The sequence below is a fragment of the Coregonus clupeaformis genome, chromosome 40 (assembly GCF_020615455.1).
Source record: "Coregonus clupeaformis isolate EN_2021a chromosome 40, ASM2061545v1, whole genome shotgun sequence".
Lineage (NCBI taxonomy): Eukaryota > Metazoa > Chordata > Actinopteri > Salmoniformes > Salmonidae > Coregonus > Coregonus clupeaformis.
This window is the reverse complement of record NC_059231.1, coordinates 9,710,700-9,782,788: the sequence shown is the minus strand read 5'-3', so window position 1 is coordinate 9,782,788 and position 72,089 is coordinate 9,710,700. Positions and strand designations below refer to the sequence as shown.

Genomic DNA, 72,089 nt, shown 5'->3' with positions numbered 1-72,089 from the left:
CCCCCAGGAAGAGTAGCTGCTGCCTTGGCAGGAACTAATGGGGATCCATAATAAACCCCAGGAAGAGTAGCTGCTGCCTTGGCAGGAACTAATGGGGATCCATAATAAACCCCAGGAAGAGTAGCTGCTGCCTTGGCAGGAACTAATGGGGATCCATAATAAACCCCAGGAAGAGTAGCTGCTGCCTTGGCAGGGAACTAATGGGGATCCATAATAAACCCCAGGAAGAGTAGCTGCTGCCTTGGCGGGAACTAATGGGGATCCATAATAAACCCCAGGAAGAGTAGCTGCTGCCTTGGCAGGGAACTAATGGGGATCCATAATAAACCCCAGGAAGAGTAGCTGCTGCCTTGGCAGGAACCAATGGGGATCCATAATAAACCCCAGGAAGAGTAGCTGCTGCCTTGGCAGGAACTAATGGGGATCCGTAATAAACCCCCAGGAAGAGTAGCTGCTGCCTTGGCAGGAACTAATGGGGATCCGTAATAAACCCCAGGAAGAGTAGCTGCTGCCTTGGCAGGAACTAATGGGGATCCGTAATAAACCCCAGGAAGAGTAGCTGCTGCCTTGGCAGGAACTAATGGGGATCCATAATAAACCCCAGGAAGAGTAGCTGCTGCCTTGGCAGGGAACTAATGGGGATCCATAATAAACCCCAGGAAGAGTAGCTGCTGCCTTGGCAGGAACTAATGGGGATCCATAATAAACCCCAGGAAGAGTAGCTGCTGCCTTGGCAGGAACTAATGGGGATCCATAATAAACCCCAGGAAGAGTAGCTGCTGCCTTGGCAGGAACTAATGGGGATCCATAATAAACCCCAGGAAGAGTAGCTGCTGCCTTGGCAGGAACTAATGGGGATCCATAATAAACCCCCAGGAAGAGTAGCTGCTGCCTTGGCAGGAACTAATGGGGAACCATAATAAACCCCAGGAAGAGTAGCTGCTGCCTTGGCAGGAACTAATGGGGATCCATAATAAACCCCAGGAAGAGTAGCTGGTGCCTTGGCAGGAACAAATGGGGATCCATAATAAACCCCAGGAAGAGTAGCTGCTGCCTTGGCAGGAACTAATGGGGATCCGTAATAAACCCCAGGAAGAGTAGCTGCTGCCTTGGCAGGAACTAATGGGGATCCATAATAAACCCCAGGAAGAGTAGCTGCTGCCTTGGCAGGAACTAATGGGGATCCATAATAAACCCCAGGAAGAGTAGCTGCTGCCTTGGCAGGAACTAATGGGGATCCATAATAAACCCCAGGAAGAGTAGCTGCTGCCTTGGCAGGAACTAATGGGGATCCATAATAAACCCCAGGAAGAGTAGCTGCTGCCTTGGCAGGAACTAATGGGGATCCATAATAAACCCCAGGAAGAGTAGCTGCTGCCTTGGCAGGAACTAATGGGGATCCATAATAAACCCCAGGAAGAGTAGCTGCTGCCTTGGCAGGAACTAATGGGGATCCGTAATAAACCCCAGGAAGAGTAGCTGCTGCCTTGGCAGGAACTAATGGGGATCCGTAATAAACCCCAGGAAGAGTAGCTGCTGCCTTGGCAGGAACTAATGGGGATCCGTAATAAACCCCAGGAAGAGTAGCTGCTGCCTTGGCAGGAACTAATGGGGATCCATAATAAACCCCAGGAAGAGTAGCTGCTGCCTTGGCAGGAACTAATGGGGATCCATAATAAACCCCAGGAAGAGTAGCTGCTGCCTTGGCAGGAACTAATGGGGATCCATAATAAACCCCAGGAAGAGTAGCTGCTGCCTTGGCAGGAACTAATGGGGATCCATAATAAACCCCAGGAAGAGTAGCTGCTGCCTTGGCAGGAACTAATGGGGATCCATAATAAACCCCAGGAAGAGTAGCTGCTGCCTTGGCAGGAACTAATGGGGATCCATAATAAACCCCAGGAAGAGTAGCTGCTGCCTTGGCAGGAACTAATGGGGATCCATAATAAACCCCAGGAAGAGTAGCTGCTGCCTTGGCAGGAACTAATGGGGATCCGTAATAAACCCCCAGGAAGAGTAGCTGCTGCCTTGGCAGGAACTAATGGGGATCCTATAGAAATACAAATACAAATGTCGAGGAACAGACACCACTGCCAGCCAATCAGGGCTTGAGACTTGTTGGTCCACCAGCCAGTGTGCCTGCCTGGTAGAGGATCAAATTCCACCGCCACTCAGACGTTACCAGTATTTGGCTGGTTGCTGGTGTTAACTTCAGACGCTGCTACCAATACACCATATTATACTGGGATTTTACCTTGTTGGCTTCTATGCTTTGCTGAATATTAACTTTAGGGCAGTTCTCCTTTGTGTACACTCCAAGATCCTGTCTCTGCCCGAGGGTGAAGATAATGAAGATGATGGTGGTGGTGATGGTGATGAAGGTGTTGGTGGTGAAGATGATGGTGGTGGTGATGGTGGTGGTGTTGGTAGAGGTCATGGTGGTAGTGGTGATGGTGATGATGATGATGGTGGTGATGGTGATGAAGGTGGTGGTGATGGTGATGATGGTGATGGTGGTGGTGATGGTGATGAAGGTGTTGGTGGTGATGGTGGTGATGATGGTGATGGTGATGGTGATGATGATGACGGTCTCTATGAGTTCTGTACCTGGATGAAGGAGTGTGTTGTGTTTCACCTAATGTGTCTCCCAGCTGCTAGACATGTATTTAGAGCGGCGTAATGCTTGCTGTCACAGAACACTATCAACCCTAACACTGTATTGTTGAAAGGATGGAGACAACATCAAAAGAGAGAAGGGATCTAGCTGCTTATCCCTTAGCTTATCTTAGATCTCAGCCTGCGTCCCAAATAGCACCTTATTGTTGATAGTGCACTACTTTTGACCAGAGCAATATGGGGCTCTGGTCAAAAGTAGTGCACTATGTAGGGAATAGGGTGTCATTTGGGCATGAAACATGCCAGCCAGACATCCTTTGGTCAGCCGCTCATCTCTACATCCCTGAGCCTCATCCCTTAGATAACCAATCTATTGATGAGGACTTCAATGGGGCCATCTGGGAAATATCGCGATTAGATTATCATTAATGAAATTGATCAGTGCCTGTGTCTTTAGCCCGAAACCAACGTCCTCAAAGTGACACTGTCTCTGTTGTTGGGTGAGGACTGGTTGTGAAGTGTGCATCCCAAATGCCACCCTATTTATTCCCTATATAGTGCACTACTTTTAACCAGAGCCCCATGGGCCAAAGAAAGTAGTGCTCTATGTAATGCACTCTCTGGTCAAAAGTAGTGCCCTATATAGAAAATAAATAGGGTGGCATTTCAGATGCACACTAGGTGTTTGCTGCCCAACTCAAGGGCAAACATGGATTACGCCTTTCTTTGACCGAGGTCTATATGAAATATTGAACATCTGATGCCTCAAAGATAGCACCACCACCGTCTAATAGCCGTTAAGTCTTCCAATGTGAGACTTAATCAGCACCACTCATGAAGGGAAAGTAGTGCATTAATATTTTACACTAATTCCTCCTGGTTCCCCCAGAGTGTGTTCCTGGGATAGTGCAGGTCTGGTCTGCTAGCCAGCTGCTCCACTCGATACCGACAGGAAACGTGTTCCTGGGATAGTGCAGGTCTGGTCTGCTAGCCAGCTGCTCCACTCGATACCGACAGGAAACGTGTTCCTGGGATAGTGCAGGTCTGGTCTGCTAGCCAGCTGCTCCACTCCACACCGACAGGAAACGTGTTCCTGGGATAGTGCAGGTCTGGTCTGCTAGCCAGCTGCTCCACTCCACACCGACAGGAAACGTGTTCCTGGGATAGTGCAGGTCTGGTCTGCTAGCCAGCTGCTCCACTCCACACCGACAGGAAAGCGTGTTCCTGGGATAGTGCAGGTCTGGTCTGCTAGCCAGCTGCTCCACTCCACACCGACAGGAAACGTGTTCCTGGAATAGTGCAGGTCTGGTCTGCTAGCCAGCTGCTCCACTCCACACCGACAGGAAACGTGTTCCTGGGATAGTGCAGGTCTGGTCTGCTAGCCAGCTGCTCCACTCCACACCGACAGGAAACGTGTGTTCCTTGGTCTGCTAGTTATTACTCAGGAATGATTTAGTTTTTTACGAGACGGGTGAACAACACCGCGTTTGACATCGACACAGCTTTCCTTCCTTCCTTCCTTCCTTCCTTCCTTCCTTCCTTCCTTCCTTCCTTCCTTCCTTCCTTCCTTCCTTCCTTCCTTCCTTCCTTCCTTCCTTCCTTCCTTCCTTCCTTCCTTCCTTCCTTCCTTCCTTCCTTCCTTCCTTCCTTCCTTCCTTCCTTCCTTCCTTCCTTCCTTCCTTCCTTCCTTCCTTCCTTCCTTCCTTCCTTCCTACCTTCCTTCCTTCCTTCCTTCCTTCCTTCCTTCCCGCTATTTGATTCTTACTCTCTCCTGCCCTCAGCTCTCTACATGACCCCTCTCTGTCCTCAGCTCTCTACATGACCCCTCTCTGTCCTCAGCTCTCTACATGACCCCTCTCTGTCCTCAGCTCTCTACATGACCCCTCTCTGTCCTCAGCTCACTACATGACCCCTCTCTGTCCTCAGCTCTCTACATGACCCCTCTCTGTCCTCAGCTCACTACATGACCCCTCTCTGTCCTCAACTCTCTACATGACCCCTCTCTGTCCTCATCTCTCTACATGACCCCTCTCTGTCCTCAGCTCTCTACATGACCCCTCTCTGTCCTCAGCTCTCTACATGACCCCTCTCTGTCCTCAACTCTCTACATGACCCCTCTCTGTCCTCATCTCTCTACATGACCCCTCTCTGTCCTCAGCTCTCTATATGACCCCTCTTTGTCCTCATCTCTCTACATGACCCCTCTCTGTCCTCAGCTCTCTACATGACCCCTCTCTGTCCTCATCTCTCTACATGACCCCTCTCTGTCCTCATCTCTCTACATGACCCCTCTCTGTCCTCATCTCTCTACATGACCCCTCTCTGTCCTCAGCTCTCTACATGACCCCTCTCTGTCCTCAGCTCTCTACATGACCCCTCTCTGTCCTCAGCTCTCTACATGACCCCTCTCTGTCCTCAGCTCACTACATGACCCCTCTCTGTCCTCAGCTCTCTACATGACCCCTCTCTGTCCTCAGCTCACTACATGACCCCTCTCTGCCCTCAGCTCTCTACATGACCCCTCTCTGTCCTCAGCTCTCTATATGACCCCTCTTTGTCCTCATCTCTCTACATGACCCCTCTCTGTCCTCAGCTCTCTACATGACCCCTCTCTGTCCTCATCTCTCTACATGACCCCTCTCTGTCCTCATCTCTCTACATGACCCCTCTCTGTCCTCATCTCTCTACATGACCCCTCTCTGTCCTGAGCTCTATACATGACCCCTGTCTGTCCTCAGCTCTCTACATGACCCCTCTCTGTCCTCAGCTCTCCAGACCATATAGACTACACCTAGAGTCTTCTGTACTCTGGACTGACCATCCAGACCATATAGACTACACCTAGAGTCTTCTGTACTCTGGACTGACCATCCAGACCATATAGACTACACCTAGAGTCTTCTATACTCTGGACTGACCATCCAGACCATATAGACTACAAGTAGATTCTTCTACACTCTGGGCAGGGGCCGTCTCAATGTTAGCCCTGAGCGTTCTCCCTCCCTCCCTCCCTCCCTCCCTCCCTCCCTCCCTCCCTCCCTCCCTCTTGACCATTCATCCTGCTGATCCATGCTCAGTGTTTAAACCCTATGCTGGAGCTGCCTGCCTCTCATCCGCTGCACCTTGTGTCCCAAATGGCACCCTATTCCCTATGCTATGTACTACTTCTCTCCAGGGTCCACAGGGCTATAAAGGGACTAGGGTGTAATTTGGTACCCAAACCTTGTGGGCCTTTGATATAGGAGCTGATGGCATCCCCCCCCCTTACCTCCACACCTCCTGTCCCCCTACAGGCCCTGGGGGGATGTAACTCCACGCCACCCAGCACCATTCAACTCTGACTGACACTGCGATGTAAACACAACACAAACACAGGCTTTTAACCTGCAGGGACTGAACTGGAGAGAGCCTCAGGATACACACAGGAAGAGAGGAAGAGACCAGGAGTGGGGACTCTAGTCATGGAAAAAAAGAGTGGGGATGGATGGATGGATGGATGGATGAATGGATGGATGATTGAATGGATGGATTAATGGATGATTGAATGGATGGATTAATGGATGATTGAATGGATGGATGGATGGATGGATGGATGGATGGATGGATGGATGGATAATGGATGGATGGATGGATGGATGGATGGATGGATGGATGGATGGATGGATGGATGGATGGATGGATGGATGGATGGATGGATGGATGGATGGATGGATGGATGGATGGATGGATGGATGGATGGATGGATGGATGGATGGATGAATGGATGGATGATTGAATGGATGGATTAATGGATGATTGAATGGATGGATTAATGGATGATTGAATGGATTAATGGATGGATTAATGGATGGTTGAATGGATGGATGATTGAATGGATGGATTAATGGATGATTGAATGGATGGATTAATGGATGATTGAATGGATTAATGGATGGATTAATGGATGATTGAATGGATTAATGGATGGATGGATACAACCCTAACCAGAGGGTCAGCAGCCCACTACTCCCCACCCCGATCCCTGAGCTAGCCTGTGGAAACCAGAGCTAGCCTGTGGAAACCAGAGCTAGCCTGTGGAAACCAGAGCCTGTGGAAACCAGAGCTAGCCTGTGGAAACCAGAGCTAGCCTGTGGAAACCAGAGCTAGCCTGTGGAAACCAGAGCCTGTGGAAACCAGAGCTAGCCTGTGGAAACCAGAGCTAGCCTGTGGAAACCAGAGCTAGCCTGTGGAAACCAGAGCTAGCCTGTGGAAACCAGAGCTAGCCTGTGGAAACCAGAGCTAGCCTGTGGAAACCAGAGCTAGCCTGTTGAACAGAGGAGCAGAGAGAGCCGGGATAGTGCTCTACTTTCTGAAGGTACAAGATGACACACATACAGTGGCATTTCAGGTGCATTGGTCTAGTTTCCAAGGCCAGATTCAGGTGAGTTGGTCTAGTTTCCAAGGCCAGATTCAGGTGAGTTTGTCTAGGTTCCAAGGTCAGATTCAGGTGAGTTGGTCTAGTTTCCAAGGCCAGATTCAGGTGAGTTGGTGTAGTTTCCAAGGCCAGATTTAGGTGAGTTGGTCTAGTTTCCAAGGCCAGATTCAGGTGAGTTGGTCTAGTTTCCAAGGCCAGATTCAGGTGAGTTGGTCTAGTTTCCAAGGCCAGATTCAGGTGAGTTGGTCTAGTTTCCAAGGCCAGATTCAGGTGAGTTGGTCTAGTTTCCAAGGCCAGATTCAGGTGAGTTGGTCTAGTTTCCAAGGTCAGATTTGAACTTGGCATCCTGATTGTCAGAGTGAGTTACATTTCTAAGCTAACCTAGCAACAAGCTAACCTAGCAACAAGCTAGCCTTGTTACAACATATTGTATGAAAATGGGTGTTATATCTGGTACACTAACCTTAGCAGAAACAAGGCCTCATGCTTGATTTCATGCTTCCCTGGAACCAAAGCATTTACTTAATTTCTTACACGGGTTTAAACTGTTTATAATAGCCGGTGTCAGATAACCTCTGACCAAAGATATACAAATGCTTGTTTGTCCATTGTGATGGTGTTAATCTGTGTGTTAGAGGAAAACATTCCAACGCACTGCAACACGGTCTGTGAATCTACTGTAGTTTTATTAAACTGATGATAACATCCATTTATGAACGACTTGAACAAAGTTATACAAGTGATCCATTAAAACAAAGTACAATAAATACAAACATGCCTTTCTACTGTATGTACAAAATTAAATTTATTTTGAATATGTACATCTGCTTGCACACGCTATGGTTTTAAAATACACAGACATTTAGGATTTGAGATCTCATCCATTAAACTTCATTAGTTGAGCAGTAACTTACAGGAAAAAAACATACAGCATTTACAGAATAGGACATAGGACATACAGTTCACTTGAGCTGGCCTATACAAAAAGCTTGAATTTCAATCTTATTTAGATGTACAGTACAATGTGTTGTATTACTGTGATGGGCTGGTTTGCAGGGCAGAATTGCTACGACTGATTGTGGTCTCACATTCATATCATTTACATTTACGTCATTTAGCAGACGCTCTTATCCAGAGCGACTTACAGTTACTGAATACATATATATTTTATTTTTTTATTATTTTTTATCTGTTATTTTTTCAATTTTTTCATTTGTTTATTTTTTTTATACTGGCCCCCCGTGGGAATCGAACCCACAACCCTGGCGTTGCAAACGCCATGCTCTATCAACTGAGCTACATCCCTGCTGGCCATTCCCTCCCCTACCCTGGACGACGCTGGGCCAATTGTGCGCCGCCCCATGGGTCTCCTGGTCGTGGCCGGCTGCGACAGAGCCTGGATTCAAACCAGGATCTCTAGTGGCACAGCTAGCACTGCGATGCAGCGCCTTAGACCACTGCGCCACTCGGGAGTACGAGCATTATCAACTCAATGAGACTACGTAGACACGACATTCATACTGTTTATGCCGAGCATTATCAACTCAATGAAACGACATACAGTGCCTTCGGAAAGTATTCAGACCCATTGACTTTTTCCACTTTTTGTTACGTTAACACCTTATTCTAAAATTAATAATAAATAAAACATCTCTGCAATCTACACACAATACCCCATAATGACAAAGCGAAAACAGGTTTTTAGAATTTTTTGCAAATGTATTAAAAATAAAAAACTGAAATACCTTATTTACATAAGTATTCAGACCCTTTGCTATGAGACTCTAAATTGAGCTCAGGTGCATCCTGTTTCCATTGATCATCCTTGAAATGTTTCTACAACTTGGTTGGAGTCCAGCTGTGGTAAATTCAATTGATTGGACATGATTTGGAAAGGCACACACCTGTCTATATAAGGTCCCACAGTTGACAATGCATGTCAGAGCAAAAACCAAGCCCTGAGGTCAGAGGAATTGTCCTTAGAGCTCCGAGACAATTGTTTTGAGGCACAGATCTGGGGGATGGTTCCCAAAAACATTCTGCAGCATTGAAGGTCCCCAAGAACACAGTGTCCTCCATCATTCTTAAATGGAAGAAGTTTGGAACCACCAAGACTCTTCCTAGAGCTGTCCGCCCGGCCAAACTGAGCAATCGGGGGAGAAGGGCCTTGGTCAGGGAGGTGACCAAGAACTCGATGGTCACTCTGACAGAGCTCTAGAGTTCCTCTGTGGAGATGGGAGAACCTTCCAGAAGGACAACCATCTCTGCAGCACTCCACCAATCAGGCCTTTATGGTAGAGTGGCCAGACGGAAGCCACTCCTCAGTAAAAGGCACATGACAGCCAGCTTGCAGTTTGCCAAAAGGCACCTAAAGACTCTCAGACTATGAGAAACAAGATTATCTGGTTTGATGAAACCAAGATTGAACTCTTTGGCCTGAATGCCAAGCGTCACATCTGGAGGAAACCTGGCACCATCCCTACAGTGAAGCATGGTGGTGGCAGCATCAAGCTGTAGGGATGTTTCAAAGTACAGAGAGATCCTTGATGAAAACCTGCTGCAGAGCGCTCAGGACCTCAGACTGGGGTGAAGGTTCACCTTCCAACAGGACAACGACCCTAAGCACACAGCCAAGACAACGCAGGAGTGGCTTTGGGACAAGTCTCTGAATGTCCTTGAGTGGCCCAGCCAGAGGCCGGACTTGAACCCAATCGAACATCTCTGGAGAGACCTGAAAATAGCTGTGCAGCGATGCTCCCCATCTAAACTGACAGAGCTTGAGAGGATCTGCAGAGAAGAATGGGAGAACCTCCCCAAACACAGGTGTGCCAAGCTTGTAGCGTCATACCCAAGAAGACTCGAGGCTGTAATCGCTGCCTAAGGTGCTTCAACAAAGTACTGAGTAAAGGGTCTGAATACTTATGTAAATGTTATATTTCAAATTGTTATGTTTTTGCTTTATCACTATGGGGTATTTTGTGTAGATTGATGAGGGAAAAAAACAATTTAACCCATTTTAGAATAAGGCTGTAACGTAACAAAATGTGGAAAAAGTCAAGGGGTCTGAATACTTTCCGATTGCACTGTAGACACAACATTCATACTGTTTATGCAGAGCATTATCAACTCAATGAAACTACGAACACAGGAAATCAACATTGTAACGTGTGATGCAGAAAAAGCAAAGTATACCAAAGTGCAAGAGTGTGCCTGCTAGTACCTATAGGTGCTGTGGGTTGTCCATGTGGTTGGGTCGGTCTGTGTTGTACTCTAGATGGATGTGACTGTCCTGTGTGCAGCAGACAGGGCAGGGGACAGTTGTAGGTTTAGAGTTAGACTGGTACCGTATAGTATCTCCAGCCTCTGCCCATAATGTTTTCATAGTCAGCTGTAATCGAGAAGAGAAGGTAGGGGACAGAGAGACGAGAAGGTAGGGGACAGAGAGAAGAGAAGGTAGGGGACACAGAGAAGAGAAAGTAGGGGATAGAGAGAAGAGAAGGTAGGGGACAGAGAGAAGAGAAGGTAGGGGACAGAGAGAAGAGAAGGTAGGGGACAGAGAGAAGAGAAGGTAGGGGACAGAGAGAAGAGAAGGTAGGGGACAGAGAGAAGAGAAGGTAGGGGACAGAGAGAAGAGGAGGTAGGGGGCGGAGAGAAGAGAAGGTAGGGGACAGAGAGAAGGTAGGGGACAGAGAGAAGAGAAGGTAGGGAACAGAGAGACGAGAAGGTAGGGGAGAGAGAGAAGAGAAGGTAGGGGACAGAGAAAAAAAAAGGTAGGGTACAGAGAGAAGAGAAGGTAGGGGACACAGAGAAGAGAAGGTAGGGGACAGAGAGAAGAGAAGGTAGGGGACAGAGAGAAGAGAAGGTAGGGGACAGAGAGAAGAGAAGGTAGGGGACAGAGAGAAGAGAAGGTAGGGGACAGAGAGAAGAGAAGGTAGGGGACAGAGAGAAGAGGAGGTAGGGGACGGAGAGAAGAGAAGGTAGGGGACATAGAGAAGGTAGGGGACAGAGAGAAGAGAAGGTAGGGGACACAGAGAAGAGAAGGTAGTTAGGGGGCAGAGAGAAGAGAAGGTAGGGGACAGAGAAAAAAGAAGATAGGGGACAGAGAGAAGAGAAGGTAGGGGACACAGAGAAGAGAAGGTAGGGGACAGAGAGATGAGAAGGTAGGGGACACAGAGAAGAGAAGGTAGGGGACACAGAGAAGAGAAGGTAGGGGACACAGAGAAGAGAAGGTAGGGGACAGAGAGAAGAGAAGGTAGGGGACAGAGAGAAGAGCAGGTAGGGGACAGAGAGAAGAGCAGGTAGGGGACACAGAGAAGAGAAGGTAGGGGACACAGAGAAGAGAAGGTAGGGGACACAGAGAAGAGAAGGTAGTTAGGGGACAGAGAGAAGAGAAGGTAGGGGACAGAGAAAAAAGAAGATAGGGGACAGAGAGAAGAGAAGGTAGGGGACACAGAGAAGAGAAGGTAGGGGACAGAGAGATGAGAAGGTAGGGGACACAGAGAAGAGAAGGTAGGGGACACAGAGAAGAGAAGGTAGGGGACACAGAGAAGAGAAGGTAGGGGACAGAGAGAAGAGAAGGTAGGGGACAGAGAGAAGAGCAGGTAGGGGACAGAGAGAAGAGCAGGTAGGGGACACAGAGAAGAGAAGGTAGGGGACACAGAGAAGAGAAGGTAGGGGACAGAGAAAAGAGAAGGTAGGGGACACAGAGAAGAGAAGGTAGGTAGGGGACAGAGAGAAGAGAAGGTAGGGGACAGAGAGAATAGAAGGTAGGTGACAGAGAGAAGAGAAGGTTGGGGACAGAGAGAAGAGAAGGTAGGGTACAGAGAGAATAGCAGGTAGGGACTATGGTTGAATGGCGGGAACCCAGTTGCTGAGATTTACCGGGATTTACCGCCCAAAACCACTCCCTATTCCTGGGATAAATAACTGTGAGAAATCGGTAAATTATAATAAATTATTAATATGAAAAGCATGGCCTGAAATGTAACTGTTAAATGATATGCGATGTCTAAATCCTTCTTCTCTACGGCCTCTGCATGATGAATCAACTCTCAGGGTGGGGACAGACCCATCTCAGTATGGAGCGCAGTTCACAATGCATGTAGACCTATCATCTCACCATGGTAACAATACATGTGGACCTATCATCTCACCATGGTAACAATGCATGTGGACCTATCATCTCACCATGGAAACAATGCATGTAGACCTATCATCTCACCATGGTAACAATGCATGTGGACCTATCATCTCACCATGGTAACAATGCATGTAGACCTATCATCTCATCATGGTAACAATACATGTGGACCTATCATCTCACCATGGTAACAATGCATGTAGACCTATCATCTCATCATGGTAACAATACATGTGGACCTATCATCTCACCATGGTAACAATGCATGTGGACCTATCATCTCACCATGGTAACAATGCATGTGGACCTATCATCTCACCATGGTAACAATGCATGTGGACCTATCATCTCACCATGGTAACAATACATGTGGACCTATCACCTCACCATGGTAACAATGCATGTAGACCTATCATCTCACCATGGTAACAATGCATGTGGACCTATCATCTCACTATGGTAACAATGCATGTAGACCTATCATCTCACCATGGTAACAATGCATGTGGACCTATCATCTCATGGTAACTTTTTTTCTTGTGACAGGTAGGTCTACATTTACTGCAGCATAGCCTATGGTACAGTAATATAAAGACTGAATGTGTGTCTAATTTACCCCTCTCCATCTGGCTTTGAGGGGTCACCTTGTTTTTTAATTGTGAAGATTTTTTATTTTTATTTTTTAGCTGCAGAGTTTTAAAACAGCCAAACACTCGAATATCGTTGCTTTAAATCAGTGCACGCGGGAGCACTCTCTCACAGTCTTTCTCTCGCGCCATTCAAATTGCATCCGAAATAGATCATCCTTTTCTAGATTGATATATAGTCCTATATATAGATGTCCTAGCCTACGTCTTTCAGGTAATACAGTCAATGCAGTACTAGTCCCCTGTAGCTCAGTTGGTAGAGCATGGCCCAGCGTCGTCCAGGGTAGGGGAGGGAATGGCCGGCAGGGATGTAGCTCAGTTGGTAGAGCATGGCCCAGCGTCGTCCAGGGTAGGGGAGGGAATGGCCGGCAGGGATGTAGCTCAGTTGGTAGAGCATGGCTCAGCGTCGTCCAGGGTAGGGGAGGGAATGGCCGGCAGGGATGTAGCTCAGTTGGTAGAGCATGGCTCAGCGTCGTCCAGGGTAGGGGAGGGAATGGCCGGCAGGGATGTAGCTCAGTTGGTAGAGCATGGCGCTTGCAACGCAATAGTTGTGGGATGTTTTCCACGGGGGGCCAGTATGAAAATGTATGCACTAACTGTAAGTCGCACTGGATAAGAGCGTCTGCTAAATGATTAAAATGTATTAGCCTTATATTTAGCTAATTAATGATGGGTTATGCATAATATTTATAGCCTCTGACTCTTGCGCAATACTCAAGCGCCTGTGCTACGCTGGCCTCTCCTTAACAAACGCTCGTTAGCTCTTGGCGTCCCATGCAGGAAAAGCTAGACTAGAATAGCTTGCTGGGCATTATATTTTTTTAGCATTTCTTACGCCAATAGACTATTCAAAGAGGGACGCAAGCTCTTGTTTGCTGAATGTTAAATACAGCAGCCAATAGAACTCACGGGTAGTTTGAAAGAAGAGCGAACGCGTGATGGCGGTAGGCTATAGCAGTTATTTATTCAGACCCAGAACCAACCATTCAATCTTGGTGAAGAGAAGTGAAAAGCCTTCTGCATCTAATTCTAGTCCTATAATATTCAAGGATGTCATTAGAATGATGAAGATAAGGACAACGGAACGTATTTCATTTAACTGTTGAAAGCGAGGAAGGAATGAAGCAACAATAGAGAGAGAAAGAGGAAGTAGGCTAATAACATTAGGGGAAATATTATGAAAGGTATATATGCGTCAGCCCACTAATTATACAAATAGGCCCTATTATATTTCCAAATGTAAATTAAATTCTCTAGCCTATACTGGTAACTTTGTAGGCCGCGTTTGCTGCAACAGAATCACATGTTCTCTCCCTGATTTATCATGGTTAGAACGACGTGCGTAACTCCAGTCCATATAATACAGTATAATACAATACAGTACAGTAATAAAGTATAATGCAATACAGTACAGTAATACAGTTCACACTCAAAAAGATTAGCTACTACTGGGGCTAGTTTCATTTATTTACCCAGGAGAGCATATAGCGAGCTACATCTATGGGCTTTTATATAGCTAGCTACATCTATGGGCTTTTATACAGCTAGCTACATCTATGGGCTTTATATAGCTAGCTACATCTATGGGCTTTTATATAGCTAGCTACATCTATGGGCTTTTATATAGCTAGCTACATCTATGGGCTTTATATAGCTAGATACATCTATAGGCTTTTATATAGCTAGCTACATATATGGGCTTTATATAGCTAGCTACATCTATGGGCTTTATATAGCTAGCTACATCCATGGGCTTTATATAGCAAGCTACATCTATGGGATTTTATATAGCAAGCTACATCTATGGGCTTTTATATAGCTAGCTACATCTATGGGCTTTTATATAGCTAGCTACATCTATGGGCTTTATATAGCTAGCTACATCTATGGGCTTTATATAGCTAGCTACATCTATGGGCTTTATATAGATAGCTACATCTATGGGCTTTATATAGATAGCTACATATATGGGCTTTATATAGCTAGCTACATCTATGGGCTTTATATAGCTAGCTACATCTATGGGCTTTTATAGAGCTAGCTACACCTATCGGCTTTTATATAGCAAGCTACATATATGGGCTTTATATAGCTAGCTACATCTATGGGCTTTATATAGCTAGCTACATCTATGGGCTTTATATAGCTAGCTACATCTATGGGCTTCATATAGCTAGCTACATCTATGGGCTTTTATAGAGCTAGCTACACCTATGGGCTTTTATATAGCAAGCTACATATATGGGCTTTATATAGCTAGCTACATCTATGGGCTTTTATAGAGCTAGCTACACCTATGGGCTTTTATATAGCAAGCTACATATATGGGCTTTATATAGCAAACTACATCTATGGGCTTTTATGTTTTTCTGTCGTGCGTAATGTGCAGTAGGCTACAGTATATCTTATGTTATATGTATTGGATAACGGAACAATCATTTGGGCTTCTTGGGGCTTGGGCTCATTAAATGTCGTTAATGTAGGGCTCATAAAATGTATTTACTGTATGGCTCATCAGGCTCAGGTAGCATCAGGTTTGAATTTTCATGCTGATCAAAGCTCTAATCAAATCCAGACATTTATATGCTTTATAATGCTTTTGAATGACACTTCCGGTTTTGGAGGGAATTACCCGGGAGAAAAGTGATTTATTCTCGGGATGGAACATTTTTAGTAGGGACACAGAGTGGTACCAGGAGCAGGGGACAGAGAGAAGAGAAGGTAGGGGACAGAGAGAAGAGAAGGTAGGGGACACAGAGAAGAGAAGTTAGAGGACAGAGAGAAGAGAAGGTAGGGGACACAGAGAAGAGAAGGTTGAGGACAGAGAGAAGAGAAGGTAGGGGACATAGAGAAGAGAAGGTAGAGGACAGAGAGAAGAGAAGGTAGGGGACAGAGAGAAGAGAAGGTAGGCGACACAGAGAAGAGAAGGTAGAGGACAGAGAGAAGAGAAGGTAGGGGACACAGAGAAGAGAAGGTAGGGGACACAGAGACGAGAAGGTACGGGACAGAGAGAAGAGAAGAGAAGGTAGGGGACACAGAGAAGATAAGGTAGGGGACACAGAGAAGGTAGGGGACAGACAGAAGAGAAGGTAGGGGACACAGAGAAGAGAAGGTAGGGGACAGAGAGAAGAGAAGGTAGGGGACAGAGAGAAGAGAAGGTAGGGGACAGAAAGAAGAGAAGGTAGGGCACAGAGAGAAGAGAAGGTAGGGGACACATAGAAGAGAAGGTAGGGGACAGAGAGAAGAGAAGGTAGGGGACAGAGAGAAGAGAAGGTAGGGGACACAGAGAAGAGAAGGTAGGGGACAGAGAGAAAAGAAGGTAGGGGACACAGAGAAGAGAATGTAGGGGACACAGAGAAGAGAAGGTAGGGGACAGAGAGATGAGATGGTAGGGGACAGAGAGAAAAGAAGGTAGGGGACAGAGAGAAGAGAAGGTAGGGAACACGAGAAGGTTGGGTACAGAGAGAAGAGAAGGTAGGGACACAGAGAAGAGAAGGTAGGGGACAGAGAGAAGAGAAGGTAGGGGACACAGAGAAGAGAAGGTAGGGGACAGAGAGAAAAGAAGGTAGGGGACACAGAGAAGAGAATGTAGGGGACACAGAGAAGAGAAGGTAGGGGACAGAGAGAAGAGAAGGTAGGGGACACAGAGAAAAGAAGGTAGGGGACAGAGAGAAGAGAAGGTAGGGAACACAGAGAAGGTTGGGTACAGAGAGAAGAGAAGGTAGGGACACAGAGAAGAGAAGGTAGGGGACAGAGAGAAGAGAAGGTAGGGGACACAGAGAAGAGAAGGTAGGGGACAGAGAGAAGAGAAGGTAGGGGACACAGAGAAGGTAGGGGACAGAGAGAAGAGAAGGTAGGGGACACAGAGAAGAGAATGTAGGGGACAGAGAGAAGAGAAGGTAGGGGACAGAGAGAAGAGAAGGTAGGGGACAGAGAGAAGAGAAGGTAGGGGACACATAGAATATAATGTAGTGGAGAGAAAGAAGAGAAGGTAGGGGACACAGAGAAGGTAGGGGACAGAGAGAAGAGAAGGTAGGGGACAGAGAGAAGAGAAGGTAGGGGACACAGAGAATAGAAGGTAGGGGACAGAGAGAAGAGAAGGTAGGGGACACAGAGAAGGTTGGGAACAGAGAGAAGAGAAGGTAGGGACACAGAGAAGAGAAGGTAGGGGACAGAGAGAAGAGAAGGTAAGGGACACAGAGAAGAGAAGGTAGGGGACAGAGAGAAGAAGTAGGGACAGAGAAGGTAGGGGACAGAGAGAAGAGAAGGTAGGGGACACAGAGAAGAGAAGGTAGGGGACACAGAGAAGAGAAGGTAGGGGACAGAGAGAAGAGAAGGTAGGGGACACAGAGAAGATAATGTAGGGGAGAGAAAGAAGAGAAGGTAGGGGACACAGAGAAGGTAGGGGACAGAGAGAAGAGAAGGTAGGGGACACAGAGAAGAGAAGGTAGGGGACAGAGAGAAGAGAAGGTAGGGGACACAGAGAAGGTAGGGGACAGAGAGAAGAGAAGGTAGGGGAAAGAGAGAAGAGAAGGTAGGGGAACAGAGAAGAGAAGGTAGGGGACAGAGAGAAGATAAGGTAGGGGACAGAGAGAAGAGAAGGTAGGGGACACAGAGAAGAGAAGGTAGGGGACAGAGAGAAGAGAAGGTAGGGGACACAGAGAAGAGAAGGTAGGGGACAGAGAAAATAGACGGTAGGTGACACAGAGAAAGTAGGGGACAGAGAGAAGAGAAGGTAGGGGACAGAGAGAAGAGAAGGTAGGGGACACAGAGAAGAGAAGGTAGGGGACAGAGAGAAGAGAAGGTAGGGGACACAGAGAAGACAAGGTAGGGGACAGAGAGAAGAGAAGGTAGGGGACACCAGGAGCAAAGGACAGATATTGGAGGGAAAGCTGTGCTCGGACTGCTCTCCACTAATGTGTGACTGCAATGGAGACAGTCTGCTCTGAGGACAGGGCTGGAGAGAGTCTGCTCTGAGGACAGGGCTGGAGACAGTCTGCTCTGAGGACAGGGCTGGAGACAGTCTGCTCTGAGGACAGGGCTGGAGACAATCTGCTCTGAAGACAGTGCTGGAGACAGTCTGCTCTGAGGACAGGGCTGGAGTCAGTCTGCTCTGAGGACAGGGCTGGAGACAGTCTGCTCTGAGGACAGGGCTGGAGACAGTCTGTTCTGAGGGCAGAGCTGGAGACAGTCTGCTCTGAGCCAGGGCTGGAGACAATCTGCTCTGAAGACAGTGCTGGAGACAGTCTGCTCTGAGGACAGGGCTGGAGACAGTCTGCTCTGAGGACAGGGCTGGAGACAGTCTGCTCTGAGGACAGGGCTGGAGACAGTCTGCTCTGAGGACAGGGCTGGAGACAGTCTGCTCTGAGCCAGGGCTGGAGACAGTCTGCTCTGAGCCAGGACTGGAGACAGTCTGCTCTGAGGACAGGGCTGGAGACAGTGTGCTCTGAGGACAGGGCTGGAGACAGTCTGCTCTGAGGACAGGGCTGGAGACAGTCTTATCTGAGGACAGGGCTGGAGACAGTCTGCTCTGAGGACAGGGCTGGAGACAGTCTGCTCTGAGGACAGGGCTGGAGACAGTCTGCTCTGAGGACAGGGCTGGAGACAGTCTGCTCTGAGGGAAGGGCTGGAGACAGTCTGCTCTGAGCCAGGGCTGGAGACAGTCTGCTCTGAGCCAGGGCTGGAGACAGTCTGCTCTGAGCCAGGGCTGGAGACAGTCTGCTCTGAGGACAGGGATGGAGACAGTCTGCTCTGAGGACAGGGCTGGAGACAGTCTACTCTGAGGACAGGGCTGGAGACAGTCTGCTCTGAGGACAGGGCTGGAGACAGTGTGCTCTGAGGGCAGGGCTGGAGACAGTCTACTCTGAGGACAGGGCTGGAGACAGTCTGCTCTGAGGACAGGGCTGGAGACAGTCTGCTCAGAGGACAGGGCTGGAGACAGTCTGCTCTGTGGACAGGGCTGGAGACAATCTGCTCTGAGGACAGTGCTGGAGCAGGCTACGTTCTCATCATTAAATCATGGGGCAGTAAGCCAGCGCTGGACAGGGCTGCCTGGGCTGAGAGCTCTGCTGGGCTGGGTTGCTCTGGGAGAAACATAGATTGGTCCTGAAATGTTAAAGCGGGCATGATGTGTTGCAGAGTGGCATTTGTGCGTTTAAAATTGCACCCTATTTCCATAGAGCCCTGGTCAAAAGTAGTGCACTATGTAGGGAATAGGGTGCCATTGGTGACGCGGCCATTGTCACCTTGTTCAGTGACCTAGAGGGAGTAAGTCGCCCAGAGGCGCTGGTGTCCCTTATCTGAACCTCTTTACTGTCTGTGCCCGACCACCATCACCATCACCGAGCTGCCGCTAGCTGGCACAGGACAGGATCGTCCTCCTGGGACTGTTCCCAACTCCTCTACTCACATCGCCCTGTCCGTCACAGAGCGGCCGCGGTGATGATGCTGGGGGTCAGAGCGAGGACAATCAAATACTGTCCCATCCTCGTCCCTCCTACGCTCCCTTCCAACTGTCAGTCCCTCCCTCCGGTCTCTGTGCAGATCTGGAAGTGTCCTTCATTTGGTACAAATTAGGGCTGGGAATTGCCTGGGACCTCATGATACAATATTATCATGATACTTAGGTGCCGGTACGATATGTATTGCGATTCTATATGTATTTCGATTCTCACGATTCTGTATGTATTTCAATTCTCACGATTCTATACGCGTTGCGATTCTCACGATTCTATATGTATTGCGATACTCACGATTCTCACGATTGTATATATTTTGTGATTCGATGCTTGATTGTGATTTGATGTTGTAAACATATTGCTCACTATATGTTAGTTAGTTTTGATCAGTCATAATCAAATAATGTATGTTGGCTCACTATTTAAAAGAAAGAGAACTAAATTTAAACTAGCTGGTACAGCCGACTAGCGCTAGCTAACACTACCTAGCAAAAAAATAAAGACAGGTTGTATTTTTATTTGTTTATTTTATTTTTACTAATCAATACTTGGAGTCAAAGTATCGATTATAATATCGTCAAAAATAATATTGCGATATTTAACTGTACCGAATTTTTCCTCCATCACTTGCACAAATCCTGCGGTTCTATATGTATGTGGGGCGTGCTGGGCTCAAAATATAAACTTAAATAAGGAGGTGTCGTAACAGAACAGACTCACAATGACAACCCATCGTCTAGAGTGTGTGACTGAGGAAGCAACTTACACACAACCAGTGTTTCTGTCTGCGTCGGTTGTCTTCTCTTGTCTTGAGATGTGTGTGTGTGTGTGTGTGTGTGTGTGTGTGTGTGTGTGTGTGTGTGTGTGTGTGTGTGTGTGTCTCTGTGTGTGTGTGTGTGTGTCTGTGTGTGTGTGTGTGTGTGTGTCTGTGTGTGTGTGTGTGTGTGTGTGTGTGTGTGTGTGTGTGTGTGTGTGTATGTGTGTGAGTCTCTGTGTGTTCTTTTCAATTATTTCTGTCCAGCGGTCTGTGTCGGTACTGCTTGTGGTTCTGGTACCACAAGGCGGTGGGGAGGTTCTGATTGTGGTTCTGGTACCACAAGGCGGTGGGTAGGTTCTGGTTGTGGTTCTGGTACCACAAGGCGGTGGGTAGGTTCTGGTTGTGGTTCTGGTACCACAAGGCGGTGGGAAGGTTCTGGTTCTGGTTCTGGTACCACAAGGCGGTGGGAAGGTGCTGGTTGTGGTTCTGGTACCACAAGGCGGTGGGTAGGTTCTGGTTGTGGTTCTGGTACCACAAGGTGGTGGGTAGGTTCTGGTTGTGGTTCTGGTACCACAAGGCGGTGGGAAGGTTCTGGTTGTGGTTCTGGTACCACAAGGCGGTGGGAAGGTGCTGGTTGTGGTTCTGGTACCACAAGGTGGTGGGGAGGTTCTGGTTGTGGTTCTGGTACCACAAGGCGGTGGGTAGGTTCTGGTTGTGGTTCTGGTACCACAAGGTGGTGGGAAGGTTCTGGTTGTGGTTCTGGTACCACAAGGCGGTGGGAAGGTGCTGGTTGTGGTTCTGGTACCACAAGGTGGTGGGAAGGTTCTGGTTGTGGTTCTGGTACAACAAGGTGGTGGGAAGGTTCTGGTTGTGGTTCTGGTACCACAAGGTGGTGGGAAGGTGCTGGTTGTGGTTCTGGTAACACAGACCGATGGGGGGGTTCTAGTTGTGGTTCTGGTACCAAAGGGTGGTGGGGAGGTTCTGGTCCTGACACGATAGGGCAGTAGGGAGGTTCTGGTTCTGGTATCACAGTGTGGTAGGGATGTTCTGGTTCTTGTTGTGGTTCTGGTATCACAGGGCGGTGAGGAGGTTCTGGTTGCGGTTCTGGTACCACAGGGCAGAGGGGAGGTTCTGGTTGTGGTTCTGGTACCACAGGTCGGTGGAGAGGTTCTAGTTGTGGTTGTGGTACCACATGGCGTTGGGATGGTTCTGGTTCTGGTACCACAGGGCGGTGAGGAGGTTCTAGTTGTGGTTCTGGTACCACATGGCGGTGGGTAGGTTCTGGTTGTGGGTCTGGTACCACAGGGCGGTGGCGTGGTTCTGACTCTGGTACCATAGGGCGGTGAGGAGGTTCTAGTTGTGGTTCTGGTACCACAGGGCGGTGGGTAGGTTCTGGTTCTGGTTCTGGTACCACAGGGTGGTGAGGAGGTTCTGGTTGTGGTTCTGGTACCACAGGGCGATGGGGAGGTTCTGGTTTTGGTACCACAGGGTGGTAGGGAGGTTCTAGTTGTGGTTCTGGTACCACAGCGCGGGGGGTAGGTTCTGGTTCTGGTACCACAGGGCGGGGGGGAGGTTCTGGTTCTGGTTCTGGTACCACAGGGCGGTGGGGAGGTTCTGACAGCCCATGTACTCCTTCCTCATCTCTGCTTCGCTCAGAGGGGGCGTGGTGTTACAGGGAGCACCAGATAGGGTGACGTTCAATAGGCTGGCTTTGGGGTCTAGGAGGCGGGACATCCCTGAATCCTGAGAAGAGATTGGAGGAAGAAGAGGCAGGTCAAACGATTGATGGTGGTGGTGTGATCTCCACTTTATGCATTATTGCAAGAACATCATTTTGGCACCCTCATACCAATTTAACAGCTTCACCCTAGATCATTTAGTTTATCTCTTCTCAGTGGGTAACGCTGGCTGTAATCACATCGTTTTAATCCCTTTTGCCCACTGGTTTACCCCTAACACATTCAGATGTTTATAACATGCCTTACTCAGGTGGTCTATAAGACACATTGTAGGGTGTGTGTTGTGTAGGGTGTGTGTTGTGTAGGGTGTGTGTTGTGTAGGGTGTGTGTTGTGTAGGGTGTGTGTTGTGTGTTGTGTAGGGTGTGTGTTGTGTAGAGTGTGTGTTGTGGTAGGGTGTGTGTTGTGTAGAGTGTGTGTTGTGTAGAGTGTGTGTTGTGTAGAGTGTGTGTTGTGTAGGGTGTGTGTTGTGTAGGGTGTGTGTTGTGGTAGGGTGTGTGTTGTGTAGGGTGTGTGTTGTATAGGGTGTGTGTTGTGTAGGGTGTGTGTTGTGTAGGGTGTGTGTTGTGTAGGGTGTGTGTTGTGTAGGGTGTGTGTTGTGTGTTGTGTAGGGTGTGAGTTGTGTAGGGTGTGTGTTGTATAGGGTGTGTGTTGTGTAGGGTGTGTGTTGTGTAGGGTGTGTGTTGTGTAGGGTGTGTGTTGTATAGGGTGTGTGTTGTGTAGGGTGTGTGTTGTGTAGGGTGTGTGTTGTGTAGGGTGTGTGTTGTATAGGGTGTGTGTTGTGTAGGGTGTGTGTTGTGTAGGGTGTGTGTTGTGTAGGGTGTGTGTTGTGTAGGGTGTGTGTTGTGTAGGGTGTGTGTTGTGTAGGGTGTGTGTTGTGTGTTGTGTAGGGTGTGTGTTGTGTAGGGTGTGTGTTGTGTAGGGTGTGTGTTGTGTAGGGTGTGTGTTGTGTGTTGTGTAGGGTGTGTGTTGTGTAGGGTGTGTGTTGTGTAGGGTGTGTGTTGTGTAGGGTGTGTGTTGTGTGTATAGTGTGTGTTGTGTAGAGTGTGTGTTGTGTAGGGTGTGTGTTGTGTATAGTGTGTGTTGTGTAGGGTGTGTGTTGTGTAGGGTGTGTGTTGTGTAGGGTGTGTGTTGTGGTAGGGTGTGTGTTGTGTAGGGTGTGTGTTGTGTAGGATGTGTGTTGTGTAGGGTGTGTGTTGTGTAGGGTGTGTGTTGTGTAGGGTGTGTGTTGTGTAGGGTGTGTGTTGTGTAGGGTGTGTGTTGTGTAGGGTGTGTGTTGTGTAGGGTGTGTATTGTGTGTTGTGTAGGGTGTGTGTTGTGTAGGGTGTGTGTTGTGTGTTGTGTAGGGTGTGTGTTGTGTAGGGTGTGTGTTGTGTAGGGTGTGTATTGTGTGTTGTGTAGGGTGTGTGTTGTGTAGGGTGTGTATTGTGTGTTGTGTAGGGTGTGTGTTGTGTAGGGTGTGTGTTGTGTAGGGTGTGTGTTGTGTAGGGTGTGTGTTGTGTAGGGTGTGTGTTGTGTAGTGTGTGTTGTGTAGGGGGTGTGTGTTGTGTAGGGTGTGTGTTGTGTAGGGTGTGTGTTGTGTAGGTGTGTGTGTTGTGTAGGGTGTGTTAGTGTGTGTTGTGTAGGGTGTGTGTTGTGTAGGGTGTGTGTTGTGTAGGGTGTGTGTTGTGTAGGGTGTGTGTTGTGTAGGGGTGTGTATTGTGTGTTGTGTAGGGGTGTGTGTTGTGTAGGGTGTGTGTTGTGTAGGGTGTGTGTTGTGTAGGGTGTGTGTTGTTTTGGGTGTGTGTTGTGTAGGGTGTGTGTTGTGTAGGGTGTGTGTTGTGTAGGGTGTGTGTTGTGTAGGGTGTGTGTTGTGTAGGGTGTGTGTTGTGTAGGGTGTGTGTTGTGTAGGGTGTGTGTTGTGTAGGGTGTGTGTTGTGTAGGGTGTGTGTTGTGTAGGGTGTGTGTTGTGTAGGGTGTGTGTTGTGTAGGGTGTGGGTTGTGTAGGGTGTGTGTTGTGTAGGGTGTGTGTTGTGTAGGGTGTGTATTGTGTGTTGTGTAGGGTGTGTGTTGTGTAGGGTGTGGGTTGTGTAGGGTGTGTGTTGTGTAGGGTGTGTGTTGTGTAGGGTGTGTGTTGTGTAGGGTGTGTGTTGTGTAGGGTGTGTATTGTGTGTTGTGTAGGGTGTGTGTTGTGTAGGGTGTGGGTTGTGTAGGGTGTGTGTTGTGTAGGGTGTGTGTTGTGTAGGGTGTGTATTGTGTGTTGAAAGTTTGCAAGCCCTGCCACATCCGACGAGCATCAGAGACGGTGTAGTACGATTCGATCTTGGTCCTATATTGACGCTTTGCCTGTTTGATGGTTAGTTGGAGGGCATAGAGATATTTCATATAAGCGTCCAGGTTAGTGTCCCGCTCCTTGAAAGCGGCAGCTCTAGCCTTTAGCTCAGAGCGGATGTTGCCTGTAATCCATGGCTTCTGGTTGCAGGGTGTGTATTACATTTACATTTACGTCATTTAGCGGACGCTCTTATCCAGAGCGACTTACAAATTGGTGCATTCACCTTATAGCCAGTCGGATAACCACTTTACAAAAATAAAAAATTTTAAATAATTTTTTTCATTCTTATTTATTTTGATTTTTGTTTTTAAAATATATATATATATATTTTTTTATTTTTTATTTTTTTGGGGGGGTGGGGTGGGGTAAGGGGGGGGGTTAGAAGGATTACTTTATCCTATCCCAGGTATTCCTTAAAGAGGTGGGGTTTCAAGTGTCTCCGGAAGGTGGTGAGTGGGTGTGCAGAGTGGGTGTGTGTGTTGCGTACCTTACTGAGGTGGTCTGTAAGGCACTGTGCAGGGTTTTGTTACATACCTTACTGAGGTGGTCGATAAGGCATGTTGCTGGGTGCAGCGAGGCCCAGCTGTTGGCCACGTTGAGCAGCACCACGTTGAGGTGTTTCAGAGATCCTTTCAGTCTCTTACTGAGCGCCCCGCTGTAACTCTGCTCTACGAAGACCAGTACCCGTCTAGCTCTGCAGCCTGCCAGGTCCGCCAGCAGCTCTCCCACGCTGTAACGCTCCTTCAGGTCCGCCTGCATGGGGAGGAAAACCAAATGATCACCCCATCACTGTATATCTAAACATACAGGTACATAGGGAGACAAGCGATCAGTCCGCCAGTCAGTCAAACCACACCCTCCTCTCACAGTCTTATGGTCAATTACTCTTGTTTCTTGACCCTTGAGTCTTATGTTCAATGCCAGCATGAGAAGCGCACAGGTGTTCTCAAAGTTCATTGCCTCTGTAGGTTAAATCGAATAACCTATACGGTTTAACCTCAGAACCCAAAACCAATTCTGCCATGAGATTAGTTCAAACCTGTTCAAATTGACATCAAAAGGATGGAGCATGAAATTATTATTAGCAACAAATCCTAGCGGGTGCTAGATTGATGAGTCAGAAGGTGTTGTGGATCGGGGATGTACTGGAGCTGATCGGAGGCCCAGTGGGACAGGCATTCGAGAGAATACTACATAAATATGTCCAGCAGCTTTCCCTCCTGCAGGCTTTCACTGTCTGTTCTTCTGCTCCTGATCCTGTATGGTCTCTATAGTCTCTATGGTCTCTATAGTCTCTATAGTCTCTATAGTCTCTATAGTCTCTATGGTCTCTATGGTCTCTATAGTCTCTATAGTCTCTATAGTCTCTATGTTCTCTATGGTCTCTATAGTCTCTATGGTCTCTATAGTCTCTATAGTCTCTATGGTCTCTATAGTCTCTATAGTCTCTATGGTCTCTTATGTTCTCTATGTGTCTCTATGGTCTCTATAGTCTCTATAGTCTCTATAGTCTCTATGTTCTCTATGGTCTCTATAGTCTCTATGTTCTCTATGGTCTCTATAGTCTCTATGGTCTCCATAGTCTCTATAGTCTCTATGGTCTCTATAGTCTCTATGGTCTCTATAGTCTCTATAGTCTCTATAGTCTCTATGTTCTCTATGGTCTCTATAGTCTCTATGGTCTCTATAGTCTCTATAGTCTCTATGGTCTATATAGTCTCTATGGTCTCTATAGTCTCTATGTTCTCTATGGTCTCTATAGTCTCTATGGTCTCTATAGTCTCTATAGTCTCTATGGTCTCTATAGTCTCTATGGTCTCTATAGTCTCTATAGTCTCTATGGTCTCTATAGTCTCTATGTTCTCTATGGTCTCTATAGTCTCTATGGTCTCTATAGTCTCTATAGTCTCTATGGTCTCTATAGTCTCTATGGTCTCTATAGTCTCTATAGTCTCTATGGTCTCTATAGTCTCTATAGTCTCTATGGTCTCTATAGTCTCTATGGTCTCTATAGTCTCTATAGTCTCTATGGTCTCTATGGTCTCTATGGTCTCTATGGTCTCTATAGTCTCTATAGTCTCTATGGTCTCTATAGTCTCTATAGTCTCTATGGTCTCTATGGTCTCTATGGTCTCTATGGTCTCTATAGTCTCTATAGTCTCTATAGTCTCTATAGTCTCTATAGTCTCTATGGTCTCTATGGTCTCTATAGTCTCTATAGTCTCTATAGTCTCTATGTTCTCTATGGTCTCTATAGTCTCTATGTTCTCTATGGTCTCTATAGTCTCTATGGTCTCTATAGTCTCTATAGTCTCTATGGTCTCTATGGTCTCTATGGTCTCTATGGTCTCTATAGTCTCTATAGTCTCTATATTCTCTATAATCTCTATAGTCTCTATAGTCTCTATGGTCTCTATGGTCTCTATGGTCTCTATAGTCTCTATGGTCTCTATGGTCTCTATAGTCTCTATAGTCTCTATAGTCTCTATGGTCTCTATGGTCTCTATAGTCTCTATAGTCTCTATATTCTCTATAATCTCTATAGTCTCTATAGTCTCTATGGTCTCTATAGTCTCTATGGTCTCTATAGTCTCTATAGTCTCTATGGTCTCTATGGTCTCTATAGTCTCTATAGTCTCTATATTCTCTATAGTCTCTATAGTCTCTATAGTCTCTATAGTCTCTATATTCTCTATAGTCTCTATGGTCTCTATGGTCTCTATAGTCTCTATGGTCTCTATAGTCTCTATAGTCTCTATAGTCTCTATGGTCTCTATGGTCTCTATAGTCTCTATGGTCTCTATAGTCTATATAGTCTCTATAGTCTCTATTGTCTCTTTGGTCTCTATGGTCTCTATGGTCTCTATAGTCTCTATAGTCTCTATAGTCTCTATGGTCTCTATGGTTTCTATGGTCTCTATGGTCTCTATAGTCTCTATGGTCTCTATGGTCTCTAAAGTCTCTATAGTCTCTATAGTCTCTATGGTCTCTATGGTCTCTATAGTCTCTATAGTCTCTATAGTCTCTATGGTCTCTATAGTCTATATAGTCTCTATGGTCTCTATAGTCTCTATAGTCTCTATGGTCTCTATAGTCTCTATGGTCTCTATGGTCTCTATAGTCTCTATAGTCTCTATGGTCTCTATGGTCTCTATGGTCTCTATAGTCTCTATAGTCTCTATAGTCTCTATGGTCTCTATGGTCTCTATAGTCTCTATAGTCTCTATGGTCTCTATGGTCTCTATGGTCTTTATGGTCTCTATGGTCTCTATGGTCTCTATAGTCTCTATAGTCTCTATAGTCTATATGGTCTCTATGGTCTCTATGGTCTCTATAGTCTCTATAGTCTATATAGTCTCTATAGTCTCTATAGTCTCTATAGTCTCTATGGTCTCTATAGTCTCTATAGTCTCTATAGTCTCTATAGTCTCTATAGTCTCTATAGTCTCTATGATCTCTAAAGTCTCTATATTCTCTATAGTCTCTATGGTCTCTATGGTCTCTATAGTCTCTATAGTCTCTATGGTCTCTATGGTCTCTATAGTCTCTATGGTCTATATAGTCTCTATGGTCTCTATGGTCTCTATAGTCTCTATGGTCTCTATGGTCTCTATGGTCTCTATAGTCTCTATGGTCTCTATGGTCTCTATAGTCTCTATGGTCTCTATAGTCTCTATAGTCTCTATAGTCTCTATGGTCTCTATGGTCTCTATAGTCTCTATAGTCTCTATATTCTCTATAGTCTCTATAGTCTCTATAGTCTCTATGGTCTCTATAGTCTCTATGGTCTCTATGGTCTCTATAGTCTCTATAGTCTCTATGGTCTCTATGGTCTCTATAGTCTCTATGGTCTCTATATTCTCTATAGTCGCTATAGTCTCTATAGTCTCTATAGTCTCTATAGTCTCTATATTCTCTATAGTCTCTATAGTCTCTATAGTCTCTATAGTCTATATAGTCTCTATAGTCTCTATAGTCTCTATATTCTCTATGGTCTCTATAGTCTCTATAGTCTCTATGGTCTCTATAGTCTCTATGGTCTCTATGGTCTCTATGGTCTCTATATTCTTTATAGTCTCTATAGTCTCTATGGTCTCTATAGTCTCTATAGTCTCTATAGTCTCTATATTCTCTATAGTCTCTATAGTCTATATAGTCTCTATAGTCTATATGGTCTCTATAGTCTCTATGGTCTCTATATTCTCTATGGTCTCTATAGTCTCTATGGTCTCTATGGTCTCTATAGTCTCTATGGTCTCTATAGTCTCTATGGTCTCTATAGTCTCTATAGTCTCTATAGTCTCTATGGTCTCTATAGTCTCTATAGTCTCTATGGTCTCTATAGTCTCTATAGTCTCTATATTCTCTATAGTCTCTATGGTCTCTATGGTCTCTATAGTCTCTATAGTCTCTATAGTCTCTATAGTCTCTATGGTCTCTATAGTCTCTTTGGTCTCTATGGTCTCTATGGTCTCTATAGTCTCTATAGTCTCTATAGTCTCTATAGTCTCTATAGTCTCTATGGTCTCTATAGTCTCTATAGTCTCTATGGTCTCTATAGTCTCTATAGTCTCTATGGTCTCTATGGTCTCTATAGTCTCTATGGTCTCTATGGTCTCTATGGTCTCTATGGTCTCTATGGTCTCTATAGTCTCTATTGTCTCTATGGTCTCTATGGTCTCTATAGTCTCTATGGTCTCTATAGTCTCTATAGTCTATATAGTCTATATAGTCTCTATAGTCTCTATGGTCTCTATGGTCTCTATAGTCTCTATAGTCTCTATGGTCTCTATGGTCTCTATAGTCTCTATAGTCTCTATAGTCTCTATGGTCTCTATGGTCTCTATAGTCTCTATAGTCTCTATGGTCTCTATAGTCTCTATGGTCTCTATGGTCTCCATAGTCTCTAGTCTCTATAGTCTCTATAGTCTCTATAGTCTCTATAGTCTCTATAGTCTCTATATTCTCTATGGTCTCTATAGTCTCTATAGTCTCTATGGTCTCTATAGTCTCTATGGTCTCTATGGTCTCTATAGTCTCTATAGTCTCTATGGTCTCTATGGTCTCTATAGTCTCTATGGTCTCTGTTCTCTATAGTCTCTATAGTCTCTATGGTCTCTATAGTCTCTATGGTCTCTATGGTCTCTATGGTCTCTATGGTCTCTATAGTCTCTATAGTCTCTATGGTCTCTATGGTCTCTATGGTCTCTATAGTCTCTATGGTCTCTATGGTCTCTATAGTCTCTATGGTCTCTATGGTCTCTATAGTCTCTATAGTCTATATATACTCTATAGTCTCTATAGTCTCTATAGTCTCTATGGTCTCTATAGTCTCTATAGTCTCTATGGTCTCTATGGTCTCTATGGTCTCTATAGTCTCTATAGTCTCTATGGTCTCTATAGTCTCTATAGTCTCTATAGTCTCTATGGTCTCTATGGTCTCTATAGTCTCTATAGTCTCTATAGTCTCTATGGTCTCTATAGTCTATATAGTCTCTATGGTCTCTATAGTCTCTATGGTCTCTATAGTCTCTATGGTCTCTATGGTCTCTATAGTCTCTATAGTCTCTATGGTCTCTATGGTCTCTATGGTCTCTATGGTCTCTATAGTCTCTATAGTCTCTATGGTCTCTATAGTCTCTATAGTCTCTATGGTCTCTATGGTCTCTATAGTCTCTATGGTCTCTATGGTCTCTATGGTCTCTATGGTCTCTATAGTCTCTATTGTCTCTATGGTCTTTATAGTCTCTATAGTCTCTATGGTCTCTATAGTCTCTATAGTCTCTATGGTCTCTATAGTCTCTATAGTCTCTATAGTCTCATATTCTCTATAGTCTCTATGGTCTCTATGGACTCTATGGTCTATATGGTCTCTATAGTCTCTATGGTCTCTATAGTCTCTATAGTCTCTATGGTCTCTATGGTCTCTATAGTCTCTATAGTCTCTATATTCTCTATAGTCTCTATAGTCTCTATAGTCTCTATAGTCTCTATATTCTCTATAGTCTCTATGGTCTCTATGGACTCTATGGTCTCTATGGTCTCTATAGTCTCTATAGTCTCTATAGTCTCTATGGTCTCTATGGTCTCTATAGTCTCTATGGTCTCTATAGTCTATATAGTCTCTATAGTCTCTATTGTCTCTTTGGTCTCTATGGTCTCTATGGTCTCTATAGTCTCTATAGTCTCTATAGTCTCTATGGTCTCTATGGTTTCTATGGTCTCTATGGTCTCTATAGTCTCTATGGTCTCTATGGTCTCTAAAGTCTCTATAGTCTCTATAGTCTCTATGGTCTCTATGGTCTCTATAGTCTCTATAGTCTCTATAGTCTCTATGGTCTCTATAGTCTATATAGTCTCTATGGTCTCTATAGTCTCTATAGTCTCTATGGTCTCTATAGTCTCTATGGTCTCTATGGTCTCTATAGTCTCTATAGTCTCTATGGTCTCTATGGTCTCTATAGTCTCTATAGTCTCTATAGTCTCTATAGTCTTCTATGGTCTCTATGGTCTCTATAGTCTCTATAGTCTCTATGGTCTCTATGGTCTCTATGGTCTTTATGGTCTCTATGGTCTCTATGGTCTCTATAGTCTCTATAGTCTCTATAGTCTATATGGTCTCTATGGTCTCTATGGTCTCTATAGTCTCTATAGTCTATATAGTCTCTATAGTCTCTATAGTCTCTATAGTCTCTATGGTCTCTATAGTCTCTATAGTCTCTATAGTCTCTATAGTCTCTATAGTCTCTATAGTCTCTATGATCTCTAAAGTCTCTATATTCTCTATAGTCTCTATGGTCTCTATGGTCTCTATAGTCTCTATAGTCTCTATGGTCTCTATGGTCTCTATAGTCTCTATGGTCTATATAGTCTCTATGGTCTCTATGGTCTCTATAGTCTCTATGGTCTCTATGGTCTCTATGGTCTCTATAGTCTCTATAGTCTCTATGGTCTCTATAGTCTCTATGGTCTCTATAGTCTCTATAGTCTCTATAGTCTCTATGGTCTCTATAGTCTCTATAGTCTCTATAGTCTCTATAGTCTCTATAGTCTCTATAGTCTCTATGGTCTCTATAGTCTCTATAGTCTCTATGGTCTCTATGGTCTCTATAGTCTCTATGGTCTCTATATTCTCTATAGTCGCTATAGTCTCTATAGTCTCTATAGTCTCTATAGTCTCTATATTCTCTATAGTCTCTATAGTCTCTATAGTCTCTATAGTCTATATAGTCTCTATAGTCTCTATAGTCTCTATATTCTCTATGGTCTCTATAGTCTCTATAGTCTCTATGGTCTCTATAGTCTCTATGGTCTCTATGGTCTCTATAGTCTCTATATTCTTTATAGTCTCTATAGTCTCTATGGTCTCTATAGTCTCTATAGGTCTCTATAGTCTCTATATTCTCTATAGTCTCTATAGTTCTATAGGTCTCTATAGTCTATATGGTCTCTATAGTCTCTATATGGTCTCTATATTCTCTATGGTCTCTATAGTCTCTATGGTCTCTATGGTCTCTATAGTCTCCCATGGTCTCTATAGTCTCTATGGTCTCTATAGTCTCTATAGTCTCTATAGTCTCTATGGTCTCTATAGTCTCTATAGTCTCTATGGTCTCTATAGTCTCTATAGTCTCTATATTCTCTATAGTCTCTATGGTCTCTATGGTCTCTATAGTCTCTATAGTCTCTATAGTCTCTATAGTCTCTATGGTCTCTATAGTCTCTTTGGTCTCTATGGTCTCTATGGTCTCTATAGTCTCTATAGTCTCTATAGTCTCTATAGTCTCTATAGTCTCTATGGTCTCTATAGTCTCTATAGTCTCTATGGTCTCTATAGCTCTAGTCTCTATGGTCTCTATGGTCTCTATAGTCTCTATGGTCTCTATGGTCTCTATGGTCTCTATGGTCTCTATGGTCTCTATGGTCTCTATAGTCTCTATTGTCTCTATGGTCTCTATGGTCTATAGTCTCTATGGTCTCTATAGTCTCTATAGTCTCTATAGTCTATATAGTCTCTATAGTCTCTATGGTCCCTATGGTCTCATAGTCTCTATAGTCTCTATGGTCTCATGGTCTCTATAGTCTCTATAGTCTCTATAGTCTCTATGGTCTCTATGGTCTCTATAGTCTCTATAGTCTCTATGGTCTCTATAGTCTCTATGGTCTCTATGGTCTCTATAGTCTCTATAGTCTCTATGGTCTCTATAGTCTCTATGGTCTCTATGGTCTCTATGGTCTCTATAGTCTCTATAGTCTCTATATTCTCTATAGTCGCTATAGTCTCTATAGTCTCTATAGTCTCTATAGTCTCTATAGTCTCTATATTCTCTATAGTCTCTATAGTCTCTATAGTCTCTATAGTCTCTATAGTCTCTATATTCTCTATGGTCTCTATAGTCTCTATAGTCTCTATGGTCTCTATAGTCTCTATGGTCTCTATGGTCTCTATAGTCTCTATAGTCTCTATGGTCTCTATAGTCTCTATGGTCTCTATGGTCTCTATAGTCTCTATAGTCTCTATGGTCTCTATGGTCTCTATAGTCTCTATGGTCTCTGTTCTCTATAGTCTCTATAGTCTCTATGGTCTCTATAGTCTCTATGGTCTCTATGGTCTCTATGGTCTCTATGGTCTCTATAGTCTCTATAGTCTCTATGGTCTCTATAGTCTCTATGGTCTCTATAGTCTCTATGGTCTCTATGGTTCTATAGTCTCTATGGTCTCTATGGTCTCATAGTCTCTATAGTCTCATACATAGTCTCTATAGTCTCTATAGTCTCATGGTCTCTATAGTCTCTATAGTCTCTATGGTCTCTATGGTCTCTATAGTCTCTATAGTCTCTATGGTCTCTATAGTCTCTATAGTCTCTATAGTCTCTATGGTCTCTATGGTCTCTATAGTCTCTATAGTCTCTATAGTCTCTATGGTCTCTATAGTCTATATAGTCTCTATGGTCTCTATAGTCTCTATGGTCTCTATAGTCTCTATGGTCTCTATGGTCTCTATAGTCTCTATAGTCTCTATGGTCTCTATGGTCTCTATGGTCTCTATAGTCTCTATAGTCTCTATGGTCTCTATAGTCTCTATAGTCTCTATGGTCTCTATGGTCTCTATAGTCTCTATGGTCTCTATGGTCTCTATGGTCTCTATGGTCTCTATGGTCTCTATAGTCTCTATTGTCTCTATGGTCTTTATAGTCTCTATAGTCTCTATGGTCTCTATAGTCTCTATAGTCTCTATGGTCTCTATAGTCTCTATAGTCTCTATAGTCTCTATGGTCTCTATGGTCTCTATAGTCTCTATAGTCTCTATGGTCTCTATGGTCTCTATGGTCTCTATAGTCTCTATGGTCTCTATAGTCTCTATAGTCTCTATAGTCTCTATGGTCTCATGTATAGTCTCTAGTCTCTATAGTATCTTATGGTCTCTATAGTCTATAGTCTCTATGGTCTCTATAGTCTCTATGGTCTCTATGGTCTCTATAGTCTCTATGGTCTCTATGGTCTCTATGGTCTCTATAGTCTCTATAGTCTCTATATTCAGTCTCTATAGTCTCTATAGTCTCTATGGTCTCTATAGTCTCTATAGTCTCTATGGTCTCTATGGTCTCTATAGTCTCTATAGTCTCTATATTCCCTATGGTCTCTATAGTCTCTATAGTCTCTATGGTCTCTATAGTCTCTATAGTCTCTATAGTCTCTATAGTCTCTATAGTCTCTATATTCCCTATGGTCTCTATAGTCTCTATGGTCTCTATAGTCTCTATAGTCTCTATGTTCTCTATAGTCTCTATAGTCTCTATGGTCTCTATGGTCTCTAAAGTCTCTATATTCTCTATGGTCTCTATGGTCTCTATAGTCTCTATAGTCTCTATGGTCTCTATAGTCTATATAGTCTCTATAGTCTCTAGTCTCTATGGTCTCTATGGTCTCTATAGTCTCTATGGTCTCTATGGTCTCTATGGTCTCTATAGTCTCTATAGTCTCTATATTCCCTATGGTCTCTATGAGTCTCTATAGTCTCTATGGCTCTCTATAGTCTCTATAGTCTCTATAGTCTCTATAGTCTCTATAGTCTCTATATTCCCTATGGTCTCTATAGTCTCTATGGTCTCTATAGTCTCTATAGTCTCTATGTTCTCTATAGTCTCTATAGTCTCTATGGTCTCTATGGTCTCTAAAGTCTCTATATTCTCTATGGTCTCTATGGTCTCTATAGTCTCTATAGTCTCTATGGTCTCTATAGTCTATATAGTCTCTATGGTCTCTATAGTCTCTATGGTCTCTATGGTCTCTATAGTCTCTATGGTCTCTATGGTCTCTATGGTCTCTATAGTCTCTATAGTCTCTATGGTCTCTATGGTCTCTATAGTCTCTATGGTCTCTATGGTCTCTATGGTCTTTATGGTCTCTATGGTCTCTATGGTCTCTATGGTCTCTATAGTCTCTATAGTCTCTATGGTCTCTATAGTCTCTATAGTCTCTATGGTCTCTATAGTCTCTATAGTCTCTATAGTCTCTATGGTCTCTATGGTCTCTATAGTCTCTATAGTCTCTATATTCTCTATAGTCTCTATAGTCTCTATAGTCTCTATGGTCTCTATAGTCTCTATGGTCTCTATGGTGTCTATAGTCTCTATAGTCTCTATGGTCTCTATGGTCTCTATAGTCTCTATAGTCTCTATAGTCGCTATAGTCTCTATAGTCTCTATAGTCTCTATAGTCTCTATATTCTCTATAGTCTCTATAGTCTCTATAGTCTCTATAGTCTCTATAGTCTCTATAGTCTCTATAGTCTCTATATTCCCTATGGTCTCTATAGTCTCTATAGTCTCTATGGTCTCTATAGTCTCTATGGTCTCTATGGTCTCTATAGTCTCTATAGTCTCTATGGTCTCTATGGTCTCTATAGTCTCTATAGTCTCTATGGTCTCTATGGTCTCTATAGTCTCCCATAGTCTCTATGCCCCATGGTCTCTATGGTCTCTACCATGGTCTCTATGTCTCATAGTCTCTATAGTCTCTATGGTCTCTATAGTATCTATGGTCTCTATGGTCTCTATAGTCTCTATAGTCTCTATGGTCTCTATGGTCTCTATGGTCTCTATAGTCTCTATGGTCTCTATGGTCTCTATAGTCTCTATGGTCTCTATGGTCTCTATAGTCTCTATAGTCTATATATACTCTATAGTCTCTATAGTCTCTATAGTCTCTATGGTCTCTATAGTCTCTATAGTCTCTATGGTCTCTATGGTCTCTATGGTCTCTATAGTCTCTATAGTCTCATGGGTCTATAGTCTCTATAGTCTCTATAGTCTCTATGGTCTCTATGGTCTCTATAGTCTCTATAGTCTCTATAGTCTCTATAGTCTCTATGGTCTCTATAGTCTCTATAGTCTCTATAGTCTCTATGGTCTCTATAGTCTCTATGGTCTCTATAGTCTCTATGGTCTCTATAGTCTCTATAGTCTCTATGGTCTCTATAGTCTCTATAGTCTCTATGGTCTCTATGGTCTCTATGGTCTCTATGGTCTCTATGGTCTCTATGGTCTCTATGGTCTCTATAGTATCTATAGTCTCTATGGTCTCTATAGTCTCTATAGTCTCTATAGTCTATATAGTCTCTATAGTCTCTATAGTCTCTATGGTCTCTATAGTCTATATAGTCTCTATAGTCTCTATAGTCTCTATAGTCTCTATGGTCTCTATGGTCTCTATAGTCTCTATAGTCTCTATGGTCTCTATGGTCTCTATGGTCTCTATGGTCTCTATAGTCTCTATAGTCTCTATGGTCTCTATAGTCTCTATAGTCTCTATGGTCTCTATGGTCTCTATAGTCTCTATAGTCTCTATGGTCTCTATGGTCTCTATAGTATATATAGTCTCTATGGTCTCTATAGTCTCTATAGTCTCTATGGTCTCTATAGTCTCTATAGTCTCTATAGTCTCTATGGTCTCTATGGTCTCTTTAGTCTCTATAGTCTCTATGGTCTCTATGGTCTCTATAGTCTCTATGGTCTCTATAGTCTCTATAGTCTCTATAGTCTCTATAGTCTCTATGGTCTCTATAGTCTCTATAGTCTCTATAGTCTCTATAGTCTCTATAGTCTCTATAGTCTCTATAGTCTCTATGGTCTCTATAGTCTCTATAGTCTCTATAGTCTCTATAGTCTCTATGGTCTCTATGGTCTCTATAGTCTCTATAGTCTCTATAGTCTCTATAGTCTCTATGGTCTCTATAGTCTCTATAGTCTCTATAGTCTCTATAGTCTCTATGGTCTCTATGGTCTCTATAGTCTCTATAGTCTCTATGGTCTTTATGGTCTCTATAGTCTCTATAGTCTCTATAGTCTCTATAGTCTCTATGGTCTCTATAGTCTCTATGGTCTCTATAGTCTCTATGGTCTCTATGGTCTCTATAGTCTCTATAGTCTCTATAGTCTCTATGGTCTCTATAGTCTCTATAGTCTCTATGGTCTCTATGGTCTCTATGGTCTCTATAGTCTCTATAGTCTCTATGGTCTTTATGGTCTCTATAGTCTCTATAGTCTCTATAGTCTCTATGGTCTCTATAGTCTCTATGGTCTCTATAGTCTCTATGGTCTCTATAGTCTCTATAGTCTCTATAGTCTATATGGTCTCTATAGTCTCTATAGTCTCTATAGTCTCTATAGTCTCTATGGTCTCTATAGTCTCTATAGTCTATATAGTCTATATAGTCTCTATAATCTCTATGGTCTCTCAGGGTCCTTTTGGCACTCTGTCTGCTTGAGTCTAGGGATCAGGTTGTTGTCTTTGTTCCTGGGAGGTCCCTAGGGAGTCTGTGGCCATTGTTAACATGGGAGTGTTGTACTACTCCCGCTGCTCAGTCCAGCCACTCTCTGCAGGGTTTACCCTGCCCTGAACATATGGCAGGGATTACTACCTCTGGGAGGGGAAGGAAGGTGGGATTGTTGGGATTGTTCATAACTGGACATGTGACTAAGGGGTCAGTAAGATGAGTGCAGTTGAAAGACGGGAGGGAGAGGCAATATAATTAAGAATGGCGCTTGTCAGAATGAGATGAAAGGGAGTTTCAGGGAAGGGTTTTATCCCAAATGGCATCTTATTTACTATAGCATGGGTAGGCAACCTTAGTCCTTCATGTTTTTGAATGAACCGACCTGGAAGATCAGGTGTGTTGAATTTAGGCAATCACTGAACTCACTTGGTCATGTGTGGTGCCTTGTTGGAACAGAATCCTGCAAATCCAGCAGTGCCTGAGGCACTTCAGCAACAGGGTTACCTACCCCTGCCCTATATAGTGCACTACTTTTGACCAAAGCCCCCATGGACCAGAACCCTATGGGGCTCTGGACAAAAGTAGTACACTATATAGTGAATATGGTGCCATTTTGGATGCAGCCAAGGTCTGATGTCTTCACTGCAGATCCATGGTAGTTAAGTTAAGTTGGGATGTGTGGTGGGGTTGTTTGTTATGAAAAATGGCAGGCTTACGCTAGCTCTATATCTCTAGGCTAATGTTCTCCACTCAAGACTGTGTTAGTGACGATATCCACACAGACAGCATAGAGAGTACCAGCCTAACACTGGAACTATTATTATAAAGAATGCCTGAGAACCCGAGAATGATCGTGCGACAACTCCCTCCAAGGGCTGTTCTCAGGCCCAAGGTAAAGACAAGACCAGGGGAACAGCCCTTGGAGGGAGTTGTCGCACGATCATTCCCGGGTTCTCAGGCATTCTTAATTTTATAAAACAGTTTTTCACTAAAAACATTAATTTAACGAGTAAATTAGTTTTTGCATTCTGAAGTTGCTACCCAAGCGGGCTGGTCGTTAGTTATTTTCTCATGTTGTGACCCAGTCGTTAACTCTAATCATTCTATTCATTCGACGTTGCTACGCTAAACAAGTCGTTAGCATGTAGCTAGCTAGCAGAGATTGAATTATGATGAGAGACAATGTGTAATGATGTATTAGTAAGCTACAACTGGTATGGCTGGCGAGACCGAGCTAACCAAGCTAGTTGGAGATGTTAATAGTGACGTTTCTCTTGATGGCACTGCAGTGGAAGAACTGTCCATGGTCCTGACGCTGGTTGGTGACAGACAATTTTTGATTTGATTTGATTTGATTTGATTTGATTTGACATCTTCCTTGGCGGAGAATGGGACGTCCCGCTCACGTCGTTGCCAGCTAAAATGGCACTCCAGCGCTTTCTGTTCTCCATGTTAGGCTGCCAATAACTCTTGAGTGAGCTCTCACATCGTTGGCCACTCATAGCCATGATCTCCCTTGCCTCCAGGCATTGGATAACTTTTGTATGAGCGTGTGCAGCACATGGGGATGTGTGAAACTTAGTCCTCAGCCTGAAGTGTCCCCACTTGTGCCAGAGAATAGCTAGCTTTTCACGTGGCGTCGACTGGTAAGACGCTTCGGGGGTCAATCTGAGCCTTGTGTCTTTTGAAAAACTCTGAGGAGGGTCGTTGATGTAACGGTTCAACCCGGCACGGAGACCCGTGAGGGTCGTTGATGTAACGGTTCAACCCGGCACGGAGACCCGTGAGGGTCGTTGATGTAACGGTTCAACCCGGCACGGAGACCCGTGAGGGTCGTTGATGTAACAGTTCAACCCGGTACGGAGACCCGTGAGGGTCGTTGATGTAACGGTTCAACCCGGCACGGAGACCCGTGAGGGTCGTTGATGTAACGGTTCAACCCGGCACGGAGACCCGTGAGGGTCGTTGATGTAACAGTTCAACCCGCACGGAGACCCGTGAGGGTCGTTGATGTAACGGTTCAACCCGGCACGGAGACCCGTGAGGGTCGTTGATGTAACGGTTCAACCCGGCACGGAGACCCGTGAGGGTCGTTGATGTAACAGTTCAACCCGGTACGGAGACCCGTGAGGGTCGTTGATGTAACGGTTCAACCCGGCACGGAGACCCGTGAGGGTCGTTGATGTAACGGTTCAACCCGGCACGGAGACCCTGGTAGCTACTCAGCCCAACACTTTACCCTTAGCATTCCTCACACTCCCATAAAACTCCCGTAGGATAGCATTTAACCCTTCCATTGTCGTTGTCTCCTGTTTTGTTTGAGCCAGTCAGAGAAACATTTCAGTCTCAAGTTAGTCTGCTTCACTGTGTTGGCTTCAATATGGCTCTTTTCCAGGGTGTTTTCCTCCATCCGTTGGCTGGTTATTATGGGATAGTCGCCCCCTCCCATCTCCTGTTCCCACCACTCTTTAAAATCCATGTCTCCCCAAATATTAAATTAATGTTGAACACACTGTGCTGGTGAATGAATTCATGGAATTCTGAGTGTTTACAGTTTCCATGGTGAATTATTAGTTTCACATGCATTCTTGGGTTAGCATGGGAGAGATTGCATTTTTTAAAAATCCACAGGTCGTAGAAGCAGACAGGTAACTTTATACAACCCACAACTGTTGCAAACCAAATGGTGGCATGGAAAAATAATCTGTAGATGTGTTTTTACCGAGGGAGATGAAGTTCATGAATTTCCTGCCTGGGCTTCTGGACAGTGGAATTATGACATTACCACCTCATGGCATATCAACCAAGAAGCGTCCAGGATCCAAACAATCCGTTTTATAATACTGTATGACAGGCAGTCTTATGGCAGTACAGGTTACTACAGGATGGGAGTCAGTTAGTGACTACAGGATGGGAGTCAGTTAGTGACTACAGGATGGGAGTCAGTTAGTGACTACAGGATGGGAGTCAGTTAGTGACATCAGGATGGGAGTCAGTTAGTGACTACAGGATGGGAGTCAGTTAGTGACTACAGGATGGGAGTCAGTTAGGGCCAACAGGATGGGAGTCAGTTAGTGACTACAGGATGGGAGTCAGTTAGTGACTACATGATGGGAGTCAGTTAGTGACTACAGGATGGGAGTCAGTTAGGGACTACAGGATGGGAGTCAGTTAGTGACTACAGGATGGGAGTCAGTTAGTGACTACAGGATGGGAGTCAGTTAGTGACTACAGGATGGGAGTCAGTTAGTGACTACAGGATGGGAGTAAGTTAGTGACTACAGGATGGGAGTCAGTTAGTGACATCATGATGGGAGTCAGTTAATGACTACAGGATGGGAGTCAGTTAGTGACTACAGGATGGGAGTCAGTTAGGGCCAACAGGATGGGAGTCAGTTAGTGACTACAGGATGGGAGTCAGTTAATGACTACAGGATGGGAGTCAGTTAGTGACATCAGGATGGGAGTCAGTTAGTGACATCAGGATGGGAGTCAGTTAGTGACTACAGGATGGGAGTCAGTTAATGACATCAGGATGGGAGTCAGTTAGTGACATCAGGATGGGAGTCAGTTAGTGACTACAGGATGGGAGTCAGTTAGTGACATCATGATGGGAGTCAGTTAGTGACTACAGGATGGGAGTCAGTTAGTGACTACAGGATGGGAGTCAGTTAGTGACTACAGGACGGGAGTCAGTTAGTGACATCAGGATTGGAGTCAGTTAGTGACATCAGGATGGGAGTCAGTTAGTGACTACAGGATGGGAGTCAGTTAGTGACTACAGGATGGGAGTCAGTTAGTGACTACAGGATGGGAGTCAGTTAGGGACTACAGGATGGGAGTCAGTTAGTGACTACAGGATGGGAGTCAGTTAGTGACTACAGGATGGGAGTCAGTTAGTGACTACAGGATGGGAGTAAGTTAGTGACTACAGGATGGGAGTCAGTTAGTGACATCAGGATGGGAGTCAGTTAATGACTACAGGATGGGAGTCAGTTAGTGACTACAGGATGGGAGTCAGTTAGGGACAACAGGATGGGAGTCAGTTAGTGACTACAGGATGGGAGTCAGTTAATGACTACAGGATGGGAGTCAGTTAGTGACATCAGGATGGGAGTCAGTTAGTGACATCAGGATGGGAGTCAGTTAGTGACTACAGGATGGGAGTCAGTTAGTGACTACAGGATGGGAGTCAGTTAGTGACTACAGGATGGGAGTCAGTTAGTGACATCAGGATGGGAGTCAGTTAGTGACATCAGGATGGGAGTCAGTTAGTGACTACAGGATGGGAGTCAGTTAGTGACTACAGGATGGGAGTCAGTTAGTGACATCAGGATGGGAGTCAGTTAGTGACATCAGGATGGGAGTCAGTTAGTGACTACAGGATGGGAGTCAGTTAGTGACATCAGGATGGGAGTCAGTTAGTGACTACAGGATGGGAGTCAGTTAGTGACTACAGGATGGGAGTCAGTTAGTGACTACAGGATGGGAGTCAGTTAGTGACATCAGGATTGGAGTCAGTTAGTGACATCAGGATGGGAGTCAGTTAGTGACTACAGGATGGGAGTCAGTTAGTGACATCAGGATGGGAGTCAGTTAGTGACATCAGGATGGGAGTCAGTTGAGGTGACTACAGGATGGGAGTCAGTTAGTGACTACAGGATGGGAGTCAGTTAGTGACATCAGGATGGGAGTCAGTTAGTGACAACAGGATGGGAGTCAGTTAGTGACTACAGGATGGGAGTCAGTTAGTGACATCAGGATGGGAGTCAGTTAGTGACATCAGGATGGGAGTCAGTTAGTGACTACAGGATGGGAGTCAGTTAGTGACTACAGGATGGGAGTCAGTTAGTGACATCAGGATGGGAGTCAGTTAGTGACTACAGGATGGGAGTCAGTTAGTGACTACAGGATGGGAGTCAGTTAGTGACAGGGATGGAGTCAGTTAGTGACATCAGGATGGGAGTCAGTTAGTGACTACAGGATGGGAGTCATTTAGTGACTACAGGATGGGAGTCAGTTAGTGACTACAGGATGGGAGTCAGTTAGGGACATCAGGATGGGAGTCAGTTAGTGACATCAGGATGGGAGTTAGTTAGTGACTACAGGATGGGAGTCAGTTAGTGACATCAGGATGGGAGTCAGTTAGGGACTACAGGATGGGAGTCAGTTAGTGACTACAGGATGGGAGTCAGTTAGTGACATCAGGATGGGAGTCAGTTAGTGACAACAGGATGGGAGTCAGTTAGTGACTACAGGATGGGAGTCAGTTAGTGACATCAGGATGGGAGTCAGTTAGTGACAACAGGATGGGAGTCAGTTAGTGACTACAGGATGGGAGTCAGTTAGTGACTACAGGATGGGAGTCAGTTAGTGACATCAGGATGGAGTCAGTCTAAGGATGGGAGTCAGTTAGTGACTACAGGATGGGAGTCAGTTAGTGACATCGGGATGGGAGTCAGTTAGTGACATCAGGATGGGAGTCAGTTAGTGACTACAGGATGGGAGTCAGTTAGTGACTACAGGATGGGAGTCAGTTAGTGACTACAGGATGGGAGTCAGTTAGGGACATCAGGATGGGAGTCAGTTAGTGACATCAGGATGGGAGTTAGTTAGTGACTACAGGATGGGAGTCAGTTAGTGACATCAGGATGGGAGTCAGTTAGGGACTACAGGATGGGAGTCAGTTAGTGACTACAGGATGGGAGTCAGTTAGTGACTACAGGATGGGAGTCAGTTAGTGACTACAGGATGGGAGTTAGTTAGTGACTACAGGATGGGAGTCAGTTAGTGACATCAGGATGGGAGTCAGTTAGTGACTACAGGATGGGAGTCTGTTAGTGACATCAGGATGGGAGTCAGTTAGTGACTACAGGATGGGAGTCAGTTAGTGACATCAGGATGGGAGTCAGTTAGTGACATCAGGATGGGAGTCAGTTAGTGACTACAGGATGGGAGTCAGTTAGTGACTACAGGATGGGAGTCAGTTAGTGACTACAGGATGGGAGTCAGTTAGGGACAACAGGATGGGAGTCAGTTAGTGACAACAGGATGGGAGTCAGTTAGTGACTACAGGATGGGAGTCAGTTAGTGACTACAGGATGGGAGTCAGTTAGTGACTACAGGATGGGAGTCAGTTAGTGACTACAGGATGGGAGTCAGTTAGGGACTACAGGGTGGGAGTCAGTTAGGGACTACAGGATGGGAGTCAGTTAGTGACTACAGGATGGGAGTCAGTTAGTGACTACAGGATGCATAGTTACTCTCATTGTGTTACAGTAATATAGAATTAGTTATAGGACTTCACGGGTAACAGTACTTCTAACTATAGTAATCCAGTCCCTCGTTGTGTTGATGCATGGGGAAGTAATAGACTTATTGGGTAACTGTTTATCCATCTATAGTAATTTATCTATACTCACTATGCCGTTGTAGTTGCCGTCCCAGAGCAGCATGGTCCCGTCGTTCCTGGTAGGGCTGTGGAGGTAGAGGACCAGCGAGTCTGCACAGTGCTGCTTACCACAGATATAGGAGATGTGGTTCCTTATTACTCGTTTCTCTGTGGCTGGGTATACCCCTTCAGCCTCCTCTGTAGAGGGACAGGGACGGAGAGGTTAGAGAGGGGATATCAGGCAGTGTGTGTGTCTGTGCCCTGTCTGTCCGTCCGTCCGTCCGTCCGTCCGTCCCTTCGGTCTGTGTGTCCGTCCTCTGTCGCTGTGGTCCGTCTGCCGTCCGTCCGTCCGTCCGTCCGTCTGTCCGTCTGTCCGTCTGTCTGTCTGTCTGTCTGTCTGTCCGTCTGTCTGCCTGTCCGTCTGTCTGTCCGTCCGTCCTATCCCACCTGAGAGCTGTCCGTTCCCAGCGAAGAAGGTCTTGATGTGATCTCTGTGGAAGCCGTTGTTCCTCAGCATCCTGTAGAAGAGCTGCAGGTTCTGGACATGATGCTGGTATGTGATCTGCTGCTGCCATCCACCTGTACACACACACACCATGCACGCACCAACGCACGCACACACCATGCACGCACCAACGCACACACACACACTCACACACACCATGCACGCACCAACGCACACACACACCATGCACGCACCAACGAACGCACGCACACACACTCACACACACACACACCATGCACGCACGTGCGCACACACGCACACATATGCACACCCACACATACCACACACCCACACATACACATTGAGTCAGGGTGTCTGCTGATCATGCAGAGGTGTTGGTCTGTAAAGAGGTGGTGTTGGTCTGTAAAGAGGAGGTGGAGGTGTTGGTCTGTAAAGAGGAGGTGTTGGTCTGTAAAGAGGAGGTGGAGGTGTTGGTCTGTAAAGAGGAGGTGTTGGTCTGTAAAGAGGAGGTGGAGGTGTTGGTCTGTAAAGAGGAGGTGTAGGTCTGTAAAGAGGAGGTGGAGGTGTTGGTCTGTAAAGAGGAGGTGGAGATGTTGGTCTGTAAAGAGGAGGTGTTGGTCTTTAAAGAGGAGGTGTTGGTCTGTAAAGAGGAGGTGTTGGTCTGTAAAGAGGAGGTGGAGATGTTGGTCTGTAAAGAGGAGGTGGAGGTGTTGGTCTGTAAAGAGGAGGTGGAGATGTTGGTCTGTAAAGAGGAGGTGTTGGTCTGTAAAGAGGAGGTGGAGATGTTGGTCTGTAAAGAGGTGGAGATGTTGGTCTGTAAAGAGGAGGTGGAGGTGTTGGTCTGTAAAGAGGAGGTGTTGGTCTGTAAAGAGGAGATGTTGGTCTGTAAAGAGGAGGTGGAGGTGTTGGTCTGTAAAGAGGAGGTGTTGGTCTGTAAAGAGGAGGTGGAGATGTTGGTCTGTAAAGAGGAGGTGTTGGTCTGTAAAGAGGTGGAGATGTTGGTCTGTAAAGAGGTGGAGATGTTGGTCTGTAAAGAGGAGGTGTAGGTGTTGGTCTGTAAAGAGGAGGTGTTGGTCTGTAAAGAGGAGGTGTTGGTCTGTAAAGAGGATATGTTGGTCTGTAAAGAGGAGGTGTTGGTCTGTAAAGAGGAGGTGGAGATGTTGGTCTGTAAAGAGGAGGTGGAGGTGTTGGTCTGTAAAGAGGAGGTGTTGGTCTGTAAAGAGGAGGTGGAGATGTTGGTCTGTAAAGAGGAGGTGGAGGTGTTGGTCTGTAAAGAGGAGGTGTTGGTCTGTAAAGAGGAGGTGTTGGTCTGTAAAGAGGAGGTGTTGGTCTGTAAAGAGGAGGTGGAGATGTTGGTCTGTAAATAGGTGGAGATGTTGGTCTGTAAAGAGGAGGTGGAGATGTTGGTCTGTAAAGAGGAGGTGTTGGTCTGTAAAGAGGAGATGTTGGTCTGTAAAGAGGAGATGTTGGTCTGTAAAGAGGTGGTGGAGGTGTTGGTCTGTAAAGAGGTGGAGATGTTGGTCTGTAAAGAGGAGGTGTTGGTCTGTAAAGAGGAGATGTTGGTCTGTAAAGAGGAGGTGGAGATGTTGGTCTGTAAAGAGGAGGTGTTGGTCTGTAAAGAGGAGGTGTTGGTCTGTAAAGAGGAGGTGTTGGTCTGTAAAGAGGAGATGTTGGTCTGTAAAGAGGAGGTGGAGATGTTGGTCTGTAAAGAGGAGGTGGAGATGTTGGTCTGTAAAGAGGAGGTGGAGGTGTTGGTCTGTAAAGAGGAGGTGTTGGTCTGTAAAGAGGTGGTGTTGGTCTGTAAAGAGGAGGTGTTGGTCTGTAAAGAGGAGGTGGAGGTGTTGGTCTGTAAAGAGGAGGTGGAGGTGTTGGTCTGTAAAGAGGAGGTGGAGGTGTTGGTCTGTAAAGAGGAGTTGGAAGTGTTGGTCTGTAAAGAGGAGGTGGAGGTGTTGGTCTGTAAAGAGGAGGTGGAGGTGTTGGTCTGTAAAGAGGAAGGGGAGGTGTTGGTCTGTGAGGAGGAGGAGGTGGAGGTGTTGGTCTGTGAGGAGGAGGTGGAAGTGTTGGTCTGTAAAGAGGAGGGGGAGGTGTTGGTCTGTGAGGAGGAGGTGGAGGTGTTGGTCTGTAAAGAGGAGGGGGAGGTGTTGGTCTGTAAAGAGGAGGGGGAGGTGTTGGTCTGTGAGGAGGAGGTGGAGGTGTTGGTCTGTGTTCAGGTGAGCTGCCAGTTGTAACCCACCTGAGAGCAGTACAGCGTGGTCACAGGTCTGGTAGAGACGGCAGGACAGGTGGGAGGCGAGGGGCTGCTGGTGGCATCGCCTGGTGTTCTTGTTGAGCTCACAGCTGGACACTGGCATGTTGGGGCTGGTGAGGGGCAGTGGCTGGGGGCACCGGGCAAAGTCTGGGTGGTCTGTAAACGCACAGAATATCATCACACATCATGGTGTAGAGACAGAGACTATAGCTTACGTACTCACCCTCTTGGTGCCTACTGGTTCATTGGAGCTCCAGCTACATCAGGCTACATCAGGCTACATCAGGCTACATCAGGCTACAGCATTGTGTCCCCATGTTGGCTAATATTGTGTACTCCTAGCCTGGTCCCAGATCTGCTTGTGCTGTCTCGTCAACTCGGCAACACCGCCACAAACAGTTCTGGAACCAGGCTACTGTACGCCTGGTAGGTTGGCACCAACTCACCCACGCATCGCAGCCTCTGTGTCCGGTTGTTATCCCTGACCCCGACCACCATGGGAAGGAAGTGTATCTCACAGAGACCCCCGCTGCGCTCCACCCTCCCTGGGCTGATCCTGGGCCTCGCCACGGTAGCCTTGCGGGCACGCCCGTTCCCCGCCAGCCGCTCACTGCCGCTCTGACGGCGCTTCAGCTGGTTCTGACAGCGACTCTTCGTGGCCAGGGTCAGACACTCCTCTCCTGGAGACACAACACAACACAGGTAAGGTCAGGTGAGACACAACAACAACAACAACAACAACAACAACAACAACAACAACACATCACATATTGAAACACAACACAACATAATACAACAACACCCCCATGTCCATAGCCTGCATCTGTGTTTTAACAAGACAAAGCTGTGGACTTGACATTTCCTGAGACATATTGGGCAGAGTCTTACAAGCATTAGAAACAATATTGGGTGTGGATACGGTGGGAACATGTGGATCTGAGCAGGTGTGATGTCATTTAGGTTAGTGTAAATTTGTGTAAATGTTGAGTTGTCTTGTTTTTGTCTATGTATGTTTTATTGTCGCACAAAAAAGGTAAACATTTTTTTTTTAATTTCTTTATTTTTGACAAAAGTGACGGTTGGGAGAGAGAGCTTCCTGGACCAGTCATTCAAGATGAACACTCACTAAGAGAGAAAGTATGTGGGTGAGAGAAAGTGTGTGTTCACTGTGGTCACTAACCCATTTCCTGTTGCTCACTGTGTTCACTAACCCATTTCCTGTTGCTCACTGTGTTCACTAACCCATTTCCTGTTGCTCACTGTGGTCACTAACCCATTTCCTGTTGCTCACTGTGTTCACTAACCCATTTCCTGTTGCTCACTGTGGTCACTAACCCATTTCCTGTTGCTCACTGTGGTCACTAACCCATTTCCTGTTGCTCACTGTGGTCATTAACCCATTTCCTGTTGCTCACTGTGGTCACTAACCCATTTCCTGTTGCTCACTGTGGTCACTAACCCATTTCCTGTTGCTCACTGTGGTCACTAACCCATTTCCTGTTGCTCACTGTGGTCACTAACCCATTTCCTGCTGCTCACTGTGGTCATTAACCCATTTCCTGTTGCTCACTGTGCTCACTAACCCATTTCCTGTTGCTCACTGTGGTCACTAACCCATTTCCTGTTGCTCACTGTGGTCATTAACCCATTTCCTGGGTCTCGTTATATTGAACACAAAAAGACCTGGGTGGTACTCTCTCTCTTAGTGTTTCCCCTCAGCTTCAGATGAGGTGGTCAAGCTTGGACACATGCAAACCCACAAAACACTTCCAGATCCAAGCCTTCCTAACGTGACTGAGTTGAGCTGCTATTACCCCTCCGGCCTCCGTCTTCCTGCTCAGTATTATTTTAGTGGTGACGTTCGTACATTCAGTCCAATTGTTTTAATCTGTTTCAAATTAACCTCTTTTAAGCATTTCAACCCCTTTGCCCCTTTTAACTATATAAGCCTTTCTCTAGTGAGAAACAATCAGTAGATGAAACGAATGAGCAAAGCTGCATACCTCATAGCTGATCCTCACAGATAGATGATACTTTTGATTTCAGCTGTTTTGATAATTAACCTGGAACCGCGTCAACTTTGGTCTCTGTCTGTCCACTGGCATGCACTAGACTGGAGTGTGTGAGGCAGGGCAGGGCTGTCGTGCACTAGACTGGAGTGTGTGAGGCAGGTCAGAGCTGTCGTGCACTAGACTGGAGTGTGTGAGGCAGGGCAGGGCTGTCGTGCACTAGACTGGAGTGTGTGAGGCAGGTCAGAGCTGTCGTGCACTAGACTGGAGTGTGAGAGGCAGGGCAGAGCTGTCGTGCACTAGACTGGAGTGTGTGAGGCAGGGCAGAGCTGTCGTGCACTAGACTGGAGTGTGTGAGGCAGGGCAGGGCTGAGAAGTTAAAAGGGTCCGTAGAGAGACACAGTTGAGAGTTGTGGAACTCCTACCTCCTGTCCAAGTGCAGCAGGGTGGAGAGGCTGAAAGGGCAGAGGGTGGTGGGTGGTGGGTGGTAGGTGGTGCTGACTGGAATGGATGGTTTCAGCTAAGGACAGCATCCACTCAAGATGAATAATGGAGAGGTCTTATTGTGAATAGATGACTGGTGGCGGTGACTGGGTTCAGCCATGCATCTGGACCCTCTGCTATCCCAGCAGGGTGTCCACCACCTGACGGGTCCTGAGAGCTCTCTTCTCTCGCACTGCTTACTGCTTACAAACTCTCTCTCTCTCTCACACACACACACACACACACACACACACTTTCGCCCAGGCGTAACATACACACACACGGTATGCACACACACACACACACACAGGTACACACACAAACACACACTGTCCTGTTCCGGTTCTCTCACAGTGCTCCCACCCCTTCAGCGCACTCTCTCTCTGCATCCCAGTACATATGGAGAGAATGTTCTGATTTCCCCTTCCAGTCTCATAGAATGACTCCCTCTCATGGGAGTCGGGCTACGTAACTTCTGACCATTTGAAAACACTTCATCACTTTTACAGCATTGTGGATTGATAAATGGTTGAAACAGCTGTCCATGTAGGAAATCATGTTCTCAATCAAACCACATCTTAGAAATGTTCTATAACAAGCTGATCTGGAACACCAGTGTTTAAAAACTCTTTAACCTTGTTTCTAACCGGCTGTTAGAGCATATTTTGACAATGGATTTAGAGGCGGATATTGAAAAAAAAAGATTCACTTGAACTTGATTGGTCAACTCCCCCAGCCTTCCTGATTCAATTAACATAATTTGTATCCTTTTGGGGTGCTGCAGTTCAGTGTTGTGGCACTCTAACTTTGCCCACTCAGAGGGCTGAAAACACTCAAACATCAGTCACCATATGGGATAAAAGTTAGGAATTTAGTTGGTGAGGGGTTAATATTGCACCGTTCCAGGAATATGAAAAAGGCTCAAAAGCAAAACATTTTGGAAAAATGTGCTCAACCAGGCGGTTGATATGTCAGTAAAAAGTAAGGTGAATATGACAACATGCTATATTATTAGGCAGCATAAATTGGTTTAACCACATTTCATGACCCATGTGATCAATTAATCAATATTCAGACTTAAGGTCGCATATAAAATAATGCCTATAATAGTAATCTACACCACCTGAAAACGCATTAATTTCAATGTTTGGACATACAAAATTACCATAATTTGTTAAAATTTGACATCAATCCTCATTTACCAATGCTTACCTACCTATAAAAGTCATTGAAGCAGACCTAAAGTAATTTTTGTTGAAATATTGTTGAGTTGAGTAAAAATGCTAGGCCTATTCAAATTGCCATTCGAATAAGGCATATGACCCTCTTTTGACTTCTCAACTGCATGGTAGATCTCTGTTATTTCCTAAATAAACATCAAGTTGAAAAAATAAATATTGGAAGTTCTTATTTGCATTGTTAGTAATAGGAATTTAAGGTGAAATTGTTTTTTTTCAACATGTTTTTCAAGAAGGGACAGTTAAAGGGTTAAGACTACATTTGACCTTACAATTAGGCTAATTCATCTTTAAATGGGATAGCCTTTCAAAACGTTATTGTAGAATTAAATTAGAACATTTACCCACCCACTGGGTTCACACTGGTTGAATTAACGTTGTTTCCACCCAACGTGGAATAGACATTGTATTGATGTCTATGGTCAGTGGGCTACTTATAAGAAAAAACGTTTATTATAAGAAAAAAGTTATAAATTGAGATATCCATATTAAAAGTTTATTTTTCAAAGTAAACATATTACATGAATATGGTCTTACCTAAATAAATTCCATCCATATGTGCACATTTTTTCTTGGTCGTGTTTAGGTCCACATAAAAGAGAACCACGGGGTGTCCGAAACTCTCTCCGGGGCTAGGATCCAACACCAGCACGGCATCATGCGCGGTCGATCCCGGGAAGAAATCCTGACGTCTGTCCTCCGGTACCGAACTCGTACCATAACCGCCCTGCTTCGGCGGTAGCATCGCTGAAGAATAGGAATCTGGGAGAATGGCGAGTACTTTCTCAGAGTTTGGCTCGGAGACGTACACCGCCACCCCGCTGAGCTGAAGATGGGACAGCCGCTTACATTCCCCCTCAGACAGAGACACCCTGCGGCACAAGTTTAACTTCAGGGACTGAAACCCGGTCTTCACCCACCGATCCAAGCGGCCAAACTTCACCTGGGAGCCGCGGGAGTTCCCCAGGAATAGAACCAAGATCAAAAGAGAGACGCGCATCCACTTGAGCCTCATGGTTTTGTTGGGAAAAATATTTGCCTTTACGCTCGGGCCAATTTATTTATTCCACTTAGTTTTTTTGTTTGTTTTGTTGATAAACTCTCTCAATTATAGGCTACCACTTTCCAAAACTTAAAATGTAGGCTACAAGTTTATTTTGGAATATTAACTCTCTGTAGACGCAAACTTGACGGCTCTCAACTGTCTTATCAAATGTGAGAGATGCAGCTCTCTACATTAAATGAGGACTTCAAAGGGCTCAGAGCGGCATCCAGATGGAGAGTACTATGCAACAGTAACTCCATCCCACAGGCTCTGACATACCAGTAAACAAAGGGGGAGAGGGGGAGTTAGAGAGGGAGGGGGAACCCGGTGCAGCATGAACATGGGGATAACAGGCTACCTGGCTGTCAAGGGCAGGGAGAGTGCATTATGTGCGCGCGCTGACGCACGGCGCGTCCACTTTTGTTCCAAAGAATGCTGAGCAGGAGTCAATACTGGCAGGGGTGATTCACATAAAAAAAATATAAGCCTAATGATTATGAAATAAAACCAATATGCTTTTTAAACAATATCTACTGTATCTTTAAAATTAAATACTTGAGCTGTGCCCTGGGAAGACATCACGCAGAGTTTGCAGATGCTTCGTCCCCTAAAGAGGCAATATGTTGTTGCTACATCCATTTTTTTGGACTAAATTGAACGAATGATATGCAACCATTGATTCTTGAAGAATATAAAACTTATGAGCTTCAACTGTCACAGCCCATCAGAACCCAAAATACAAGCTTGTTAGTAAAGAAAAGTAAAGTAGGATAACACTGTATAGCCTCAAAATAGGGTTCATCCCATATAAATATAAATCTATATCATGGATGGTCAGTCCTTACATTCATAGCTCTGTCTATGAATTTGAGCGTGATTACATTTATCAAGTGCCATCCCTCAGCTTTTTACCAAAACAGTGACAGTGAGTGTGCTTTGTTATTGTTTCAACTGCAGATTGCCCCTTTGACGCTGATACATAGTTGTTGCCATTGCTTTATAACTTAGTTGTGCACAGTTCACATAGCTCTGAACTCGGCCCTTACCCATGCGTAAAGCCACAGATTGGATGATGGATGAAAATGCTGTCTCAGTCCAGCTCTGTGTACTACCATGTGTATCCTGTACATATGACTAATAAACCATGAAACCAGAGCCATGTAGGGTGATATCAGGTAAAATGGGCCATCAGGTAAAATGGGCCATTTAAGGTTTGGGGGTCCCAGCCCTCTGGAATTTAGAGCCAATGACTGCAAAGGATTTCAAACTGTTGTCATAACTGTACTTGACAAGTAACAGGTGATTTGATTGGTTCATGGTTGCTATGGTGGGCAGTGCAATAATTCAAATCAAGACTGCACCAGAAAGCTGCATGGTGAGTAGCCTGGCATACCAAATCTAACTAAACTATTATAAGGATGATAAATCTGTAAAAAACAACAACATGCCCATAAAAAACTATGCATAATATCTGTCTTGATGGCATCAATCAGAAATAATGTTGTTAGTTTGGTATATGAACATATTTTTTGAAAAAGTGATGCTTTTTTGGGGGGCCCAATTTACCTTAACCCCTTGAGGTAAAATGGGCCACATGGTTTCAGCTAAAATGGGCCATCATTTGTGTCACTCACAAACACACATACACATGTGTTTGAGTGTGTGTGAGTGAGTTTGTGTGTAAGGGTGTGTGTTTGTGTTTGTATGTGTATGTACGTGCATACACACACACACACACACACACACACACACACACACACACACACACCATGACCCCCCCCAACAGTAATAATGGTAGTATTTTATTTACAGTGAGTATGGCAAACGAGAAGGAAGCGAGAGGAGAGGAGAGAGGGAGAAGGAAAGAGAGAGGAAGTGAGAGGAGAAGGAAGGATGAGAGAGGAGACAAGCAGAGGAGACAGGAAGTGAGAGAACAGGTGAGGAGAAAGGAATGCAGAGGAAATGAGAGGAGACAGAACGAGAGAAAAGAGAGGAGGAGCAAGGACCAGAGAGGAAAGGATACAAAGATAAAACAGGGAGGGAAAGGAAGGCCAAACAACTACAATCTGTGGAAAGAGGAGAGGATGAAGGGTGCCTTAGATGAATACAGGGAGGGAGTGAAGAAAGGAATTACAGTGAGTGTGCACTTCTTATCACGAGCATGGGGTGTGCCGCGATCCACACTGCAAAGACGCATCAGCGGAAAGGTGACTGGCAGTGAACATGTGTCAGGGCGGAAGCCCTACCTTCCAGAGGAGGCGGAAAGGGAGCTTGCTGCCACCCTCAAGACATTGGCGCAGAGGGGGTTTCCCTTCACAAAGCGTGATGTCCAGCAAGTGGCCTTTGATTTTGCAGCCAACAACGACATATCTGGTTTCTCCCTGACAGCAGGAAGGGCCGGATATTACTGGTTTCAGAACTTTCTAAAGCGAAACCCAGAGCTTGGGATGCGCAAGCCAGAGGTCCTGTCTGCAGCACGGGCTGCTGGACTTAACAAAGAGGTGGTTAGCCAGTGGTTTAACCAGTATGAGAACCTTTTGGTCGAGCTGGGTATTGAGGGCACACCGTCACATATATGGAACTGTGACGAGTCTGGGCTTCAGGACCAGTTCAGTTCGACAAAGGTTGTTGGACAGGTTGGCCAGCCATGTGTGGAGGTGTGTGCCGGAGAGAAGGGGAGACAACAACTTGTCTGGCAGCGTTCAATGCAGAAGGTACATACAGTCGAACAATAATTATTTTTAAGGGGAAGCGTGTTCGTTCTGAGTGGCTACAGGGATGCCCGGAGAACACCAGCGTAAGGTGTTCAGACAATGGCTGGATTACCTCTGACCTCTTTCTGGAATGGGGTCAAATGTTCATTCAGTCCCTCCCCAGGGATGACCCCAGGCCCCATCTTCTCCTCCTTGACGGCCACAGTAGCCACGTCTATAATCTGGAATTTATTAAGCTACTGAAAAGCAAGAATGTGCACATCATGTGCTACCCTCCCCACACAACCCATGCGCTGCAACCGGCGGACAAGGCCCTCTTCAAGAGTCTAAAGCACCACTGGGACCAGGAAGGGAGGAAGTGGACAAGGATGATGGCTGGGCAGAAGCTGTCAAGGATGGAGTTCTTTGCGGTGTTCAGCAGGGCTTGGGCAAAGGCTGCCACTATTGAAAATGCCCAGGCAGGGTTCCGGGGGACAGGGATGTTCCCTCTCAATAAAGATATTCTCCCTGAGACTACTTTTGCCCCCAGCAAGACCACCGAAAGAATGCTACCATCCACTCTACCATCCCCGCCCACAAGGCTGCAGTCTCTCCCACCCCCGCCCACTAGACCATGGTCGCCCCTGCTGACCTTGACCCACTCTGCCCGCCAGTATTCAGCCCTGCAAAGGGAGAGGGCCATCAGAAAGAGAGTGAAGCCACCATCGTATAACCTAACAAGTGAGCAACACATTGAATATATTCAAACAAAAAAATCATCCAGCAAGCATCCAGCCAAGCAAGCCAGCTGGTACCCGGGCAGCAAGCAACCGAAAGGGAAAAAAAAGCAGGGCAAGAGAAGCAAATCACCTTGCAAAGTCTGCAACACCCACTATGGTGACCCAAATGACCCTAAGGCTACTGAGGAATGGTTAAAATGTGTTCCATGTTCTGCCTGGTTTCATGAGAGCTGTGGTGAAGACAATGGTATCTGTGCTGACGATGGTTTCATTTGCAAAGACTGTGTTTGAAAAGTTTTCACACAAACATATCAGTTAATAATTTGGAATGTGAATTTTGTATTTTTGTGAATGCACATTTTGTTCTAAATGTGTTGTTCACACACACACACACACACACACACACACACACACACACACACACACACACACACACACACACCACTGACAGTTCACTGATCTATGCTGTTCCAAAATGGATTTTTTTAATTGCACATTTGAATATGTGGGTTTGCACCCAAAATGTTTTTTGAATGGCACATATGAATTTTTGTTTAATGCAGTTTAAATGTTATGTGGCTGTATAAGCAACTGTGTTTTAAAATTAAAATTGATGATAAATGACTATTTCCCTTTGGAGTTTGACTGGCCCATTTTACCTGAAGCTGTGGCCCATTTTACCTGAAACTGCTCATGCAACAAATGTTGGCAGAGCTGATGTTTCAAGAACTGTAGGGCCTAAATAATTATATTTTATTAAATAATTTCAACACAAAATTATCAAAAACAGTCATTATTAATCATAAAAACACATGGAAAAGGCATATATGGTATTGTATTATTGTCCCAAACGATTTACCAAAAAGTGGCCCAATTTAGCTGATGTCACCCTATTTAAGAGTTATATTGTTCTAATTCTAGACATTCAGTTACATATCATTGTTTTAATATTCCCCATGTAATGTTAATGGGGAGCTAACATGGCTGCCATTAAACATTTTGAAGTGTCATGTAAATGCATCATAACACGGAAACCGCATTTGGCCCAACTCTCTAAATACATGGCTCTGCTTGAAACTAGCGCCATCCAGTGGCTAGGGTAGCCTACAACACAGTCCAACCACATCAAACATGCAGTTCATTCAGTGTCCGCTGAGGGTCCCCGTTGTCAAAGTTAAAAGAGAACAGCTGACTGGACGCTGACCTGGCACAGTGAACACATCTTCAGTTATAGGCTGTATATAGATAGGGGTGTCAAAATTCCGGTTACTTTCCCAAAATTCCAAGGTTATCAAAAAATACTGGCGGAACTACTTTAAGACGAATTTCCTAAAGTATTTCTTATCCTGGTTGATTCCAGGAATCTTCCAACCAGGTTATTTTTAAAACGTGGGTATTTTTGGGAAAATGACCAGTGTTTTGCAACGCTAGCCCTGACTGGAATAATTCACCAGTCACCAGTCACCTACTATTCATATGCATATAACTTCCTCAGTATTTGTTGAAGGTTTTCTTCTCTACTTCCCATAAAGCTAAAGTCCCAGTTGTGTCCGTTGGGTTACCTAGCAACGTGTGTTTAAACAGGGTAGGTCGGGACATATGTGCTTTTCAGCCCTCTATGCCTGTACTTTGCGAGGGTACTTCACTTGCCGTTTTGAGTAACATAGCCCGAAGTGTTACCTGCTGGGCACAGACATGAGTTCAATGTCTAGTTTTGAATTACATTTGATTGAGTTGTCATTAAACTAACGTGAATTCAACATGAAATCAATAAAAATGTGAGACTATGTCATTGGATTTAAATTAAAAGTTGGGTAAAAAAAAAAAAAAAAACTCCCACATTTCCTTTATGTTGGAAGTTTTCCACGTAGACGTTTGACTTGATTTAAAAGCCCTTTCCCAACAATACAGAGATTAAAACACAATAAAATAACAATAACGAGGCTATATATGGTACCGGTACCGGGTCAACAGTCTGTGTAACAGGTTTTGGTAACAGTCTTTGTGTAATGGTATTGGCAACAGTCTTTGTGTAATGGTATTGGTAACAGTCTTCGTGTAATGGTATTGGTAACAGTCTTTGTGTAATGGTATTGGTAACAGTCTTTGTGTAATGGTATTAGTAACAGTCTTTGTGTAATGGTATTGGTAACAGTCTTTGTGTAATGGTATTGGTAACAGTCTTTGTGTAATGGTATTGGTAACAGTCTTCGTGTAATGGTATTGGTAACAGTCTTCGTGTAATGGTATTGGTAACAGTCTTCGTGTAATGGTATTGGTAACAGTCTTTGTGTAATGGTATTGGTAACAGTCTTCGTGTAATGGTATTGGTAACAGTCTTTGTGTAATGGTATTGGTAACAGTCTTCGTGTAATGGTATTGGTAACAGTCTTTGTGTAATGGTATTGGTAACAGCCTTTGGTGTACAGCAGCTTAACAGACAGGATATTTTGTAGCATGATAAATCTGACCATTGTGTGTTGCTGCTTGTTAAGTTGGTACAGCAACATTTTCTCTACACCGTTTCCGACAAAATAGGCCCACATCACAATCCTCCTGGCCTCTGCATAGGCATCTGTCCCTGGCAGTCCTCGCTTGAGTGGCTCATCCTGTCTTTGGCTGATCATACTGTAGCAGCCTATGTACAGTTGAAGTCGGAAGTTTACATTTTTAAATTTATTTTTAATTTATTTATTTATTTATTTTTAAATCTTTATTTTAACAGGGAGAAAACAGACTGAGACCTGGATCTCTTGTACGGTTGTGCCCTGTGTAAACATGTTGACATGTACAGTTTTAGACATACAGACAAGAACATTTCAAACATACAAAACAAAAACACAATTCAACAGAAACAATCACAAACAACATCATACTGATCCTCCATAACATTTTCAAAATGGGCAAGGGACACCAGAGTGTCTAACTTAAGTTGGATCTGCAGTTTGTTCCATAAATAAGGTGCAAAGGATCTGAAGGCAGTCCTACCCAACTCTGTGGAGACCACAGGAGTCTCTAATGTAATCCACATCTGTGATCTGGTTTTAAAATTAGTATATCTAGTGGAAATTAATGATGATATATATGGAGGTAGTTTTAAAAGAAGTGCTTTATAAATAAACAAGAGGGCATGTTGCTCTCGCCTCACAGATAGAGTGTCAGGAATGCTGTAGGTGGGTGTAGTGGTGGAATCAAGCGCAGGACACCGAAGTATAGTCCAAAAGACTTTAGTTCAAATTCCAACAAGGAAAATACGAACAAAACTTGCCCGAAGGCGAAACTACGCACGAAGGCGACACAAACAAAAGGCACACTAAACATGTGCGTAAACGCTCCAACACAGTGGAGTGAAGCTCAACCGAGCGAAAATACAAGCACAACACACAACAGAAAATAATCACACACAAACACAGACACACCCAACGAGACTTAAATAGAACACTAATGAGGACTAACTAGACACAGGTGTACAACATCAAGACCAAACCAAACGAACATGAAACATAGATCGGTGGCAGCTAGTACTCCGGGGACGACGACCGCCGATGCCTGCCCGAACCAGGAGGAGGAGCAGCCTCGGCGAAACCGTGACAGTACCCCCCTTGACGCGCGGCTCCAGCCGTGCGCCGACCCGGCCTCGGGGGACGACCAGGAGGACACGGAGCAGGGCGTGCGGGATGGTCCCGGTGGAACTCCGACAGGAGAGATGGGTCTAAGATGTCCCTCCGCGGCACCCAGCACCGCTCCTCCGGGCCGTACCCCTCCCACTCCACGAGATACTGGAGACCCCCATCCGGCGTCTGGAGTCCAAGATGGACCCGAACGGTGTACGCCGGAGCCCCCTCGATGTCCAATGGGGGCGGAGGAGTCTCTCCTATCTCATTGTCCTGGAGTGGACCAGCTACCACCGGCCTGAGAAGAGACACATGGAACGAGGGGTTAATATTCTTATATTCAACAGGTAGATGTAACCTATAACACACCTCGTTCAATCTTCTCAGGACTTTAAAGGGCCCCACAAACCGCCGACCCAGTTTCCGGCTGGGCAAGTGGAGGGGCAGGTTTCTGGTAGAGAGCCAGACTCGATCTCCGGGTGCGTACACCGGCCCCTCACTGCGGTGGAGATCGGCGCTCGCCTTGTGACGAAGGACGGCCCGCTGCAGGTGGACGTGGACAGCGTTCCACGTCTCTTCCGAGCGCCTCATCCAATCATCCACCGCAGGGGCCTCGATCTGGCTCTGCTGCCATGGTGCCAGAACCGGCTGGTAACCCAATACACATTGGAAAGGGGTTAGGTTAGTAGAGGAGTGGCGGAGAGAGTTCTGGGCCATCTTGGCCCAGGGAATGTAACGCGCCCACTCCTCAGGCCGGTCCTGGCAATACGACCTCAGAAACCTACCCACATCCTGGTTAACACGTTCTACCTGCCCGTTACTCTCCGGGTGGTACCCCGAGGTAAGGCTAACCGAGACCCCCAGACGCTCCATAAACGCTCTCCACACACGGGAGGTAAACTGAGGGCCTCGATCAGACACTATATCCTCGGGGACCCGTGATGCCGGAAGACGTGGGTAAATAGGGCCTCAGCGGTCTGTAGGGCAGTAGGAAGACCTGACATAGGGAGAAGACGACAGGCCTTAGAGAACCGGTCCACAACGACCAGGATGGTGGTATTCCCCTGAGAGATGGGAAGGTCTGTTCCAAAATCCACCGAGAGGTGGGACCATGGTCGTTGTGGAACGGGTAGGGGCTGTAACTTACCCCTGGGCAGATGTCGGGCGCCTTACACTGGGCGCACACCGAGCAGGAGGAGACGTAAACCCTCACATCCCTAGCCAAAGTAGGCCACCAGTATTTAGTGCTAAGGCAATGCACTGTCCGGCCAATACCCGGATGTCCAGAGGAGGGTGACGTGTGAGCCCAGTAGATGAGTCGATCCCGAATCTCGACGCGGAACGTACCTCCGACCCTCAGGACATTGTGGAGGGCTGGGGTCTGTACGCACCGCTCGCTCGATCTCGGCATCGACCTCCCACACCACCGGTGCCACAAGGCAAGACTCCGGTAGTATGGGAGTAGGCTCAACGGACCTCTCCTCCGTGTCATACCGCCGGGACAGTGCATCTGCCTTACCATTCTGGGACCCAGGGATGTACGTGATTTTAAATACGAACCTGGTGATAAACATACTCCATCGAGCCTGGCGAGGGTTCAGTCTCCTCGCTGCCCGGATGTACTCCAGGTTCCGATGGTCAGTCAAAATGAGGAAAGGGTGTTGAGCCCCCTCAAGCCAATGCCTCCACACCTTAAGGGCTTGAACTACCGCTAACAGCTCCCTGTCCCCAACGTCATAGTTACACTCCGCCGGGCTGAGCTTTTTGGAGTAAAAAGCACAGGGGCGGAGTTTAGGTGGCGAGCCGGACCGTTGAGAGAACGGCCCCTATACCAGCCTCAGACGCGTCCACCTCAACCTGAAATGGAATTGTGGGATCCGGATGCGCCAGCACCGGAGCCGACGTAAACAGGTCCTTCAGTCTCCCAAAGGCCCTGTCCGCATCAGCTGACCACTGCAGACGCACCGGACCCCCCTTCAGAAGGGACGTGATGGGAGCTGCCACCTGTCCAAAACCCCGGATAAACCTCCGGTAGTAATTCGCAAAGCCCAAGAACTGCTGCACCTCTTTTACAGTGGTTGGAGTTTGCCAATTACGCACAGCGGACACACGATCCACCTCCATTCTCACACCTGACGCGGACAACCGATAACCCAAAAAGGAGACCGACTCCTGGAAAAACAGACATTTCTCTGCCTTGACATATAGGTCGTGCTCCAACAGCCTCCTCAATACACGTCGCACCAGGGTTATATGCTCGGCTCGGGTAGACGAGTACACCAGAATATCATCAATGTACACGACCACCCCTTGTCCCTGCATATCCCGGAAAATGTCATCTACGAAGGATTGGAAGACTGATGGAGCATTCATCAACCCATATGGCATGACAAGATACTCGAAATGACCTGACGTGGTACTAAACGCAGTTTTCCATTCATCGCCCTCCCTAATGCGCACCAAGTTATACGAGCTCCTGAGATCCAATTTTGTGATCACCTCCTGCAGTGCGGACCCCATCTGCAGGATCTGGTCACCTTGTTCACGAACCTTGTCCTCCAGCGTCGCCTGGGCTGCTGCGGCTCCTGCTGATTCCATTCTTTATGGTGTGTGATTCTGTCAGGAATGCTGTAGGTGGGTGTAGTGGTGGAATCAAGCGCAGGACACCGAAGTATAGTCCAAAAGACTTTAGTTCTAATTCCAACAAGGAAAATACGAACAAAACTTGCCCGAAGGCGAAACTACGCACGAAGGCGACACAAACAAAAGGCGCACTAAACATGTGCGTAAACGCTCCAACACAGTGGAGTGAAGCTCAACCGAGCGAAAATACAAGCACAACACACGACAGAAAATAATCACACACAAACACAGACACACCCAACGAGACTTAAATAGAACACTAATGAGGACTAACTAGACACAGGTGTACAACATCAAGACCAAACCAAACGAACATGAAACATAGATCGGTGGCAGCTAGTACTCCGGGGACGACGACCGCCGATGCCTGCCCGAACCAGGAGGAGGAGCAGCCTCGGCCGAAACCGTGACATAGAGAGGCCCAACCCACATGTTGATATAGGATACAGTGATGAGTTTTGTAACTATCACCCCGTGATAAACCTGAGTGCACAATGGTAAATAGCATCCAGTGGTTTTACCGTTTTTATGTGTTTTAATGTGTTTGCCGATGCATTTATATAGATAATATCACCATAATCTAAAACGGACATAAAAGTAGCCTGCACAATTTGTTTTCTATTTACGGAGGACAGACAAGCCCTGTTTCTGTAAAGGAACCCTATCTTGAATTTGAGCTTTTTTTCCCCAATTCAGTAACATGTTTTTTAAAAGAAAGCCTATCATCTAACCATACCCCTAAGTATTTATATGCAGAGACCTGTTTGATTTGAGTACCATCCAAGCTAGTGATTACAAAAGTGTTTCTAATTGAGAGTTTAGACCTAGAAAAAAAACATGACATTTTGTTTTCTTAGCGTTTAAAACAAGTTTAAGCTGTAAAAGAGACCCCTGTAGTATCCTAAAATCAGACTCCAACTGCATTAAAGCTTGGTCCGCTGTTGGAGCAATAGAGTACATCACTGTGTCATCTGCATATAAATGGAATTTACAATATCTGACATCATCACCAATGTTGTTTATATAAAGTGAGAACTATAGTGGGCCAATTATTGAACCCTGAGGGACCCCTTTAAGTAACTGTAAGGGGTCAGACTTGACCCCGTCGACCATGACGGCCTGAGTTCTATCTTTAAGATAGTCCTAAAACCATCGACAGGCATCAGTGCCCAGTCCTATAGATGACAGCTTACTCAAAAGGATAGCATGGTCTACAGTGTCAAAAGCTTTTGACAAATCTACAAACAACGCAGCACAGTGCTTTCTATCATCTAAGGCATTTGCAATATCATTTACAACAAGCATAGTGGCCGATGTGGTACTGTGTTTAGATCTAAAACCAGATTGATTGGTGCTAAAAATACTGTTAACAGAAAGAAAAGATTGTAACTGTTTGTTGACTATAGATTCTAGGATCTTTGCCAGACAAGGGAGCCTAGAGATGGGTCGATAGTTATCCAAATCACTACCGTCACCTCCCTTATGTAACGGCAGAACAAAAGCTGCTTTCCACACCTTAGGGATATTTCCTGTGCTTAATGTTAGATAAGAAATGTGTGTCACTGAACCAGCAACGATAGGTGCAGCACACTTAAGTAAGTACGGGTCTAAATTGTCAGCGCCTAAGGATTTCTTAGTATCAATGGACAGGGCAGCTAGAACCTCTGCTTCAGTTATTTTCTGGAAACTAAAAACAGGGTTACCATTTTTCAGAGTAATGGTTGAAAAGCAAGACGAAAAATCAACTAACTGGCCAGTACCACAATGGCCACTTTTCTTTTCAAATAAAAAACCAGCAGAGATGAAATGCTTATTAAAAGCATCACAAATATCTTTTTTTTTCACTTAGAATACAGGAGTCTGAGATAATTTGCTTAGGAAGAGAAACAGCAGAATTCCCCCGTTTCAGTGAATGAACGGTTTTCCAGAATTTTGCAGGATCTCCTGCAGAATCTGTCATAGCATTGAGGAAGTAATTTGATTTTGCCTTTTTGACAGCTGCAGTACATTTATTTCTCAATTGCCTAAAAAAACAGCCAATCAGCTGGAGTACCTGTTTTCCTCGCCAAGGCCCAGGCCCGATTCTTTTGCAGAAAAATATCTGACAATTCAGGAGAGAACCAAGAACTGGTTCGGTTTCTTACTCTGCTTCTGAAGCGGGGCGTGTTTATCAGACATAGAGGGAACAATAGAAGAGAAAAAAGCAAGGGCTAAAACCGGGTCATGAAAGCAGCAAGTGGATAAAAACTCAGAGTGATATAAGTCAAGGATAAAAGCTTGCTGTGAGAAATGTTTATAATTTCTCTTAGAGATTATACAGGGATCAGAGTGTTTCAGCCTGGTATCTCTAATACAAGCAATAGAGCAATGGTCACTGATATCATTTGAAAAAACCCCACTGGCTCTGTATTTATGGGGGGTATTTGTTAGAATAATGTCTGGTAGAGTAGATTCTTAAAGTTGGGACGTACATCTTAGCCAAATACATTTAAACTCAGTTTTTCACAATTCCTGACATTTAATCCTAGTAAAAATTCCCTGTTTTAGGTCAGTTAGGATCACCACTTTATTTTAAGAATGTGAAATGTCAGAATAATAGTAGAGAGAATGATTTCTTTCAGCTTTTATTTCTTTCATCACATTCCCAGTGGGTCAGAAGTTTACATACACTCAATTAGTATTTGGTAGCATTGCCTTTAAATTGTTTAACTTGGGTCAAACGTTTCAGGTAGCCTTCCACAAGCTTCCCACAATAAGTTGGGTGAATTCTGTCCCATTCCTCCCGACAGAGCTGGTGTAACTGAGTCAGGTTTGTAGGCCTCCATGGTCGCACATGCTTTTTCAGTTCTGCCCACACATTTTCTATAGGACTGAGGTCAGGGCTTTGTGATGGCCACTCCAATACCTTGAATTTGTTGTCCTTAAGCCATTTTGCTACAACTTTGGAAGTATGCTTGGGGTCATTGTCCATTTGGAAGACCTATTTGCGACCAAGCTTTAACTTCCTGACTGATGTCTTGAGATGTTGCTTCAATATATTCACATAATTTTCCTTCCTCATGATGCCATCTATTTTGTGAAGTGCACCAGTCCCTCCTGCAGCAACATACCCCCACAGCATGATGCTGCCACCCCCGTGCTTCACGGTTGGGATGGTGTTCTTCGGCTTGCAAAGTACCCCCTTTTTCCTCCAAACATAACGATGGTCATTATGGCCTAACAGTTCTATTTATGTTTCATCAGACCAGAGGACATTTCTCCAAAAAGTACGATCTTTGTCCCCATGTGCAGTTGCAAACCGTAGTCTGTCTTTTTTATGGCGGTTTTGGAGCAGTGGCTTCTTCCTTGCTGAGCGGCCTTTCAGGTTATGTCGGTATAGGACTCGTTTCACTGTGGATATAGTTACTTTTGTACCTGTTTCCTCCAGCATCTTCACAAGGTCCTTTGTTGTTGTTCTGGGATTGATTTGCACTTTTTGCACCAAAGTACGTTCATCTCTAGGAGACAGAACGTGTCTCCTTCCTGAGCGGTATGAAGGCTGCGTGGTCCCATGGTGTTTATACTTGCGTACTATTGTTTGTACAGATGAACGTGGTACCTTCAGGCGTTTGGAAATTGCTCCCAAGGATGAACCAGACTTGTGGAGGTCTACAATTTTATTTTTTCTGAGGTCTTGTCTGATTTATTTTGATTTTCCCATGATGTCAAGCAAAGATGCACTGAGTTTGAAGGTAGGCCTTGAAATACATCCACAGGTACACCTCCAATTGACTCAAATTATGTCAATTAGCCTATCAGAAGCTTCTAAAGCCATGACATACTTTTCTGGAATTTTCCAAGCTGTTTAAAGGCACAGTCAACTTAGTGTATGTAAACTTCTGACCCACTGGAATCGTGATACAGTGAATTATAAGTGAAATAATCTGTCTGTAAAAAATTACTTGTGTCATGCACAAAGTAGATGTCCTAACCGACTTGCAAAAAACTATAGTTTGTTAACAAGAAATCTGTGGAGTGGTTGAAAAACGAGTTTTAATGAATCCAACCTAAGTGTATGTAAACTTCCGACTTCAACTGTAAGTATATGATGACTGATTATACTGCAGCAGCCTATGGAAGTCTATGGTGACGGATCACCAGGTAACCAGAGACAGAGAAGAGCGTGTATCAATTGTTACAGGAGTGGCATCACAAGCTACGTCCCAAATAGCACCCTATTCCCTGTACAGTGCAATACTTTTGAACAGAGCCCTGTTGGTAGTGCACTATATAGGGAATAGGGTACAATTTGGGACAATCCCTCAGAGTGGACCTACCATCAGTGTGAATTGCAGGTGGTTTGTCACCATGCATATTTAATCCTGGACTGAATGTGAGATGACGGAGGTGAGGTTCGTTACGTGATTCTGTTGTAAAGGAGAGTATCCAATGACCAGGGGGGGCATGTGGGGTTCGTTTTGATGAAGAGCTGAGAGCTGCAAGCACGACACTAAGCCTTGACTATGGTCCAGTAGACCAGAGAAGAATGTGTACTTTGTTTTTGTGTGCAGAAGCGCCTGTAGGTCGGCATGTAAAACGTAAAACGCATTCGGCCTTCTACACAACCTACCCATAAGCGGCAGGTAAGCAGGTAGGGTGGCAGGTAGTCTAGCCGTTAAAGCGTTGGGCAAGTAACCGAAAGGTTGCAGGTGTGAATCCCCAAGACGACTAGGTAAGAAATATGTATTTTGTGCCCCTTTAGCTCCAGGGGGCCATACTACTATGGCTGACCCTGTAAAACAACACATTACACTGGACCTATCATACTACTATGGCTGACCCTGTAAAACAACACATTACACTGCACCTATCATACTACTATGGCTGACCCTGTAAAACAACACATTACACTGGACCTATCATACTACTATGGCTGACCCTGTAAAACAACACATTACACTGGACCTATCATACTACTATGGCTGACCCTGTAAAACAACACATTACACTGGACCTATCATACTACTATGGCTGACCCTGTAAAACAACACATTACACTGGACCTATCATACTACTATGGCTGACCCTGTAAAACAACACATTACACTGGACCTATCATACTACTATGGCTGACCCTGTAAAACAACACATTACACTGGACCTATCATACTACTATGGCTGACCCTGTAAAACAACACATTACACTGGACCTATCATACTACTATGGCTGACCCTGTAAAACAACACATTACACTGCACCTATCATACTACTATGGCTGACCCTGTAAAACAACACATTACACTGGACCTATCATACTACTATGGCTGACCCTGTAAAACAACACATTACACTGGACCTATCATACTACTATGGCTGACCCTGTAAAACAACACATTACACTGGACCTATCATACTACTATGGCTGACCCTGTAAAACAACACATTACACTGCACCTATCATACTACTATGGCTGACCCTGTAAAACAACACATTACACTGCACCTATCATACTACTATGGCTGACCCTGTAAAACAACACATTACACTGCACCTATCATACTACTATGGCTGACCCTGTAAAACAACACATTACACTGGACCTATCATACTACTATGGCTGACCCTGTAAAACAACACATTACACTGCACCTATCATACTACTATGGCTGACCCTGTAAAACAACACATTACACTGGACCTATCATACTACTATGGCTGACCCTGTAAAACAACACATTACACTGCACCTATCATACTACTATGGCTGACCCTGTAAAACAACACATTACACTGGACCTATCATACTACTATGGCTGACACTGTAAAACAACACATTACACTGCACCTATCATACTACTATGGCTGACCCTGTAAAACAACACATTTCACTGAATCTATTTGGTGTCTGTGACCCTATGGCTATATGCCTATTGATTCAAATTATGCATACAAGCGTTACGCTCATGCAATGTCATTCCTTGAGCACATACCATTGCCTACATAGAAATGAAGAGCTATTTGCATGTGAAATTGCATAGGATCACCACGGTAAAATTAATGTTATATTGGATATTCGGTGGATACTCGGTTTTCCCTTGCCAATAGCTATTGAATCGAGCATGCCATGACTATGAAGATGGTATATTCTAAATCAGGGGTGGATAGAGAACAATCCACACTTTTTTAGTTGTTGAAACTGTGGATTTTGCTCTATCCACCCCTGATTTAGAATATACCATATTCATAGTCATGGCATGCTCGATTCAATAGCTATTGAAGATTGAAAGTTTTAAAAAATAACTCTAAATGTAAACAAACTAATACAGATCTAATGTTACGGCAAATAATATGTCTAAACTCCAATATACTGATAGAGTAAAAAAAACTATTTTTTTAAAAATGTACAAGAAGGGTATAATATTTATGAAGGACATTGTAAAGAAGAATGGTAAAATGATGTCACACAAGCAGTGTTGTGTTCGAGACCACCTAAAGCGAAGGGGGGGGGCGAGACCGAAACCGGAAGGGGGACAATGGAGTTCCGAGACCGAGTCAAGACCGAAACCGGAAGGGGGACAATGGAGTTCCGAGACCGAGTCAAGACCGAAACCGGAAGGGGGACAATGGAGTTCCGAGACCGAGTCAAGACCGAAACCGGAAGGGGGACAATGGAGTTCCGAGACCGAGTCAAGACCGAAACCGGAAGGGGGGACAATGGAGTTCCGAGACCGAGTCAAGACCGAAACCGGAAGGGGGACAATGGAGTTCCGAGACCGAGTCAAGACCCGAGACCGGAAGGGGGGACAATGGAGTTCCGAGACCGAGTCAAGACCGAGACCGGAAGGGGGACAATGGAGTTCCGAGACCGAGTCAAGACCGAGACCGGAAGGGGGACAATGGAGTTCCGAGACCGAGTCAAGACCGAGACCGGAAGGGGGACAATGGAGTTCCGAGACCGAGTCAAGACCGAAACCGGAAAAATGCGAGTCCAATTCAAGACCATGATTGAAATTTTGTCAAATCACCACCATAATAAGAGTTCAAAATGTCCAGTATTTCTGTGTTCATATTTCAGAACAGCGTATGGAGACATATTTAGACATTCAGAATAGTGAAAAAATGCATGCTGAGGGAAAATAGAGCCACTCTACAAATTATTACTAACCCAAACACAGTGGGGAACAATGGGCCTTCTATGCCTTCAGAGAAGGGGTAAGGATTTATACAATTATGATTATAATAATAATGATAATTATACTATTATTTAAAAAGATGTTCTGATTTAATCTCTTTAGTTTTTGTTGGAAACACTGGTCTCTGGGGAGATAAATCTACCTTGCTAAATCAGCCATTGGCTCAGTGGTCTAAAGTGGTCTAAAATGAAAATAATGTATGCACTCACTAACTGTAAGTCGCTCTGGATAAGAGCTGTGCCACTAGAGATCCTGGTTCGAAATCCAGGCTCTGTCGTATCCGGCCGTGACCGGGAGACCCATGGGGCGGCGCACAATTGGCCCAGGGTAGTGGAGGGAATGGCCGGCACGGATGTAGCTCAGTTGGTAGAGCATGGCGTTTGCAACGCCAGGGTTGTGGGTTCAATTCCCATGGGGGGCCATGAAAAAAATTAAATAAAAATAATGTATGCAGCAAGTCGCTCTGGATAAGAGCGTCTGCTAAATGACTAAAATGTAAATAGCATCAGAAGCTAGATTAAGGCATCTGCCGTTCAACTGTATTAGGTGACAGTGGAATCAACCAATCACATTTTGACTTAATGGTGTGACCGTTTTTACAAAAAACGTATGGAAACTTCTGCCTTCTTGAAGGCCAACAGGTCACTGCGCAATAGCAAGTAGTAGTTTTTCCACGGTCTAGCTAGCTAGCTTTTGTTGTTGGCTAGTTTGCAGCGGCTGCAGCAGGTGTTATCAAAGAGGATGTTGTTGCTAATTTGTTAGCTTCTCCCTTTTCAAGAATAACTTTCAACAAGAAATAAAGTTTCAAATGATCATCATCTGTTGAGTGGAACTGTGTTTTTTATTGCAGCGCGATTGCTGTTGTTAGCCACCTCTTTGAAAATGTGGAACATTGTTGCATTTAAAGTGGAACTGACAGCATTTTAGCAACATGAACTTTTATTAAAATCTGTTCATATACACCCCCAAGAATAATATGACACTTTTTAAAAACATTTTCTGACAAGTGACCACTTAGATATGGTAATTGTCACGTTTTCATAAATTCTTAGAATGTTTGGGATTTATGTATACCAAGGCATTTGTGGAAATTCTATAGCAATTAATAGACACTGCAGTAAATAAAACCGAACAAAAACATACGTCTTGTCCAGGACCGGAGTCTACACAGACCGTTGCGTTATAGGCAATCAGAGCTACAGTAGGCCTTTATATAAACAAGAAATTTGCCACACGGGCCTGCCATCATTCACTTTGAACTGGACTGTGTGTTTTCAGGCAGTTGCAACAGGGCAACTTTAGATCATTAGAACACATTCGCCAAAAGCCACAAAATACACATGAATGGATTTCTGCAAATATGTAAACACCTCGGGAGTCCTCTTACATTTGGGAACTTTACAGTCCTATTGATCAAACAACCATGAAAGGGTAGTCTCTCTCTCCCTCTGTTATGCACATCAACAACAACAAGATCAACATCTAATGTTAGCCAGATCAAGATGAACTAAAATCTAACGAAGGAACATTAGATAAACCCTCTCAAACTTTTTCAGCTAGCTGGCCGTCAAAATTGCACTGATAAATGATGGGGGATTGTAGCCTCCTCCTCCTTCAGCTTGCCTGCCAGTGCATGCTTGTCCCAACCAAGCACCCAAGCTAACTGGCTAAAGTTGACTAGCTTGCTAGCTAGCTACTTCCAGACACAAATGAGAGAACACCTCACTCTGACCATTTTACTCGCCGTAGCAGAGCTGGTTAGGCTGTTTACATGTTATCTAGAGCGTTCTTGACTAACTATTAATTTTTTTTTGTCTACGTTTACTGACACCGGTCATATCTAGCGGGTGTTGCGTGTTCGTATATTAATCCGTTATTCTGTGCTCTGGCACACTCAGACTAGAGTGCTCTGAAATCGGAGTTGATAGCCAGAGTGAATTTGCGAACGCAAGAGATATGCTAACTGGATAACAGTCATTCAAGTTCTTGCTAGCTAACCAAATGACACCTGCATCTCTAGCTGTGTATAGCCACCGAAAAACAATATGAGGGGGAAAAGTCAGTCACTCACCCACTCTTCCAATGGCATGACATGACATCCGACTAGCAGCTAGCTATCTAGCTAACGTTAGGTTCCGTGTTTTTAGCTTGCTACATAAATAGATACGCTAGTCTATTAGCCACGTTATGACTGACTTGTGATCGTTGCCCTTGCTAGTTTGATTGTATTGACATTCCCAGCCTTAGTTACATTCATCCGTTTTTGTCCAGAATATTGAGTCATTGAAACTGAAACAGTGCATCCCGAATGGAGGCAGCAAACAATGTACCAGGCCAGCTGTGATTTACAACCTGAGAGCAATATTTTTTGGACTACCAAGAAATGTATTGGTGAATTATATTAATCATGCATTGAACTGCATCCATCTATTCTGCCATCAATGCCTTAGTGTACGTCATGGAACGTTGAGTCAAATAGAACCTATTTTTAAAACCTCTTATAAAGTTGGTTTTGTAGCATAAACTGGGAATTTTTGAGTGATATTATGATTATAATAATAATAATAATTAGTCATTTAGCAGACGCTCTTATCCAGTGCAACTTACAGGAGCAATTAGGGTTAAGTGCCTTGCTCAAGGGCACATCGACAGATTTTTCACCTAGTCGGCTCGGGGATTAGAACCAGCGACCTTTCGGTTACTGGCACAACGCTCTTAACCACTAAGCTACCTGCCGCCCTATTGTCTGTTTGTTTCATATCTGCAAAATAGTTCAAACGCTGTCAGTTCCACTTTAACGTCTTAAGGTTTGAACCCTTTTTTTTTCAATTTTCGCCTAAAATGACATCCCCAAATCTAACTGCCTGTAGCTCAGGACCTGAAGCAAGGATGTGCATATTCTTGATACCATTTGAAAGGAAACACTTTGAAGTTTGTGGAAATGTGAAATGAATGTAGGAGAATATAACACATTAGATCTGGTAAAAGATAATACAAACAAAACAACATGCCTTTTCTATTATTCTTTTTTTCATCATATTTGAAATGCAAAAGAAAGGCCACAATGTAATATTACAGTTTAGGCGCAATTTAGATTTTAGCCACTAGATGGAAGCAGTGTGTGTGTGCAAAGTTTCAGAATGATCCAGTGAAGCATTGCAATACTGGACTATTTTGTATCAAGTCTGCCCAAATCTGCCGAATTGGTCAATTGATACATTTTCAAGTACATAACTATAGAGGACATACAAAAATGATATGGTTATACAAAATGTAAGTTTACACACTCCCAGGAATGTCATACATGATGGATCATTAGCTTATACACTAACTTTCACACATCTAGATGGCCGGGCGGGGTGGGTGTGGAGCCAGAGACAGCAAGGGTTCAAACTGTAGAACCCAGTTCCGACATTTGAATATAAAAATTGATTTTATCAAACAAAACTATGTTACATTTTTTCTCTGGGACCCTTAGGATGACAAATCAGAGCAAGATTACTGAATGTAAGTACATTATTTACCTTCAGAGGTGAATGTATCAAGCCAGTTGCCGTGATACATTTTGTGTTGTTGTGCACTATCCTCAAACAATAGCATGGTATTTTTTCACTGTAATAGCTACTGTAAATTGGACAGTGCAGTTAGATTAACAAGAATTTAAGCTTTCTGCCCATATAAGACATGTCTATGTCCTGGAAAGTTTGCTGTTACTTACAACAGTCATGCTAATCACATTAGCGCACGTTAGCTCAATCGTCCCGTAGAGGTTCAACTTTAGGTCACTGGTTACTTTGTGTTCTAAACGTGAAATGTTTTTTGCACTGGGAAGTAATAGTTGTACATTTCGATTGGGAAATGGTTAATGGTTGTGTGTTTGCATTCTTATGATTGGGACCTACTGGCTTATTATGTCTGAGTTTATGGACTGCTTATCCTTTAACATCATGCTGTGTGTGACTGCTGTCTGTCCATCAGCCCTATCCAGTGGTATAGTGGTGCCTGGAGAAGTGGGTATACTCAAATTTAGCCAAAAGTTCCCAAACTACAAAAAAATTACGTGATGGTCTAAGTCCACAACAATGCTTAAATCACATCAATCTGATTGGGGAGGCCTGTCAGGGCCTGGCTCCCCAGTGGGTGGGATTTATTCCAAAAGGAAATAGCAAGATGGCGTTCTACTGTGAAAGACGGGTTAATCATTGGTCATCGGAGGGTTGGAGTTAAGATCAGAATGAATGGTGGATTGGCCGCTGTGGGTGAAAATCCAGCACTTGAAGAAAGAGGAAATTAGGAATATATGTATAATTTAACTACAGGTACTGTAGCTGTGTGTGAAATAGCTGTAAGTAGCAGTAGAAGTATTTTTGTCCGTTAGTTTACTCCAATTAGGTAGGGATGGTAGGGGGGAAAAAAGTAAAGGAAAAAAATGTCAACAAACAAAAAAGTTGTGGATTTTTTTTCCCATTCTCCCGATTCAGAA

General features: G+C 44.9%; 1 protein-coding gene across 1 annotated transcript; it reads right to left on the bottom strand.

Moving 5' to 3' along the window:
• Positions 1-21,529: 21,529 nt before the first annotated feature.
• si:ch211-67e16.11 lies at positions 21,530-50,950 on the bottom strand. Its single transcript, XM_041868826.2, has 7 exons — positions 50,235-50,950; positions 46,414-46,647; positions 45,953-46,123; positions 43,701-43,832; positions 43,285-43,451; positions 24,618-24,836; positions 21,530-21,775 (listed from the first exon to the last, which is right to left on the bottom strand). Exons 1-7 carry the CDS (start codon positions 50,710-50,712, stop codon positions 21,536-21,538), a joined length of 1,641 nt encoding a protein of 546 aa, XP_041724760.1. The 5' UTR covers positions 50,713-50,950; the 3' UTR covers positions 21,530-21,535.
• Between the last annotated feature and the right edge of the window lie 21,139 nt (positions 50,951-72,089).

Excerpts from the sequence above, each read along its gene's own strand:
- si:ch211-67e16.11 (XM_041868826.2), bottom strand. The coding sequence starts at position 50,712 with ATGAGGCTCAAGTGGATGCGCGTCTCTCTTTTGATCTTGGTTCTATTC. Across the intron at positions 46,648-50,234 it reads TATGGATGGAATTTATTTAG|GAGAGGAGTGTCTGACCCTG; the intron begins GTAAGACCATAT and ends TTGTGTCTCCAG. Across the intron at positions 46,124-46,413 it reads ACAGAGGCTGCGATGCGTGG|ACCACCCAGACTTTGCCCGG; the intron begins GTGAGTTGGTGC and ends GTGCGTTTACAG.